Source organism: Hibiscus syriacus, unplaced genomic scaffold, assembly GCF_006381635.1.
Source record: "Hibiscus syriacus cultivar Baekdansim isolate YM2019G1 unplaced genomic scaffold, ASM638163v2 tig00111640_pilon, whole genome shotgun sequence".
Taxonomy (NCBI): domain Eukaryota; kingdom Viridiplantae; phylum Streptophyta; class Magnoliopsida; order Malvales; family Malvaceae; genus Hibiscus; species Hibiscus syriacus.
Window position 1 is genome coordinate 135368 of NW_024063142.1, and position 70826 is coordinate 206193.

A 70826-nucleotide genomic window follows, 5' to 3' on the forward strand; every position below is an offset into this window, starting at 1 on the left:
AAATTTGATCCACATATTTTGAATATGCACTGCATCATATCCTATCTAACATTTAATAATTGAGGGACCAACCGGGACTTCCTGGTTTGCTCACTTGGACGCCAGCATCAAGGATAGGCTTCCACAGTGAACCTAAGAGGAGTGTTTCTTCAATTCTACCACCGACTACAGTAAATCAGTTCTGAGCTTGGGTTCTTTCTCTTTAAATCGAACGACATCAGTTCGACTTATAATGTATTCTCCTTCGGTGGCCGCTGGTTCATCTTGGATCCAAGGTAGGTAGGTTCCGAGGTTATAAAAGACCTTCTCACCTTTGGGTTTTGCCAACGGAGAGGCCAGATTTCGGTTAATGGTTCTGCCCGAGAATTCTGGCTCAAAGATGAAGGGTAGGAGGCGACAACGAATTACCCAATCACAGCCACAAAATTGTGAACGTATCCAAACACTCGCTGAGGGCCATGATTGGCGGAATACACCTGTTGAGAAGGAAATTGTTAATGGTGGTAATCAGAAGCAGTTGTCGAGTGGTGGAGATAAAAGGGGTCAGTTTAAGTCAAGATCAAGTGGGGAAATGCATTCAAAGGGGTATTCCGATGAAAAGTCGTCTGAAGAAGCAAGAAGGAGGAGAATCGAGTCTCACAATTGGTGGAAGGAAGGCCAATCGAAAATCCGTAATGGGTACAGAAGTGGTTGCTACACGTTATTTATCGAAAATTTACAAGAGAAGATCCATTGAAAGAGGTTTGGATCTTTTCTTTGCATCCACGGTCCGGTTATTGATGCTTTCATTCCAAATAAAAGAAATTCAAAAGGCGTTCGTTTTGGGTTCATCCGTTTTGCAAAAATCGAAGAAGCAAGGAAAGCAATTTCAGAAATGAATGGCTCCTATATGACGGAAGCAAAATTAGTGTTTCTTTGGCTAAATTTAAACCTCGACATTTTTTTTGGAGAAAGTCCTCTACAACTATTCACCATAAGTCGGGGATGGAAGTTGTTTCGAGGAATATTCTTAGTGAAGTTGAAGGTGTTATGGATGAGGATAAACTTCACGTGTTGAGTAAATGTCTAGTGGGTTGGTGCTAGGACTTTATCAAAATCGGTAATCTCGCTAGTTAAATGCAAGCCAATGGACTCACTGGTTTCTCATTGATGAGAGCTGCTGGAAATGCAGTACTTATGACTTTTGAAGACTCTTTTTCATTGAGAAGTGTGAAGAATGATGAATCACAGATTCTCGCTAAGTGGTTCTCCAGAGTTGAAGCCTGTTCAGAAAGTATGGTGGTGGAATATTGTCGAGTGTGGTTAGTTTGCGAGGGAGTTCCTTTTCACGCTTGGAATTGGAATACTTTCAAAAACATTGCAGACAAGTGGGGTAATTTATTAGCAATCGACGAAAGCTGTCAATCACCATCATCTTTTGATCGGACAAAAATTCAAATCCTCACAAAGGCAAATTTGAGAATTGACGAGTCGTTGGAGTTGAAGGTTGGTGCTAACTCATTCAAAATCATGGTGCATGAAATTGAGCCTTCCTTCAAACCAAATTTTTGGGTCCCCGACAAAGTCGATAACCATTAGATCTCTTTTCTTCAATTGGGGATTTGATTTTCTTTTTTTTTATATAGGAATTGAAAACCTCGTTAAAAACCCCCTTCTTGATTAAAGGAGCTTGTAGAGAAGCTCCTTAATCAGAGGAAGGAGGAAAAGAGTGCCTTAAGATTTCATTAAACATAAGAAATTACAAAAGATACAATCCTAGAGCCACCCCCAACATAGACAAAACACCAAAAACAACCGAATACAACCTTCAACCACAACACTAACAACCTAATCATCTCAGCTACAACAACAACTTTCATATGACTAACCAGACTAAAAGCTAAACTTGGCCCGAAATACAACATAACACAATACAACTATAATAAAGGCCAAAAATACCAGCTGACACAATCCATAGAAGCCAAATTCAAACACCAAAGCCATGAGCTTCCACACGATAAGAGTTGAACAAAACAAACTTCGAAAAAACTTTATATGCCCTTCTGCCACTATTGCTCGACTTCATATCGAAGACCCTCCAAACCTCTAACTCCCTAGTCAAAAATCATATTCTAGTCCCCTAAAAACTATTCAGTACTTAATGATTCTGTCAATACTTCCACTTCTATAATGTTCTGAAATAAAAAACACTTGTGAGCCTTTAGACTCAAACCCAAATCATTCCCGATCTGTAAGGAATCTTTCGCTTCCTTCTTTTGAGACTGCCACCTTGCTCGAAAACCAGAATCATATAGGAATCTACCTTCAAGTTCAGGTCATTCATCCTCGCGTTGCACCTGGCTCTGGTAATTCTTGCTATGGCAGTCTTGGAGAGAGCTGAAATTATTGTTTTTCCCCTTCTTTGCTCTCCGGAATTTGATTTTCTTTAATGGTTGCAGGTGTTGGTTTTCTTTTGTGTTTTGTTCTTTTGCGCTGCTTTGTTCCTTTTTGCTGGAGGTGTAAATTAGAAACAGGATAATTGTCGATGGGATTTTCTGGTTGAGGAAGTGAGAGTTTTAGGTGTTTCTGGTTTGTTGTAATGGTGTACTTCTCCATTGGAGAATATTCGGTGTTTCCATATGTATTCGATACTATTATTAATAAATTATAAGGTACTCTTTTCTTTCTTCCAATGTTCGTTAACATACTTCTTAGTATGTGGACGAATACAACGGGAGTTTTTAATGAGGCCACCAACTTCTATCAAAAAAAATTGAGGGATCAATTAGAATGTGTTGAAGTTTGGGGACCAATTTAGAATTTGGGGATGAGTAATGCAATTCACCCAAGTTATTTTGACTAAACATATCATGTATTTTAAAAGGTCCTCCTTACAATTTGATAAATAATTGTTCGAATATTTCTATGAAATAATGATGAGAATGATGAAGCATCAACAAGAAGTTCATGAAACCAATGTAAAATATGAGGGTAGAATCATCAATCACAGTTGAGTGACTTCCACAGATGATATGATTGAATATATTTAAAGAATATTTCATTAACTATATCTTCTCTACCTTTAGAAAGAATAAGCACTAAATCACAATTTCAAACAAAAAGGGGATGGATAGCAAATTGCTTCAAAAATGAGCCAAAAGCAATACATAATTTATGTGCAATAAATATGAATCACCCATCAAGATGAATAAGAACTACGCAATAAGAAGGCATCAGTACTACTGCAATGTATACCTCCAACAAAAACTGCATCCCGCCATCCACAAAGTAATACGGTGAGTTTGTTAGCAAGAAAACTTTCTTCCCCTTTTCCTTTAACATCCTAAGAAAGTGTAATAACTGGCCCTGAAACATACACCAAAATTAGCATTCCCAGGAGGAATGAACAGATTTCACACGACACACCAAACTTTACAAAAGTCTTTCTTTTAAACAAAAAGGCACTCAAACTTGAACAGAACTAAAACATAAATAGTTAGAACTTACATTTTTTACTACATAAATAGTTAGAACTTACATTTTTTACTAGATATCGACGAGGATCAGAAAGAATTCCTCTATGCATCAAACCACTTTGATGAACATGCTGAATTGCACGATTGACATCTTCATATATATAGCAGGCATCGAATTCTAGTTTAGCATCGACGAAATATTGCACAATATCAGCAATGAGACATGCCTAAGAAGATCATGAAAGGAAAAAAATCAGGAACTTAAAAATAGAACAAAAATATGCACTCATCATAAAAACAAATAGTCCAAGAATGGGCTAACAAAATTATAAAACCCGCTAATGCAATTTAACAAGCCTAAAATATGCACCATCCATATCAGTGTCTACAAGTGGATTTGCAAATTGACAGGAAATTTTGACATTTATTAGATATATTGAAAAGAGAACTTGTTCGATTACTTCATCAGGATTTCAGCCAAACAACACTATCTGACTATAATGCTCTGACAAACACTAATTAAATGCGACTGACAACTTTGAAAGCCTACATCTTTTATTATTTAGCCATACATGTACAACATTGTTATACATATAAACAATGCAATCACTGAAACTGACCTCACTAAAGCAGAAAAAGTCCATCAAGCCCACAAGACGGCGTGCCTGGTCACGGCCAATATGTCTTGTGCCATATATCTCTTCTATTTCTTTCTCACTAAGCTGCATTATAAGTTGCAAAATGAGAAGCAGGATAGTTCATATAGATATGTAGAAATTTCCCAACAAATGCACATTATACAAACTGATAAGAAGCCTCAGGCTATCGCTCTTGGTCATTAATAAAAATGACTAGTGTTGTTACAAGTTTTAAGAAACTTTAGAGTCACATCTTACCAGGTGTCAAAACCACTCATGTCAAACATGGAAACTTTTCTCTAATATTTTCCTCTCTCCCTTTATTGCCAATCATACTCCACTACTTTATCTTGGTAATAAATAACTCATAACAATCATCAATGCATTGCACAATAAGCAGAACAGCCATGTCACTGGAAATAATTAATAGTACCTGGCGATGACCATAGAAGCATCCCTCTGGCTCTATGGAACCAAAAAAATCCAACTTCAAGAGACATCCATGCTTCCTATCATAGTACAATCCTCTAATGGGAAAGGATGGGTCATATTTAAAACTCATACAAACCTCTGGATACTTAAACTGCAAGAAACCGACAGATAACGATTTGCCAATACCAACAATAAGCCACACCGCAAAAACATCAATTACATAGCTGCATTATAATATCACTTAAATGCTAACCTCATTGACCATATGCTCCTTTGCGAGATCATATATCAAACTTTGCAAGTTCGCAGAGTAATGTACCAATGTAAAATCATAATCAAATCCGTATACTTGAATAAGATCCAGTCTAATACCCCTATTCACATATATACCTACATCAACATTCAACACCAAAAAGATCATTTTGAATGCTATAGGCTTATATACAGTATTCGCAAATCTGCTAAAATAGATTCAAATTAAACAAAAGGGAGCAGAACATAATTGAACCTTCAGGATTCATCTTGGGCATAGCCTTGAGTGCTTCTGGAATCTCAAGGAATCTCTGTTTGGCAGCATCAAACTCCCTCCGTATCTTGTCAATGTCATCATTAACCTCCGAAGTGTCTGCTTCTGCACGCTTTATTTGTTCCTCAAACTTGGATACTGTTTGCTTGTAGCAACGAACATTTGCGCCAAATCCTTTTTTTTTTTTGCAAGAACAATAATAAAAATCTCAAATAATCAACAACTCGCTATTTGAAAGATTTAAAAAAACAAAAACAGAAATATATAAAACTTGAAAGTCCAAATTTACAGAATTTTTTTAAAAGGAAAAAAATCAATCCGTGAACACAAACTAAAAGAGAAGGGGAGAAACCTATGTGAACTCCAGAAGAAGAAAATAACGCTCTCTGCAAGATACATGGAAAGTTAATCATTATTGCTATTAGTTTTATAAATATGAAAACAGATTCATAGACAGAGAGAGAGAGAGAGAGAGAGAGAGAGAGAGAGAGAGAGAGAGAGAGAGGAACATACGTTGATAGAAGAGCAAAGAGGAAGAAGCCTGCGAAAGCAAGCCATGAAAGTGAAGGAACGGAACTCAACTGAGCTTACGACAAGATTGGAAAATGGAAAATAGCAGATTTATTATTTTTCTGTTGAATTTCAGTGGTATAAAGAAAAATACGGGAAAATTGAACACGGTGAAGGAGCATTCCAGTTCCCAACTCCAAAGCCGCCTCTTCCGGTTTGCTCTTATTTGGTTTAGTAAATAGTTCAGTATTCTCGTCTATTAGTAATTCCTGAGCCCAAAAGAAATACAAAATTTGATTCAAATATGTCCACCTAGTACTTACATGTAAGTATGCGTATTTAGTTCATATTTATTTTGATTTAAGTTCAAATATATGATTAATTTATTTATATCTTATAATAATTAAGTTTTTAATTATTAATATATTACAAAGCCCAACTGAAATTGTTGAATATATTACAAATCTCGATCCTTGGATGATTATATTCAACAAAAATATATACCATGAATAAAACAATTAATAGATTAACAATATATGATTTTATATATCACCAAAGAATCAAATGATAATATATCATTAATTATAAATTAAAATAATATTTAAAACAATTATGGTGACTTGTCATCATCTATTTTATTATTATATACCATGATGATTCAAATATTAATCATTTAGTTTTTATATTATTTATATGCTTGGAAATAGTTAACAAATTGTCTAATTATTAATGTTTATTAATACACCTCAAGGACCTTGCAAATATAATGTTGTTTTTAACGGAGGAAAGTCAAAACCATAATGCTTTGAGTAACTGTCTCACACTTGGACCAGAGTGCAGGGCATCTGATGTTCTTGAGCACTATACAACTCCTGTTCTGCTCTTTGTAACTTTCCCATTTGGCAGACAGGTGATTCAAAACACCCAAATAAAAAGCATAAAACAGTAAAACTGACATTTACATTCAAACCCCATAAACCATATAAACTTGTTTTGATCATTATCTTGGACCGGAGAGTTCCATGGCATAGTAGTCCAAAGAATACTCATCATCTTCATCCTCATCCACGCCTGTGCCCAGCATGTTGCCATCATGTTTCGATCCCATGGAAGGGTTTGGCATGCTTTTGCTACTGAAGTTCATGGTGGGATTACTATGATTATGCGATGCTGCCCATTTCTCAGCAAGTCCGTCACCTTCCAGCATCCGGACAACTTCTGACATTTTAGGCCGGTGGGCCGGAAGGTATTGAGTGCATAGTAAAGCCACTTGGAGCATCTCTCCTACTTCAATCCTGTCATAGTTGCTCCCTAGCTCTCTGTCCTCTAATACTTCCACTTTCTTTTCTTGCTGAATTTTCTTCACCTGTCGCAACAAATTCCATCAGTTTTCTCATGCATGAATGTATGTACGTGAAAAGGACTTATGATGGAAAGCAATAGCTTAGCTTGTTATATAGTGGTTAGGAAACTAACCCACTCAAGCATTGCTCCTTTCTGACCAACTGTTTTTCCAAACTCCAGAGCCCTCATTCCAGTAATAAGCTCTATCAAGAGAATGCCGAACCCGAACACGTCAGTTTTCTCCGAAGACTGGCCGGTTGAGAGGTACTCTGGTGCAATATGCCCAACAGTGCCACGGACAGCAGTGGTCACATGGGAATCAGCATGATCAAGGAGCTTTGCAAGGCCAAAATCACAAACAATGGCTTCACAGTAATCATCCAGAAGGATGTTAGCAGCCTTCACGTCCCTGTGAATTATCTTTGGGTCACATTGCTCATGTAGATACAGAAGCGCCCTCGCTGCTCCAATCGCAATCCTCTTCCTTGTATTCCAGTCTAGTGCTGGTCTTCCTGCCAAACCCCATTTCATTTACATTAAGAGATATGCTAAATTATACTCAAAAAACAACCTGCATATTCAATAACAACACTTTCTCTTTTAAAAATAGTTTAGGTCTGTGTGCAAACCTCTAAGCCTGGATGCAACACTGCCATTAGACATGTAAGGGTAGACAAGAAGTCTCTCATTAGAGGTAGCACAATATCCAATTAAACGAAGCAAATTACGGTGAACCGCCAAGCTGATCATCTCCAACTCAGTCCTGAATTGAGACTCCCCAAAACTTCCTGTCAAGTCTTTCAGCCGCTTCACCGCCACAAGAGTACTGTCTCCTAACTTCCCCTTGTAGACGTTGCCGAAACCTCCGGAGCCTAGCAAATTCTTGGAGTTGAAGTTGTTTGTAGCAAGCTGGAGTTCCCTGAAAGTGAAGATTCTGAGGTTACCTAGTTTTGCGATGCCCTCTTCTTGTTTATCTGCAACAAAAGTGTGACAACATTAAATCACATTGAATAAAAGAATAACTTTAACATCATTTTGTTGTTGTCACTGACCATTAATATTCAGAACTGTAAGCTTTCTGCGTTTCTTTCTGTGCCAAAGTAGAGCAAATGCTAGAAGAATGAGTGAGGCAAAGCTGAGGCTGATTCCTAGCGCAATTGCTAACTTCTTGGATTTTTGTTCCCCTGATACATACGACAAAAAAGCAATACACACACACACACACACACACCCATACATATACCATTAATCAATAGTGTGAAAATATTAGTGGAGAGTTACAAGGAGGTTTGAAGGGATTTACCATTTGAGGAGCCAAGGGATGAAAGAGTAACAGCATTGGCTGATCCAGAGCAAACTTCACTGGAGCTGCTTCCACAAATCAATGGATTTCCCATAATACTACCACAGATTTGTAAAAATGGAAAGTTCAGAAGTAAATCATTATAGTAACTGATAAGAAATAGTTGTAGCACAGAAATTATACTTGAAAGTTTTGGTAGGGAACTGGGGTACAGGTCCTGTGAGATTGTTAAAAGACATGTCCCTGAAACACCAAGAATCAGGCTTTAAAATAGATACACGGTACAGGGATAAGAAAGAGATTGGGAAAAAGGAAAGAAATTCAAACTCACAAGAAATAAAGTTGAGGGGTTTTTGCCAAAGATGAAGGAAATGGCCCAGACAAACTATTGTTGTTCAGCCTCCTGCCCTCATTACAAGACAAATACAGTATCTCAGATTTCATAAACACTGTCACAGGACAAAGATATCACAAACAGAATTTGCAAAAAAATGAAACCACATAATTTCTATGTAAATTTTGTTACTATAATATAACACCCCCTCCATAAAGCAACCACCTTTTTTCTTTTTTCATCTTTACTTTTCTCAGCATCCAAACATGAAACAAAGAACTAATCGGTGAAATACTTACAGGTATTGCAAACTATTTAACTGTCCAAATGACCCTGGAATTGGACCGGAAAATAGGTTGTTAGAAAGATCCAAAGTCTGCAGTTTTAGAAGAGTCCCTAGCTGGGGTGGGATTTCACCAGATAAGTTATTGTTTTGCAACAACCTTGAAATTCAACCAGCAATTTCAAACATAAAACAAAACATCAGGATCAAATATACAAATAGGCTTTTTCGAATGAAACCAAACACAAGGAATACAAGATACTGGTCTTCTTCTTACACTTGGCGAAGATTGGTGAGATTTCCTATTGCCCCAGACAAAGTTCCTGATAAAGACTGGCTTGGAGCACCCCTGAAAGAAACAAATAACATTATATACAACCTAAATTTACAATGTTTTCAAAACAAGCGTGCATTTGAAAACAGTATACACACACAAAGAGAGGAACTGACAGGGCCGTAACAAGGTTTTCAGAAGAGCAAGTGATCATAGCCCAACTACAAGGATCGACAGAGTATTCATCCCAGTTGTTCAACGCCCCATGCGGATCATTCAGTTCTCTCCTTATACTTATCAATGCTTCCACTGTATTCCACCATGAAACAATACTTAAAAAAAAAACACTTCAACACAAGCCAATGAATTTCAGAAGTTTGTAATGCTTTCCTTTACCTTCATGGTTACGAGGCTCGTAAGACAAAGAAACGGCGGCAGAAGATAGAAAGAAGAAGAAGAAGAAAAGAGTGAAAATACTCATTTTCATGACTCAATGATAGTAATGGTAGTAAAAGAAGATCAATCTCTCTGGTTTTGGACTATAGGTTTTAACTTTGAAGACAAACCCAAAATGAAAAATGGAAACTTTATCTTTCATATGTCTGGCTCTTTCCTTTCTTGGGTTCTTAAAAGGAGCCCCTCACTCTTTTTCTCAGACTCCACACATCTTTTGAAAGAAACGACACTTTAATCATCTACTATCAAAGACCAAAGTCTCACTTTCTCTCTATATAACATGAAGGGAAATTCCAAAAACTAAAAAAACTCCATTTTTGTATGTAGCAGAAACCAAAAGAGACGTCATTTAAAAATCGTACCCATTGCTTTTCCTTTTTTAGCTTGGTTTTTTGACGCCGTCTATGTTTTGCTTTAGCAATAGCCTACTAGTGATAATCGCACCACATTCATCATTATGTGCATGCTTTTCATCTTCAAAAGAATTTATATTCCTCCCAACCCTGAAAACTATGTTTCACCCATGTTTATCTCAACTCTATATTAGTAATCATTAACACTCTCTCCTAAAGTCAAATCTTAATCAATTGATTTCTAAAATATACACATTTTTTAATTGAATTTATAGTTTTGATATTCCTGACATCTATTTACAGCAATTAAGTATATTATTAGACGTTTGTTAGGTATAGAAGCAAAAAGAATAAAGGGGGAAAGAAAAGTGGTGAATGATGGGTTCCATGTGGAAGAATAAAAAGAAAGTGGGGGGGGGGGATTGGGATTATAATTCTTTAGGGAATTGAGCTCTACTTGTTTAATAATTGGTCTCACACATGCCAAGTGGACTTGTCCATCTCATGCCATGAGATGAGAATGTTGTGTGTGTGGGCGCATATCATTCATTAGTATATAATTGGACCAAATAAGTGATTTCGATGGTAAAAAAATATTGATATTTCTTGAAATTTCAGATTTAATTATAAATATAATGTATGTGAACGTTTAACGTCGAATAATTAAAATTTATCTTTGAACATAACTCATTGCCTTACAAAACTAGAAAAATAATATGCATTGCTTTTTTGTCAACGCTGCTGCAATTTTGATGTACGTGAACTTAGTATCTATACTAATTATTTTTTATGATTTAATCCCTTATCTTTGTTGTCTCTAACAATTTAGTCTCTCAGCCTATTGCACTGTTTAGTCTCCCTAGGAACTGTTTTCAATTGAAAATTTGGATGAAATCTGACCGTCACATGGAGTCATAATTTCTTTTACAATCTGATCCACTGAAATTTATGTCTCTCACAATTGAGTCGTAGAGAACAGCACATCATATATGGTAATAAAGTTCATTTGATGGTTAAAATTGGTAATAGAGTAAATTAAACATTCTAATATATTTCTCTCCGTTTGGTTAATACTATTTAATTTTCAACATATTATCGGTAAAAGTAAAGTTTTATTTGTTTATATTTATTGTATATTTTATAAAAGTATTAACCATATAAATATATCATTTCAGTAACTTTATACGTATACTACGGCACGTACCATATAAATATATTTTTATGTATATATAACATGTCACCTAAAATATAAAACTTCTTTTTAGAAAAATCAATATCAGTTTATCCTTTTTTTTTCTTTCAAGTTGTCTCTATAGAATGGATCATTCAACAAAAGTCGTGAATCATATCCCTTACTCCATAAGATGCAAAAGCTTAGATAAATTATGCCAACAAATTGTTCAATAGTATATGGAACTTGAATGGGTGTGATGATAACTTTCGGTTGTAATTAGGAATGAACATACGTAGGACGATAATAGACATTTAAGGTATTACGGCAATTATCTACACAGAAGGATCTTAAGATAATTAATTTGATCAGATCATAGATTTTTTTATCATGAACTCAATCTCGTCTCAACCCCGACTCACCTTCACAAAATTAGCCCCGCTTAAAATCTAAATATAAAAAAAGATATTATAATATTAGATCATATTGAAACTCGTCAAATTTTGATAATTTAATCATAATTAATTGTAATTTATTTCTTTTAAAAAATCATTAATCGTTCCTTTCATGTCAGATATATTTTCTTTCTTTCTTTCTTTTTTTTTAAAAAGAATGATTTGAAGTTGTGATCCTTGAAGCGAATGGAGGTAGGTGTCCATTGCATATTATTGACCAAATTTCTTTATTTGTTTATTTAAATAATAATTAAGCATTTATTTGATTCATTGAGTTCCACTCAAAGTAACTTCATGATATTCTCTCGCAGTCATTCTGTTGTCAATCAACTCTTTAGTACATATTCTATGAGCTATTTGCCTCTTCTAATTGTCTCCTAATATTTTGACTGCAATAAGCATGGGGACTCAAATAACTTTTTTTTTTTCTTTTTTCCTGTCATTCACAAGTATATTTTTTTTAGTTTTAAAATATAATAAGTTATAAACCTTATTAAAGAAAAAAACACTTAATATTAAGTTCCAAACTCTAAATAATAGTAATTTCGTTCAAGACCGTATCCAACAATTCCTCATAAAATACTTAAAAGCAAAGATGGAACTTCATGATGACAAGGGGGGCTTTGGCCCTGTCAATTATTTTTTAAAGTATTAATTAATATTAGAAAAATATATATTTTTGAAAGAAAAATAAAGAAAGAAAAAATTACCAAATTCCCTCAACTAAAAGAATTATATTTATGAAAAAAATATTTTAATCTCTCAATATTAAATCCTTAATTCCCTCCTACTTAAAAGATCAGTCTCTTAAATGGATAGATTTGAATTATCCACTCATTCAACTTGCACACAAATTATGGATACTTTGATTGGATTTTATAGCCAAACGAAACAGGTACCAATTTTTCACAATTATCTTTTATCCAAATCATATGACTAAAGTACATGAATCTTAAATTCATATGACTAAATGAAATGCATAATGCAAACAAATACCCCTAACGTTTGACAGTATATGCAAATTGTCCCTATAATTTTTTTGGAACATTTGGATATCGAACTTTTATTTTTAGGTCAAAAATAACCCACACTGGATGAAAACTGTCAGTCAACTGACGCACAACGCCGGATGCTGACGTAGCGCGCACGCGTGGAGGAGAAAGTTAACGTGGACATTCAAGTTATTCAGATTGCTTCTCATTTTGCCACCAAACTAGGCTATTTGCTCAAGTAACTTATGAAACTGATTGTATTTAACATTCATTCTTTCGTCTGAATTTCATTTAAAAAACAAAACATGTGTTGCTATTCATAAACCATTTTTTCCTCAACTCTTTGTTAGATGTAAAACTCTCCAAATTCGAAAGCAAGAGAGATTTATAAAAAAAATTATGTTTTTAGATGGAGAATGCAATACCCCTAAATTTAGATTACAAAATCACGTTGAGATGTCAATTCCCCATCAATAATTCCAACAAAAAAATAATAATTTTGATCAAAACCCAGCTCACCAAACGAACAGGTCATTGTTGTTCTTGTGGTCTATCCTCTCTCCGCCCATCACTTCGGCCACCACCGCCTCCGGATGATTGTTCTTCCAAACCCCATACTACGCATCACCACAGGAGACTTAGGGCTCTTGCCCTTAGCAAATTCTTCGAGATGATGGAGAATGGACCAAGAATGATTTATGGTCTGCCATTAGATATCTCAGCCATGCCTCTAGATCTAATGAAATCCACCAGGTTCGTTCCTTTTCGCTCCATCTCTTTGTTTTTTCGAGTTATGCAATCCGTAAAGTCCATATTTTTACTAATTTTAGAATGTTGCTTTTGAGGATTAAATTGTGTATTTTTATGTTTAATGAAAATGGGACATGGTTTGGTCCCTGAGACAATAATGGAAAAAAAGTTCTGGTTGAAGAAAATACACCGAATATAGTCTTTAAAGTTCGGTTTTTTTTACTAAATTGTTGTTTGGTCTCTGTGAAAGGGATGGGAAATGAGAAGTTTGGGTTTAAAAATTGAAGGGAAAATGCATAGAATACAATTCTTAAAGTTCAGTTTTAGTGATGTAAAAATTATTATGATGCTTTAATTGAACTAAATGAAAATGACACTCTGTTTGGTCAGTGAGAAAGGGATGAAAATGAGAAGTTCTAAGTTGGAAAATAGGTAGGAAAATATAGTGAAAATAGAACATGGAATGTTTTCAATTTTCCAATTTGATTACTCTGAAATTTTATAAGTTATATATTTGTGGGCAGGTTTTTCATGTGGAATAACATAAAGAAATCAAGAATCAATAGACTGAACTATGAAAAGATAATAGGATTGTTATGTGAAGAGGGAATGGCTGAAGAAGCAATCACGGCACCACGTCAAATGGATTATTGATCTTGGACCTTCTTCGAAAATTTACAACTCGATATTCCATGTTTATTCCAAGAATGGGAAGTTTGATCATGATGTGTTATTTCTCAATGAGTTGAAAGAAACAGGTTCGAAACCCAGAACCGACACCTAAATGGACTCATCGAAGCATATGGAAAATATAAGATGTTTTGTTTTTTTAAATGAAATTCATACGAAAGAATGAATTTTAAATTCAATCTGTTTCATAAGTTGCTTGAGCAAATAGCCTAGTTTGGTGGCAAAACGAGAAGCATACACCCAATAGACCTAGGTTTGAGTCCCCCTTCATGCATTTCGCCATTTTAACTTTGCACCAATCAGAGAGTGACACATGTCACTCTCTGATTGGTTCGAATTAATAATATAAAAATATAAATAATAATTTTAAAAAAATGACGTGACAGTGCCACTTCAACAATCTGGATGACTTAGATGTCCACATCAACTTTCTCCTCCACGCGTGCGTGCTACGTCATCTGGAGTTGATCGTCAATTGACTGACGATTTTCATCCATCGTGAGTATTTTTTGACCAAAAAATAAACGTTCATTACCCAAATGTTCAAAAAAAAATATAGAGTCAAGTTTGCATATACTGTCAAACGTTAGAGGTATTTATTTGCATTATGCCCTAAAAGAAAATATGTATTATATTTTTAAGGCCACGGGTTTATGTTTAAAACTAAAATGCATAAATAATAATTAACTGTATTAAAATTAATCGATGTATTTATCCAAGGCAGGGTACAAAATAGATGTATGGGAAAGGAATGACGGTGATTGGCCTGAATGGAAATGATTTGGAATTTGTACGTAGGAAAGTGGAGTTCATCATGATGCATGGCATGGGGAGGTCGAGATGTGGGAGTTTGGGCTTAGGCCCACACCGATGGCACTAACGACATGATGTTGATACTTCCATCGAGTGGGTATATCATTCAAGTCCAGTGTTATTGGCCTTTGGCTGCACTGCTATAATGTTATACTCCATCATCAAATTAAAAAATATAAGGTGACGTTTGGTTCGCTGGAATATTTTTGAGAGAATTAGAATCTATGAAGAAATTGTAATCCAATTCCATATTCTGTTTGGTTGGCAGGAAATTGAATTGGAATCCAATTCCATTTTCTGTTTGGTTCGCAGACATGTTAGATGAATTTGATTTCAGTAATGTAAAATGACAGAATTGTCATTCTTGTTTTTTTACTTAATTTTAGTTTGTTTTATAAATTACATGTAGTAATATATTATAAAAATTTAAAAAAATTAAATTTTAATTGTATTGATTGATTATTCATTTCAATAAATTATAAAAATCATGCTAATAAACATCATAAGTTAAAATCATCCCAATTAGGGATGGCCATGGGTCGGGTCGGGTTTTTGGTCCACCCGACCCGAGAACAAGGGAACCTCCATCCGAGACCCGACCCGATCAAAATAAAATTTCACCCGATCTGACCCGAATATATGAATTAGAAACCCGACCTGACCTGAAATAATAAAAAATATTTTTATTCAATAAAAACAGTGACTTAATTGGGAAAAAATATATAGAGAGAGAGGGGGTATTATTGTAATTATTCTAAAATATATAAGGTAAAATTATATTTTTTTGTGTCGGGTCGGGTATTTTTCACCCTAAACCCGAACTCGACCCGACCCGACCAAAATAAAGTTTCACCTGACCCGACCCAAATATATGAATTAGAAATCCGACCCGACCCGAAATAAAAAAAAAATTATTTTTATTCAATAAAAACAGTGACTTAATTGAAAATATATATATATATAGGGGTATTATTGTAATTATTCCTTAATTTATAAGGTAAAATTATATATATTTTCGGGTCAGGTATTTTTCACCCTAAACCCGAACTCGACCGACCCGACCAAAATAAAGTTTCACCGACCCGAATATATGAATTAGAAACCCGACCCGACCGAAATAATAATAAAATATTTTTATTCAATATATAAATAAGTTACCAAAAGATTGATGAGGGTAGTATGGTCAAATTTCAATTCCCTCCAACAAGGGAATTGAATTCCATCATAGAATAGATGGAATTCACTTTCCCTCATTTAATGGAAAGTTGAAGTCATGAGGGATTCCAATTCCCTTGAAAAACTTGAACCAAACATGGGAAAGTGGTGGAATTGGATTCCAATTCCCCCTAATTCAAAGGGATTCATGCCAACCAAACGCCACCTAAGTTTTTTTTTCATTATATGTCAATTTGATTGGGTAAATTGCATCATTGGTCATTAAATCTTAAGCTTTGTCTTGTTTCAGTCACATAGTTGTAAATTATTTCAATTTCCCCTGAATTTTTTAAATTGGCTTTTGATCACTAAATTATTATTAATAATCAGATGAATTGACATTGGAAAGAAAGTTTATTAAAAGTTGTTTTCAGTGATCTACTATCAAAGAGATAAACCAAGCAGTGTAGCAAATGGACTTTGAAACTTTATGATTATTGGCTCTGGTTAATATCTTCATTATCCAACCTTATGGCTCTTATTTCTTCAAGTTTTTGCTTGTGGAGGACAATTTTATACTATTTTTTTATTAGAAATTAATAAATTCCAAAAGAAAATCTCAAACAGAAAACCCAAAAACTTTTGATACTATAATTAATTTATGTAAAAGTGGTAGTGGGGGCTGAGTCTCTGCCCAGGAGGATGACATGAAGAATAATGGCATGGAGTTGGACAAATAAAAATAAAAATATAAAATAATTTGCATTACCTTATTACTAAAAAGATTAAAATATGCTCTAAGTCCCTGATTTCTTAGTACATTTGTAATTTAGTACCTTTATTTTAAAAAATTCAAGTTCAAATATTAACATTGTTACAACTTAACTATAAAATTTAAATCCATTGTAACGACGTTTTATGTTACATGACTTTTAATCAAATAGTCAATATCTCTTTTTTTTTTCTATATGTCATATAAAAGACCGTAGCAGAAAAATGTTAACGTGTAACTTCCTAAACTTGAACATTTAAGTATGGAAATAGAGGACCAAAGACTTGAAAATAGAAGTAAGAACTAAAATTTTCAATCTATGAAAAATATAGGGACTTGAAGCATAGTTGACCTATTAAAAAACACTGATTAGGTAGAATAAAATAGTTGGGACCCTGAAAACCTCACTAACCCATTTGAGCCCACAATTGGGTAATGGGAGGCATCTCCATCAACAATATCTAGTAGAATAATATAATAAAATAGTGATTTTTTATTCGTACAAGTCCAAACTCTTACTAAAATAAATGGAGGGGGGGAAAAGACTACTCATGGGATATGCCCAACTTTTCCTGATATTATGTTTTGTTTGTTTTCCCAAATCAATATTTAAATGAAATAAGATATAAATAATAAAAGTTGATGTGATTTGAATAAATAAAAGATAATCAAAATTCGGGTTATTGACGTAGTAATTTTACTCAAAATATTATTTTTCCTTAATATTTATCGATTCGTGTTATCTAGTAATAAGACGTGTTCTATAAAATATGCTTTGCACATATAACATCTTACTCGGTAAAGATACATTCTACAGAAAACGTCTTATATTGATTTGACAGTACACGCGTAAAACATGTTTAATAAAATGTACTTTTAAAAAATTGGAAAAAAATTATAGGGACCAGAGATACAATTTGATACATTCAGATTCCATGAATTAGAAAGTTAATGAGGTTAATTTATATAGGCATGTTAGCTTTGTTTGTAAACAATATGGGGTAAAGAATAAAAGAGCATTTGTTAAAATATTATCTCTAGTTATTACATTTACAATATATCATGATAAGTCTACTTATACACTATTGTATATAAAATTTATTGTTAAAGTATATATATTAAAATTAAATATTTTAAAATATTAAACAATTAAACTTATAAATTATAAAATAAATTTTATTAGAAAATTTTGTATTAATTTTTATCTGTTATAATCTTCTATAATCAATAGTAAGTTATTACAATACAATTATTTACTTTTTATGGTTTTCAGGTATTAAGAATATTTTTAAAAAAATAGAAATTACGTAATCTATTGAATTTAAATTTTAATAAATTTATTTTTATTTAAAATCATTTTTTTTTTGTTTCCCCTCCTCTGCCTTTCACTGTGTTTTCTCTCTCTTTCCTTTCAGTCTGATCTCTGTGTTTCGTTTGTTTTTTTCTTCTGTTTTATATTCGTTGAACTCATCTAAGGGTTGAGTCTTTCAGCCGTTCTCGCCGGTTCTGATTTACATCTTCTGAGGATTACAGGCCCTGAAAATTACAGATTTGTAAACCCAATCCTTATCTATTTCGTTTTGGGGCTGAACTTGTTTGCTACAGTACAGTGCTCAATTTGATTCGTTTTTGGGTATTCGTCCTTCTTGTTTTCGGAATTTAACTTTTTTGGTGATACTTTCAAATAAAGTGAAAATACATTCTCTGTCACGATCGGCTTTGTCTGAACATCTACAGCAGTCCAGAGCCTGTATACCAGGTTAGATCTGTATTTTGAGCAACAGTGATTCGGCAGCTTGGATCTGCTTTTGCTCACAGGATTTTCAGTTTCAGCTTGGATTTTCTTGCTGGTAAGCTTGATTTTAACATCCTTTTCTAGTTATTTCCAAATCCCCTCCATTGCAATCCTCGAGAAAGGTACCAAATTTCCTCACTCGATCCAGTTTTCCCCTGATTATTTTTGGGTTGAATGAATCATATTTCTTTGTTCAAGTGCTAGTATGATTTGATTTTCGTTTTGGTGAATTGGATTAGATCTAGTTTTTGGGATTTGAATTTGGGTTTTTCTTTCCTTTTTGAATTATTTTCATTTATTTTTAGGTCTACACGTTATTTCCTTTATTGGGGTTTATTGTTCTTTCTCTCGAGTTGTGATCTCAATTTAGTTATTTTTAATCTTCAGTTCTGTAGTTACTTGGTTCAAATTTTCGTGCTTTTGCTGCTTAATTTCGGAGGATAATATTTGACTCGGCGTAGTTTTAATTATTTGTCTTGTACTCTAGAATAATCCAAGTGAAGTTCATGCTAATACACTACTGGTAATTGATGGTTATCAAGGGCTTTCCTTTTATCTTCATTCTTCACCTTTAAGGCACTACTGGATCTATATTTTGCTATATTGCTCTGGGTAGGAGTTACTAGATCATTTTTTTTTTCATTGTCCTATACCTCTAGTATCTTATATCATTATTTATATTTCAAATTGAGTATATCTGTTATAAATATTTATAAACTGTTTTTGCTTTTTGGGTGTTACATTTTCGGGTCTGAGGATTTTCAGAAAGGTTTCTTCTTTGGATCTTCTTTTTCATAGTCCCCCATAGCTTCGATTATAGATGATTACTTGAGGTCATGTCATTCTTTTAGATCCCATAGGGCGTATAGGGGGAGGGCTCAACGGAGTGGTGTCAATGAGACTAGACTTAGAGTTTGTTCGTTAAATGTAGGCATATTAAATGCTAGGCTGCTGGAGCTGACCGACGTACTTAGTAATAGGAAAATAGATTTTGCATGTATTCAGGAGACTAGGTGGAAAGGGGCTCGCGCCAGAGAGTGTAATGGGTACAAGTTGTGGTATTCAGGAGTAGATAACGCTAGAAATGGGGTGGGTATCTTGGTATCCTCTAGTCTCAAGGAAAATGTTGTTGAAGTTTGTAGATACCGGGATAGGATCATGATGATTAAGGTTATTATAGAAGCGAAAGTGGTGAATGTCCTTTCAGTGTACGCTCCACACGTTGGCCTAGGGGAGGGGGAGAAACGTTGCTTCTGGGATCAGTTAGATATTGTACTTAGGAGCATCCCGGAGGACCAAAGAGTTTTCATAGGGGGAGACTTCAATGGCCATATAGGTAGTGCAATCGACGGGTATGACGGTGTTCATGGGGGTTTCGGTTATGGTAACAGGAATGATGAGGGGCGTACGTTGCTTGATTTTGCTACTGCTCACGACTTAGTGATCACTAACTCCTTATTTAATAAAAGAGATGCGAACTTGATTACGTTTCACAGTGGGGGACATTGTACCCAAATCGACTACATCTTGGTTAGAAATCGGGAACGATGGGCTTGCATTGACTGTAAGGTGTTCCCTGAAGAGGCATGTGCATCACAACACAAATTGTTGGTTTTGGTGTTCCGCGTACCCAACGGGCGGAGCACGCATAGGAGGGCTAAACTGGGTAAACCTAGGATCCTCTGGAAGAACTTACATGGAGCGACAACTGATGACTTTAGGAGTAAGCTTTTGTCTAATACAGGTTTTGAAACTACAAACTCAAATAACGCAGATATGTTATGGAAAAATATGGCAAATTCCATCAGAGAGGTGGGCAAAAAAACCCTTGGGTTGTCGACGGGGAAGGCCAAGGAACATAAAGAATCGTGGTGGTGGAACGACGAAGTCCAAACTAAGGTGAAGACAAAACAAACTTGCTTCAAGGAGTTTCTTCAATGCAATGACGACGAAGAAAGGTCGGGAGCTAAACAAAGATACCAGGAGGCAAAGCGGGAAGCCAAGAAAACGGTAGCTAAAGCAAAGGATAAGGCATATGAGGAAATGTACAAGAGATTAGACACTAAGGAAGGACAAAATGGCATATTCAGACTTGCAAAATCTAGGGAGACCAGGAAAAAAGATCTAGGTAACATTAGGTTAATTAAGGACAACAATGGTGTTCTTTTAACGAAAGAACAGGATATTAAGAAGGTTTGGGGTAGTTACTTCTTTGGCTTATTTAATGACGGTGCCTCTCCATGTAGAGATAATATCGTTGTTGGGTCAGCCGACCATCATACTACGACCAATGACTGCCCTACAAGTAGGATTGGGTTTGAGGAAGTCAAAATGGCTCTTAGAAAGATGGGAAGGGAGAAAGCTGTCGGTCCTGATCAAATTCCTATCACTGTGTGGTTAGCCTTAGGAGATGAGGGAGTTAAGTGGTTGACCAACATCTTTAATATTATTTTAGAGACTGCCAAGATGCCAGAGGAGTGGAGAGAGTCTACGGTGATACCAATTTATAAAAATAAAGGAGATCCCCAACGTTGTGGTAACTACAGAGGTATTAAACTACTCAGTCATACCATGAAGCTATGGGAAAGGGTGATAGAGGCTAGGTTGAGACAAGTCACTAGGGTTTCGGAAAACCAATTTGGCTTTATGCCAAACAGGTCTACCACGGAGGCGATTCATCTACTTCGACGGCTTATGGAGAAATATAGGGAAAAGTCTAGAGATCTTCACATGGCGTTCATTGACCTTGAGAAGGCTTATGATAGCGTTCCTCGCGATACGATCTGGAAGACTTTGGAAACGAGACGGATACCAACTGCTTATATCCGGACGATTCGTGATATGTACTGTAGATCTACTACTTACGTCAGGACTACAGTTGGCGACACCGAGGCATTCCCGGTGGAAATCGGACTCCACCAGGGGTCGGCTCTTAGCCCTTACATCTTCGCCTTGATTATGGACGACATCTATTGTGCGACACCAGACGGTGTACCTTGGTGTATGCTTTTCGCTGACGACATTGTCTTAGTGGCTGAAACAAAATCTGAGTTGAATAGCAGACTGGCTACCTGGAAGACTGCTTTGGAAGAAAAAGGTTTAAGGATCAATATTGAAAAGACAGAGTATTTATGTTCAAACTTCAGTGGGAACCAAAATGATGAAAATGTAGAAGTATGCATAGAAGGACACGTTCTTCCCTCAAAGGATTGTTTCAAGTACTTAGGGTCTATGATACATAAGATGGGGGTGTAGATGATGACGTTACACACCGTATAAAGGCGGGATGGCTAAAGTGGAGGGCTGCTACTGGAGTTTTGTGTGACAAGAAGGTGCCTCTAAAACTTAAGGGAAAATTTTATAGAATGGCAATAAGACCAGCGCTGTTGTATGGATCAGAATGTTGGGCACCCAAGAAGGATCACGTTAGGAGGATAGAGGCCGCAGAAATGAGAATGCTTCGATGGACATGTGGTAGGACTCTGTGGGATATGACGACAAACTCTGCTATTAGGATGTCCTTAGGGGTGATGTCTGTTTCCGAAAAATGAGGGAGGGAAGACTACGGTGGTTTGGACACGTCCTTAGGCGACTACCGTCGGATGCGGTCAGGAGGGTAGAGTCGATTACAGTCGACGGTGCCAGAAGGAAAGGACGACCAAGGCGGAAGTGGGATGACTGCTTGAGATCTGATTTGAGGGATTTAGGCCTTACCGAAGACATGACCTATGATAGGAAATTATGGAGGCTTAAGACTAGGGTAGTCGAGTAGTGTGGGTCACATCTATAGGGTGTATCATCTTTGTCTTCTTTTAAATGCATTTGTAGTTATTTCCTTGACTTTTACTTTTTATACTTTTCTGTTATTGGTATTTATGAAATATTAGAACTGTGCTTGCTATCGTTGTCTCATGTGTATCATTCTCATCATGTTTCCGCTGTTAATTTTAGCCGGGTCTTAGGTTTCTGTCTATATGCAGAGACTCTTTCGTAGGGATTATTTTGCAGGGATTACTCCCCATTACAGAAGCACATATGATATTAATGACTGCATATGAATACTGTTTAGCTATGTATTTATGTAATTATTTATACATGCATTGCATTTTATCTATATTTTTAATTTTCTGACTGCCGGAGGTCTTTCACGGAAGCTATTCTCAACCTGGCGTTGGGGGCAGCCTACTACCCTACCTCCCCCTTACCCCATACATATGGGAATTGGGTTTTGTTGTTGTTGTTGTTGTTGTTTTTAATATTTATTGTGTCAACGTAACAATTTATATTTTTATTTAAGAATCAACTTAATTAAAGAAATGTTTTTCTATTCTTAAAATTAATTTAATGATGTCTTGTAAAAATTATTATAAAATATACGCTTATTTATTTGATTTTGATTTCAATTTTAGTTCAAATATTATCATCAAAACATTTCACAAAAAAATTAATTCATAGTTAAAAAAACAAGTATTTAAATAGTTTAACATATACAAAAATATTATAAAAATTTTATTTTAAAATATTTATTTTTAATTAATATAAACCTTAATTTATATTTTAATATTTAGGGGTAAGGCGGCTTCTGTTCAGGGTTTGTTGACTCTATCTTCGGTCTCATTGGTTCGGAAAGAGATTCGGAGTAAGAAGGAAAAGGTTCCTCGGGAGCATCTAATTTGGCACTCGGGACATATTCCCAAGAATTCCTTTATTGCTTGAATGGCGGCGTTGGACAGGCTGCCCACTAGAAGTAGACTTATCTCGTTTGGCCTTGTCATTGAAGGAAGTTGTGGCTTGATCTTCGAGAGTTATGGAGATCAGGGACCATTTGTTCTTTGAGTGTAAGGTCTCACAGATGGTTTGGAAATGTGTCTTGACCCTTCGTCAGGTTAGCAGGACGGTTATGGATTGGGATGGTGAGTTGCAGTGGGCGTGTAGCAGGATAAAAGACAAGTCCCTCCGCGCTTGGGCGTTGAAGTTGGCTTGGAACTGCTATGGTGCCATGATTTGGAAGGCTAGAAACCAAAGGCTCTTCGCTGGAATGGTTAGTACTATCTCCGAAATGGTTGATAGAATTAAGCAAATGATTAGACTGAAATTGTGGGATAAGCATGTTAATGTGGAGTGTCATGCTAGTAGGGGTGTTTGTATAGCCTAGTTTTGGTTGTTGTTTTCCTATACATTGACTTCTGTGAAGTTTGGTTGGAATATAATGAATACAAAAATAACTTAATGAAATTTAATAATAGCGTATAAGTGGACTTAACATAATATATTATAAAAATAAAAATACAGATAGAGATAATATGAGAAAAAAAAATAAAAATGACTAGTCTTTTGTTATTTAGCAGAGAGATCATCCTTTACAAGCTTGCAATGTTTTGTAAGATACGTGTTATATATACATTTAATAATTAAGGGAGAATAAGATTCGAATTATGAATGACAACAACAACAACAATAACAAAACCCAATTCCCATATGCAATGGGGTAAGGGGGAGGTAGGGTAGTAGGCTGCCCCCAACGCCAGGTTGAGAGTAGCTTCCGTGGAAGACCTCCGGCATTCAGAAAATTAAAAATATAGATAAAATGCAATGCATATATAAATAAATACATAAATACATAGTTGTACAGTATTCATATGCAGTCATTAATATCGTTAATATCATATGCGCGTCTATTAGAATTATGAATGAGTGAGTTGTAATACATTATAATCATGATAGCTCAAATCTCTATCCATTAATTTTATTTATTTGTTTATTTATATAATTAACACAATAGAAATTTGTCAGTACTATATCTGTAATCCAAGTAAATGAATGTTTGATCTCTGATTTTATATAAAAACATTTAAGAAATTGTTTTAAAAATTTAAAAGAAATAAAATTTTAAAATTTTAAAAATATAAATTCAAATTATTAATAAAAACAAAAAATTATTTAAATTATATATAAAGTTAAAACTTTTAGAGAGACGAGAGTATAAGCCTCCCGTTACCTTCAAAGTTATCCTTGACTTCAATTATTTATTTATTAAAGAAATAAGTTTGTTAAATATGAAAGGACATTGGGATTTGGGAGCATATCACTGTATAAAATTACCACCACATAGTTTATCCATGAATAATTAATCTATCAATATTAGTTTAATACGATAAACAACAAATTTCATTAAGTTAATTAATACAAGATGAAGACAAAGGTAGGTTTTAATTTATGGCTAAGTTACAGTATCGTACAGCTGTGTCTCACTTCAATCGGATGACAATAAAGTCCAAAATTCATTTTCATCACCTATACAAAATTGATAAAATTCCAAATGATATGATCAAAATTCTCTTTTGTAGTTTTATTTTTATAAATTTTAAATCTAATATTAATCTTATGGGAATAAAAAAGATTTTAAGAAAATAAAAAAATTACTAATAATAAATTAATAACTCGTAATCTAAAAAAATATAAGAGAATAAATATTAACATATCAACCAATCTACTAAAAATATTTACTCATTTCTTTTTACTGCTATTATTATAATTTGATATCTTTTTTCATGATTAAATACACGAGTTAGTATCATGGTAATTTCGCACGATGTTTTTTTAATCATTTAGGTGATTTGTTTATTTTTAAATAAATGTATATTACGAAGATAAATTTTAGTAAGGTAGGCAGAGTCTTCCCCCGAATTAGAAGATGCGACTGCCCAAGAAAAGGATTTATCAAAATCTTATCTTCCCGTGACTAACTATATGTACGTGTAATGCACAAAGTTTAATACCAAATAATAATACAAAGGTTTAATACAAAAATAAATGTATTAAATTTATCTTTAAAATCGATTTGATGTTTAATTTTTTTTTATTAAAAATTGGTGTCGAAAAATTTTTCAATTATATTTTTAGGTGTCTATTATTATATTTTTTATTTTTTAATAATAAAAATATTATTTTTAATAAAAAACTTAATTTATTTACAAATGAACTCCAAACTTTTAATGAAATTATAAAAAAAAAAACTAAAAAATCTCATTTCAACCCCGTTATCATGGCGGAATACTAGAGGAGCACTGACAAAACGACGGCGAGGATGGGTTTTGAGTGGAATTGGACGGTGGTTCAAATGGTGGAGACGGCGTGGCATATGGAAGTCGAGATCAACTGGAATCGACGAAAGTAGCGACGGTGGACGAAACTTCGAAAGCTTCTCCACGTCAAACGACGATAGCTTACAGTGAAATGTCATCAGAAGTTTAATCGGAAGTCGACGTCAGTACCGATGATAGTGACAGTGTGATCCCTGTCGGCCAGGAAATGGGTGAGGGGAGAAGGCACAGGTGAGCGTGAAAGTGGGAGGGGTTATGCTGGTTTTTTTAAATAAATTAAATTCTCAAAATTATCATAGTTTGACACGTGTTGTTTAACTGTCAGTTAACAATGATTTTTAACAGTAGACACCTAAATGTATAATTTTAGAAACTTTAAAAACATATTTTTAATGAAATTTTTTAAACACTACAACGTTTTTTTTGAAAGAGAGTTCAAACACTTATTTTTGTATTAAACATATACTGAATAAAAAATCCTCATGCACTAGTAGTGATCAGCGAAGTTGAAGCTCCCTCTATTTCATAGCCACCAAGTAACTCAATAAAATTGATTCTTTTTTTTTCTAAAAAAAATTATCCACACTTATATAAGAAGCGGATCCAGAAATTTAAGAATGAAGTCTAAAATTTTAATTTTTTTTTCTTAAAAACAATAGGTATGCAAAAATTGTAATTTTTTTCTTTTTTTCCTTAATACATTAAACTAAATTTAACTATTTTTCTAAAATAATGGGATGTCCTTGACTCCTATGGAGGCTTAGTGCATCCGCCACGGAGATGTAATGAAAACAGAAGTTTTGAAATACTCATGTTATAAGCTTTGGATTTATTTTTTTTAAGTATAAAAGGAAACAAATGATCGTGAGTATATAACTATTAAAGTTATAAAATAATTTTTAAATATATATAATATTATTTTATGGAATTTTTTATTATTAAAAATTATAAAATAATCATCATGTATTTAAAACTTAATTTTTTGTTAAAATATCGACAACCATTCAGCTAGGCATAAACAATTGAGAGGACATTATCTTTGTTTTATAAATACCTTGTTGCCGCACTCTTTTTTCACTCGCACAATACACAAAACCCTAGATCGTTTATTTAATTCCCTGCTCAATCTAAATTCCTCTTCTTTTTTTTGAATCGCCGTCTCCGTTTGCCTCTTCTTTTCTCTGGTTAAACAGTTTCTTGAGAAAACAATTATGGTTTCTTGGTTTAAGAGAAAATCCGTTTAAAGTTGATCTCCATTAGTCAGAATTTTTACGAGAACAGTAATGTAGCTATCTTACAATATATATATGTTTAAGCGGCTCTGCATTTGATTTGTTTGTTCCTTTTTTGGTTGAAAGAACGTTTTTTTTTGTAATGTTTCAATCTCTGCTGAGATTCAATCTTTTTACAGAAGATTAATTGAGATCGTTGGTGTAGGAAAGCGTGGATGTTGTAATGGAGACCAAGGGTGGCAAAAAGAGTAGTTGTAGTAGTAATTCTTTACAATACGAAGTCCCTCTCGGTTACAGCATTGAAGATATTCGTCCAAACGGTGGCATCGAAAAGTTCCGATCTGCTGCTTACTCCAACGTATGTTTCCCTTCATCATTCTTGGATTTTGGTAGCGTTTTATTATGTTTTTAGGTCTAACATTTTGTTTCTTCGTTTTTTTTGGTTGCAGTGCGTTAGAATGCCATCCTGATACACGCCTTTGCAAAATGACACTCTCAATTTAGATTAGATTTTCTTCAGCCTCTTCCCCCCCCCCCCCTTCTACTTTCCAAGTATTTATAAGAATCAAAGACTGAAGCATTCCTGAACAATACCAAGTCATTGAGAGCATTTTCCAGTGATATTGTTAATTTTGAGGTTTGTTGTAATGAAAATGGGCATGGATTCACCTCCGCCTCTTTCACCAATAGGCTTTGAAGGCTTCGAAAAACGTTTGGAAATCACTTTCTTTGATGCTTCTATCTTCGATGATCCAAATGGGCTAGGTCTCCGAGCTCTATCTAGAGCCCAACTCGATAACATTCTGGAACCTGCTTGCTGCACCATTGTTTCTCAGCTCTCCAATTCCAACTTCGACTCTTACGTTCTCTCAGAGTCAAGCCTCTTCGTTTACCCAAACAAGATTATCCTGAAAACATGCGGAACTACAAAGCTTCTCTTATCAATCCCCCCGATTCTCGAACTCAGCCACTCACTCTCACTCATCATGTCAAGGGTCAACTACTCACGTGGCACCTTTGTTTTCCCTGATCACCAACCTGCCCCTCACCGCAACTTTTCTGAGGAAGTTGCAGCATTAAACGGGCATTTCTCTGATTTCAATACCGAGGCTTATATAATCGGCGATCCTATGCTTCAAACTCGTAGATGGCACGTGTACTCGGCTGTAGCAAAATGTTAACCACCGCTGATGGAAGATGAGGGGGGAGAGATCAATCTGGAAATGTGCATGACAGGGTTGAATAGTGAAAAGGCGGGCTAGTTTTACAATAATTCTGGGAACGAGAATCGCTCGGCACGTGAAATGACGGAACTGTCCGGAATCGCTGACATTATGCCGAGTCACGTGATATGCGACTACGAGTTTGACCCCTGTGGGTATTCGATGAATGGGATCGAAGGATTCGCTTACTCTACGGTTCACGTGACCCCAGAAGATGGGTTCAGTTACGCTAGCTACGTGGCCATGGGGCTCGGTCCGGAGACTGTCAAGCTGGAACCACTGGTTAAGAGGGTGCTGACATGTTTTGGTCCGAAAGAGTTCTCTGTCGCGGTCACATGCCGTGGCAGGGTCCGAGTCTGGGCCATGGAATATGCTGACATTGAAGGCTACAAGTGCCAGTATACAGTGAAGCAGGAACTGCCAGGTGGTGGGTGTGTGGTTTACAGGACTTACTCCCCCGTAGGCGAGAGCTGCACGGTTCGCATCCCAGCTAAATTGACCATGCAGCAGCGGTGTTGGGAGGCTGTAGCGGAGGAAGTGGAAGAGGAGGAGGATGTGGTGGTTGGTGGGCCGGTGCTTTGTCAGTGTATTTCGTCAGTCTGATATGAGACAGAGCCTCTTAGAGTTGTCTGTTACGTAGCGTGTCTGTCAAATGCTGTCATAAACTGGTGCCAAAAATTTTGGCACTAGTTTAAGTTTTAGTAAGAGCGTCTGGACTAGATTGGAGTCTTTTACAATGCTATTGGTAAATAAAATGGTTTGGCAAGGCCATAAATTTTGTTTATGCGAAGCTCGTTATCAGTGTCATTTCCATGCCTGAATTTCATAATTTGATTGTATCCGTTGATTTCTCGTGGAATCTCTCTTTTATGCTATTTCGGTCACTACGGCAAACTTTTATAATAAAAAGCACACGAGTTAAAATAATTTTAATTATTGGATAGAACTCATCAAATAATTTCAATTATATAAAAGTCATTGTTTTTCAAAGTTCGGTCATCTCAAACTATTCAAAATAAATAAAAATCAAAATAAATCTTTAAAAACCATAGATTCATATATATGGTATATAAATTTAGCGCTGTTTCAAGAAACAAAATTTACACGTTTTGTTGCGCTTTTATCGATCTTCAAATGATTGTGTGTTTTCTCTCTTTTACTCCTTGGGGCTGGCTAATGGCAAACATTAAGAACTAAGAACAGGCAAGTGTTTCGAATTAATTTATAATTTTTTTATTCAAATTAAGATAAAGTGTACAGTTTAAATATAAAATATTATTTTAAAACTATAATAAAACATGCCAATAAGAGGTAGTATGTAAGATAACAAGCCAAGTATAAGATTACATAAGAAAACAAAGCAAAATTGTTGTTTGCGTTTCAATGTAATGAAGCAAATCCCCCATCTTTAATTTGTACACACAACAACAACAAAAAACTGCATGGCTGGGTTTGACATTCTTCATCATAAAAACGACAGGATTTTAGGCCATTTGTAAGCCACCCATTTCCAATACGAAAATGTATTCTTGGGTTGAGAATCAGCCCAGTTAATTCCCTTTCCCCGAGTTGAGGCTGAGCTCGTCCCCCGCCACTCAAAATTGAAAAAGTGAAGCTTCCATTCCACCACCACTAAATTAACAAAAACGAAATTTCCCACAACACTCACGGCCGGATCTCTTATTTATTCCCGGTTCCGAAGCATAGACACTTGATTATATATCAGGCTGGTGAAATAACGATCTCACCTCACCCCAAATCTTCACCTCCGCTGCAACGGGTGAAACAGGTAATTCCCTCTATTGACGGCATCCCCAAATAGATATCAATTTAATTATAACTCTGATTATCTTTTTTGCGTAGATTCTTTCTTCTCGAACAAATCTGCGAAGATCTTCGTAGCCGGGCACCGAGCCCTAGTTGGTTCAGCTATAGTCCGCAAATTCCAATCTCTGGACTTTACCAACTTCGTAGTCCGCACCCACTCCGATCTGGACCTCACCCGCCGATCCGACGTCGAATCCTTCTTCGCCTCTGTGAAGCCTCAATACGTCGTACTTGCAGCCGTGAAAGTTGGCGGAATCCACGCCAATAATACCTACCCGGCCGATTTCATCTCCATCAACCTCCAAATCCAGACCAATGTAATCGATTCCTCGTACCGCCATGGCGTCAAGAAAAGCCTTTTCTTCGGATCCTCCTGCATTTATCCCAAATTTGCGCCACAGCCCATCCCTGAAAACGCGCTCTTGTCCGGTCACCTGGAGCCCACCAACGAATTATATGCGGTTGCCAAGATCGCTGGGATCAAAATGTGCCAAGCTTACAGAATCCAGCACGGGTTCGATGCTATTTCCGCTATGCCGACGAACTTATACGGCCCCAACGATAATTTCCATCCGGAGAATTTCCACGTTTTACCCGCTTTGATGAGGAGATTCCATAAAGCCAAAGTCGAAGGAGCAAAAGAAGTTGTTTGGGGGACCGGGAGTCCGTTAAGGGAATTTTTGCACGTGGACGATCTAGCTGATGCTGTGGTTTTCTTGATGGGGAATTACAGTGGATTGGAACATGTGAATGTAGGTAGTGGAAAAGAGGTTGCCATCAAGGAATTAGCTGAGTTAGTGAAGTCGTTGGCTTTGATGGGGAGCTTGTTTGGGATACTTCAAAGCCTGATGGGACTCCTAGGAAACTCATGGATAACTCGAAGCTTGGTTCATCGGGGTGGAGTGCCAAGATTTCATTGAAAGATGGGCTTGTCGATACTTACAAATGGTACTTGGAGAATGTCAAGCAATGATACAGGTGATATTGGTAGTTTCTTTCACTGACGAGTATTTTGATCGGGGTTGATGTTGTCATCATTATTTAAGCTGATGTTATTGTCATGTTTTGATATGCCATTTGAATAATTTGAGGTTAATTGTGTACCAATTATCTGGCATCCGTGTTGAGCATAAGGAATTCCCTTGGGGTATATTGGATTGAACTGTCTATATGGAGGAATTGACTTGAATTTTTTGTTTTAATCTTGAGCTGGGTAAGTTATGTTCTATTATGGTTTTGATTTTAATATACTCATCTTTTTTTGAAGGGAATCTTTGAAACAACTGTGAACTAGGTTTCTGCTAAAACGTGGAATCATGTAATTACTTCATTTTGCTGTCAATGATTATGTTACTAGGTTTACTGAAGACCTATCTTTGTAGTCTTTGAAACATGGCCTGTTGGGATGATATTGTTACCTGCCATGGGCAGTTGAGCCTTATTATTAGAACTACTATCTTGCATGAGAAATGATGGTTGATAACAAGCTCACCCCTGTCGGCAATGACCTTATAGTATGCGTATTAACTTGAATGATCACTATATAGAGACACTTGCCATTGCTTTTCTAATGTTTTGTTTTTAAAGATTGATTAGTTCTTAAAAACTTTTTATGCATCTATTATGCTACTACAACCATGTTTTATCATGAATGTCGAAGATTCATCTGTTGTTCACACATGGAAGTGTGCCTAGTAAGATACAAACTGTAGAATGGGGGAGGGATATGTGTGAACTTGGTAACTTTTCACCTATGCATAACCATGTCCATTGTTCTTCTATTATGTTATTATACCATTACACTTTCTGTGTGTATCACCCCATATATCCCACCCTGCTCATTCTAGAATTTGAACTCGAAACATCCAAGATATAGTCTGAAGCTCTAACTTACAGGGTGCCCCCGCACTCCTATCCCCTCCCAAGGGACATCCATGGCTGTGGCTTAGCATTAACCATTTTGGAATTGTGTCTAAAGCACTCGTTGCTGCAGTGTAAATTTCATTTTGTTGAGTAAAGCAGTAGATGTTGAACATTTAAATTATTATAAAATGGTTTCCTATTACTTGAATGTATTTTCAGTCATTGTTACTATGAATGCCCGAGGTTAAACAGAATTAAGCGAAATTCAGCTAATGCAATTGCTGATTGTGTAATTCATGCAATTTGGACGAGACTGTGTTTTCTCCTCCATTTTAAGGGTCATTAGACGAAATTACCCAGAAAGTATGATAGAGTCGATATATTATTCAACTCGATCCTCACGTAACAATATTTTTTAAAGCAGTTGTTATTCGGAGAGCTGCCGTAAATCTGTTTGTATTAAAAAGGTAAAATTTTGATGTGATTGCTCGTTTGTCTTCCATTGGTTGGTGTTTTAGAAATTAGAAGACCTGAAAAAGTAAATGGGTCTCACCCGATTTGCTAATGGCCCGAAGGACATAAGCTGTAAAGCCACTACGCGGCATTCTCGCCATATCACACAGCCTGTGCTTTATTATTTATTTATATAATGGGAGAGAAGGAAACTACCAATTGAAACTTTAATTTTAAATTTCTCGATTAACACAGAGATGCAATTAATTGATTTGAAGAGGGCAGCGGTCATGTATGTATCTCTTCAGGTCCATAAAGTAAACATTGATGACGAGACCAATTGAATAAAGAATCAATCATCAGGGAAACTGAGATAGATCTTCATCTGACCTGACCAGGCACGTAAACTTTAATACAAGGGGGAGGTCTCTGTTCATTCATTACATGCCACACTCCTCTTAAATGCTGTCATTACATCCAACTTCCATTCATGCAATAGCTTTAGGCCTTCCCAAACTGGCTGGGTTTTGAAACAAACAAACAAAAAAAAAACTTGTAGACACAGTACTCGAGCTGTAATGGAAAATATGGTTTATTTCAAGCAAAAATGGTTGAAAAAAATAAACAAAACATTTAGCCTGCCTACAACCAAGTGCTCGGCTCAGTACTGGGTTGGCATCCACAATTTAGATATTTCTCTTTTGATTACACTTCCTTTCTAAGATTTTGATTTGATTAATTTAGATTAATCTTAATTACATAGCTGACTTTAATAGATAAATCTCTTAACAAATTTTTTTTACATAAACAAAAACTCAAACCTAAAATCTTATTTAAGATTAAACCGGCTCAGTTAATCACAATTTAGATATTTGAGTCAATCAAATCACTGTTTGAGATTTTAATTACTACTATTTCTTTGCTAAAATCTGTCTGCAGCTACCCACATAAGACAAGACAATATCATAAATTTGCTGACCCTCTGTTTTCTGATTTGGACAACCACCTGACTCAATTTTGTTTATTTTAAATAGTTTTGGATAAAGCAAAGATTTGTGTGATCCTAAAATGTAAATAAGAGATAAGCATGAAAGTACACACAAGGAAGAATAAAAAACTAAATACTACATGGTTGGATGTTGAAATATTTTAGAAATACCTGAACCCATCTCATCTATCACAGACAAATTAAAAAAAATCACTTTAAACATTCTGTTAAACACATTACTATGATTCTAAGTATTGTTTACCAAAAACATTCAACAGAACACTTTGGGTTGTTTTATTCTATTTATGTAATTATCATTGGGAAATCACTTTCGAGGAAATTACCATCATCAATGAAAAGGGCCCCACCCACCAAAGGTAGAAAACATTGAAACACACCTGGCCTAACCTAATCTAAACTAAACGAGCAAAAACACACAACCCAGGTTCACGTGCATACCACAAACCCAAAAAAAAGGGAGCAGAACCCAATATTTGCAGTGTAGTGGCAGCATGACAGGACACTTCCATGAATCCCCAAACCCCATACATCATCGTCACCACTCAATTACCTCAAGCCTCTTTGTCTTTCCCTTTGTATTTTTTCCCCGTCTCTCAAAATTATCAAACCTACATTTAAAATATATAGCCCAAGCTTAGACTCTACTTCTATGGTGCCAGCGCAACGGCCAACTCTAGGTGCTCTCTAGGCCAGCAGTTTCCCTTCACCCCACCCCACCCCACAAACCAAATCACTACACTATTAACATGAGAACAAATGCATGAAAAGATTGCAAATTATTACAGGAATGGAAAACCCTTACAACATATACACTGACTTTGTATTTTTTAACCTTCTTTCTCATTATTTTCTTTGCCTCGTGAAACAAGCACCAGCACTAACTAAAGAAAAAAGAGGAAGTTCGTGCCACTAAAAATTTTAAAATTCAGAGAGGAAAAGATCAGCGAAGAGAGCAGCAACATACCCGTTGCTTTTACCAACATTATGGAGCAAGTGAGCAACAATGTAAGCTCCAAGCAGCAAAAACTATTCAAGTGTATTCATAAATGAACAATGTAAGAGATTGAGCCGATCCCGCCAATATCACCACCACAGCGGCCGTCGCCGCATCCACCATCTCCCATCAGTGAAAGCTGAAGAAGAAGAAGAAGAGAGATTGGAGTTCGAAGAAAATGATATTCCTTCTATAATTGCCCCATGCTTCTTCATACGAGCAACCAAAACCCATTTTCTTCACGTAAATTCTCATGGAAAAGCCCAACCTTGCTTCAATTTCCATTGTAGATGGATTTAAAACTGCAATCACCATATCCCACCACTCTTGAAGAGAGCTTTCGTCCTCACACCACCGTAAGCCTATCATCATTATAACACAAAAACACAAAGACTGAAAGGAAAAAAGAAATAAAAGCAACAAAAGATACTTGTAGGAGAGTTAAGAAATGGTAAAAAATCAAAGAGAAAAAACATAAAATGAAGCACATGGGTTTGGTGTGTGTACGTTTTGAATGTTATTTTCGGCTGCTTTTCGTCGGACAGGGATTTCCTATGATGGGGTTTCCTTGTCTTAACTTAGAAAGAAAAATATTTAGAGATATTGAAAGAGTGAATAAAAAGAAAGATAACATTTTGGAAGGAAGAGGAGGAAAAAAAGAGGTTGCTTGCAATTGCATGCGTGTGTGTGTACACTCAAAACATAATGAGGCCAATTAAAGGAGCGGATGGATGTTCGTCTGTTGGTACGGTTTGGAAGGGTTCGGTTTCTGCAATGTTTTGGATTATAAAAGACGGAGGTGAGATTTATGGAGACGACCACATCATGATGGAGGAGTTATATCGTACTACACTTTTAATATATAATTAAAAAAATATATTATCAGTTTTATTATCTTTTAAATAATAAAATTGATAAAAAAAAAGTATCGAAAATATTATTATTTTTACTTAAATTATTTTTTTTGATATTTTCGATAAAGTGTCTAACAATAACCAAATGAGTAAAAATAATAATAAAATTAGTAGCGTTTTATCGATTTTGTTAATAAAACCAATAAAACGTTCAATAATAAAAAATTAATAAAAATAATAATATTTTTGATTATTTTTTAATCGATTTTATTATTATTAAGGCTACGTGATCATTCCCCCATGAAGTGGTAATCGGCCTAAACAACAACATTAAGTTTTATGGATTCTAGGGAGTGTAAGTGGCTAAGGCCACATGATAACCTACATCCACTTCAGGTCTCTGTCTTTGCTCAATGCGGATGGTTTGGGCGTTGGGACTTTGGGGGTCCCCTTCCCCTCCGGTCAAACGATCCCTACTGACTTCTCCTTTTTATTGTGGGACTAACCCTCCCCCCTTTATGAACCCTGGGACCAATGCCTACCAACAAGGTTGTTCGGCCATTCAGCTCAACCCGTATCCGTGTTTTAAAAGCAAAATGAAAAAAAAGTGTAACCCGGATTTCACGTATCCGTGTTTTACAGAGCATCGAGCTTCGTCGAATTTCCTTTTGTCTTTCCAGTCTCTGCCGGTGCTTTTTGTTATTACTTTGATTACTTGTAATTATTAAAGGCTTAATATACTTTTAAATGTATAAACTATAATTCAAGTTGATTTTTACTACATAAAAAATTTGATAGCAATTTTTCGTTAAAAATACGTGTTTAACATTTTTAACGTTAAATTTTTAGGTGTATAAACCGTAATGGTAGTTAAATTTGATTGTTATCTAACATGTATTACGTGTATAAAATTTTAAAAAATATTTTAAAAAATATATAATAGTATAATTAAAAAAAACTCCAAAATTTCACCATGGATCGATCGCCGTCAGTATGTGGCTGTCATCTTTGATACCATCATAACCGTATTGTCGTCGCGACCAAAACTCAGTCCTTCATCCATCGTGAAACTATATCGATCGTTGTAAAAAGTGCCGCGAAGGGTTATCAATTTTCAAAATTTTTCTTCGCTGTTTTATGACGATCTTAACTGCTACAGCTAGCCCTACGTTACACGGTCACCACTATTGAGTTCCTCGCCCTCTTCTGAATAAAATCCTGTCAGTGGTGACCCTTCATCATCATCAGAGGTGGGGGATGGGTGAGAAAGGGACGACGTGAGGATTTAATTTTTTTATTTCAAAAATAATATTTCTATTACTAAAAATAAAAAAAATAAAAGAATATAAAAGTATGAATCTAAAAGTGTAAAGGAAGAAACGTTAGATACATATTTTTAATGAAAATCTTTAGACATCAAAAATTAATTTGATATATAATTTAAACACTGAAATAATATTAAACCTTATCTAAGTGTCCCTTGCTTGCTTATCATGCCCAAAATACCTGCTTATTCTTGTTGTTTAGGCATTGGTAAAGTACAGAATTCATTATTCAACTATTTTATCACTTTTATTTTGGTCATATAAATTAAAGTTTTTCAATTTAATCATTGAACTTTCACATTATTCATGTTTTATACGCTCTATCGTTTAAATTATAAACTCTCTGAAGAAAAATTATTTTAATGTTTTTATTATGATATGACATTTTTATTAAATTTTTTTAGATGAATATATGCATTTGTCATTCCAAAACTCTGGGAAAAACCCGTACACCCCAGCCAGAAAAAAGGGCAAAACCCAAAGAATTAAACAATAAACAAATAACCTATACCATCATAATTCACTCTAAATCCCAAGTTAGGCAGTCATTCCCCCATATTTCAACTTCATCCCCCTCAGGCTCAATGAAACCAAATCTTTAACCCGCTGAATGACCTCCTCCACAGTGGATGCAACACCCTGAAAGCGCCTTCGGTTCCGTTCCCTCCAAATTCAAGCAACAACAATTCCAAGCTAATCTCAAAACAGTCGACAGCAAAGACCTACCCTTTAAATATAGGCAAGCCCACTGGAATTCCTGATCCCAATCCAACACCAACCTTTGCAACCAACAAAGATGAAAGATACCACCCCACACAGCTCTAGAAAAACTACACTTAAAGAACAAGTGGTTTCTAGTCTCCTGCTCCATCTAGCACAGCTCACAAGTACCGTGAGTCTATCCTTGGTAGGTAACCTATAAAGAACAACCACCCAAACAATAACAGAACATTTAGGAACATGCCCCGAATGCCAAACAAGTCTATCCCAAATCACCTTGTCCCTCTTCATCCGCAGCTCACTTCAAACTTCCCGAGACGAGGAGAATGACGCACCCAAAAATCCTTGGATACGGGCAGCCCTCGATCGAACTTTCAGCAAGCCCCTCCAAGCCCAACTACAGTTCTGCGGGCAAGACAAATCCTAAAAAGAATTCGTTTTAATTATGTAAGCATGCACTCAAGCAACCCAAATAGAACCATCTTTAAGCAAGATCTTCCTAATCAACCCAATCACAAGCATATTAATGATGATGCCTCCCTCTCTTATAGGGTGTTATTTCTCTGATTTTCGACGAGGCTGTTCTGGAGCCCACATTTTGTCCCATGTACGCTCTTTTGTGTTCTGATCTTAACGATAAGCTCCCTTCATTCCCATCCGACGAACCTGGGGAAAAAGAAATCACTTTTAAGCGAGTCCTCTTGAATAACTGTCAGGAGGCATTTGAGGGAGCTGACAAGCTCAGGCAAGAAGTGAGGCAGATGATTTCCCCTGAACAAGAGATGGAGCGTAGAGATAAAGAAAGGATAGTCAAACTTCGGACTCTTGGTAACATTCGTTTACTTGGTGAGGTTCTGAAGCAGAAAATGGTACCTGAGAAGATAGTGCATCACATTGTACAGGTTATTGATGATACTTTGTTTCTCATGGCCTTATGAATCAAACTCGGGTTTAAGTAATTTACTGATATATATGTGTGTTTATTTGTGTGTATTTTGCTTATTCTGGTGAACAAGAAACTTTTGGGTCCTGATACCTAAGTTTGTCCTGCCGAGGAGAATGTCGAAGCCATTTGTCAATTTTTCAACATTATTGGTAAGCAGCTTGATGAGACTCCAAAATCACGGCGCATAAATGATGTCTACTTCAACAGACCGAAGGAATTGACTACAAATCCTCAGCTTGCACCAAGATTGAGATTTATGGTTCACGATGTTCTTGATCTGCGTGCAAACAACTGGGTTCCCAGACGTGAGGAGGTAACTCATAAAGGCCATTGATGTTTCTGTCTCAGATTAGAAATACTGTTGATTTATCCATTTCGATGGGTTTTTGTATCTCCTCTTTATTTGATTTTTGTAGATGAAAGCCAAGACAATTACAGAAATCCATTCGGAAGCCTAAAAAAATCTTGGGGTGCCTCCAGGTGCTATTGCAAGTATTAGGAATAGTCGTGTTGTTTCTGCTGGTCCAGTGAGTCCTGGTTCTGGTGGTTTTCCTGTCAATCGTCCTGGTAGTGGGGGTATGATGCCTGGAATGCCAGGAACTAGGAGGATGCCTTGTATGCCAGGAATGGACAATGATAATTGGGAGGTTCCCAAAACCGGTCAATGCCAAGGGGTGATGGACAGGGGCGTGCCCCTCACCATTAACGAATAAGTCGACACCAATGAATCCAAGGTTGTTACCTCAAGGTTGCGGTGGCCTGGTGAATAGTAGGACAAGTGCCCTGTTGCAGGGTAGTTCAACCTCTCCTGCTAGGCCATCCATCTCGATTTTAGGTGCTGAACCTGTTGCACAACCTTCTCTCTCTGCCAAACCTGCTCTGCAGGCTGCTGTGTCTCCACTACCTACTCAGGCTGCCAGATTTAATCCAGATGATCTACTGAGAAAAACACGGTCACTATTGGACGAGTATTTGAGCATTAGGGTGCTGGATGAAGCATTGCAATGCGTGGAGGAATTAAAATCTCTTGCATACCACCCTGAGGTTGTTAAAGAAGCAATCTCGATTGCATTGGAGAAAAGCACACCTTGTGTTGAGCCAGTTTCAAATCTTCTGGAGTACTTGTTTACGAAGAAAGTTCTGATGGCTAGAGACATTGGGATTGGATGCCTGCTCTATGGTGCCTTGTTGGACGATGTTGGCATTGACTTACCAAAAGCACCAAATAAGTTTGGAGAAATAATTGGGAAACTTGTTTTGGCTGGGGGTTTAGATTTCAAGGTGGTGAAGGAAATTCTCAAGAAGATGGAAGATGACTTCTACCTGAAAGCTGTATTTGATGCAATAATGAGAATTGTTAGCTCAAATCCTTCGGGGAAAGCGCTGTTGGATGCACAGGTGACCGAGGTTGAGGCCTGTAAGAGTATTCTTGATTTTGCATTCTACTTGTAGTTACAATATCCGTCCGTCCATCAATCCATCCATCCATCCGGGCAGAAGGACTGGTGCTTTTTATCACCACTTAAACAAAACGTTCCCCATCGATTCTCCTCGCCTCTTCTTTTGAGGCTAGCAACTTGCCAATTGCAGTTAGATTTTTATCGAGTTGTACATTTTTCCTTTTGCTATCATTTTTTTTAACGAAAAAAAATCAATTTAAATTGTATGAATAACGAATTATCATTTTGTAATTTTTATTCGTCGAAAAACTCAATAAAAAACGTCATATAATCAAATGAATATTTTATAGTTCTTAATAATCGATAAATTCAACAAAATAATCTTATAGTTAGGGATGGTAACTCAACTCGAACCCGACACGATCGGGTCGGATTTTTTTTTAAAAATTTCAGGTTCGGGTCTGGTTTTTTTAAATGCACTGTTCTGGTCGGGTTTAGGGTGGAAAAAATCCGACCCGACTCGAAAAATATATATAATTTTACCATATATATTTAAGGATAATTACAATAATACCCCTCTATATATAATTTTTTTCAATTAAGTCAATATTTTTATTAAATAAAAATATTTTTTTATTATTTCGGGTCGGGTCGGGTGAAATCTTAATTTTATCGGATTGAATCACGGGTGAAGGACCCTTTCTTCTCGGATCGAGTGGCCTAAAAACCCGACCCGACCCATTGTCATCCCTACTTATAATATGTACCCATATGTATTTTACCTATAATAATAATAATAATAATTATAATAATAATAATAATAATAATAATAATAATAATAATAATAATAATAATAATAATAATAATAGTAATAGCACTTAATTGGCGCTAATATCACTGATATATATGAGGTCCAAAGCGAATGAGAGAGATAAAATTCTAATAATAATGGATTCCATTGCACTGTCCCCGTAAAAATCAATATTCAAAACAAAACACTGCAAATTACTGAGATCTCCAAAGATACAGAAAAGGGTAGCAGCTTCAGAATCAGTCCGTTTGTATAAGTGGAATTTGCAAGTACAATGAAAACCTAACATCGTCTTCCCTCCCACTCTGACCTACCCACCAAACCAAAGCAACCATACCATTTTTTAAAATTGAATGTACTTCCTTTTTTGAGTGTTGATTTGCAAATGTAAGGGAAAGAGGAAACCCCCTGCCTGCCAGAATCCGATTCATTCACCTACTCACCTCTTGTTTTATCCATTCAAGGGTTCTAAAATTTTCATTTCTCTTGTTTCCATCGCTGCTGCTCATTAGTTTCTTTAAAAGTTTTTGTATTCTCTTATACCCTTTTCGAAAAAATGGAATTTTTACGCACCGTTTGTTCAAAGTCGATTCTTTTTTTTTCACAATCACCCTCACTTATCTTAAAACAATGAAAAGTTTCTTCTTTTTTTCCTAACTATTTTCTCTGAACTTTAATTTTTTTATTTTTCAATTATGAGCAAGAGAGGAATGCAGTGGTTGGATGATAAGAGAGATGGGTTTTTCTCTGTATGTCATTTTAGGAATGAAATTTGGCGTTTCACTGAACTCCCCAAACCCCCGTGACATCGGTGGAACCAAACCTACGTTTTCCGATTTGTTTCTGAAGTATTTACCAATTGGAGTAGTAGGATTGGTGGAAGGCGAAGAAGCGTCGAAAAAGAAGAAAGTCAGCCTAAAAGTGAAAATCAAGGTTTCCAATCCTTCATTAAGAAGGTTAATAAGCGGTGGCATTGCTGGGGGCGGTTTCAGGGACTTGGGTTGCGCCATTAGAGATAAATAAAGACACATTTGATGGTTGGGAGCAGTGGGACCTCTACAACCAAAGTGTTCCACAATATATTGCAGACTGATGGGTGGAAAAGGTTGTTTAGGGGAAATCTTGTTAATGTGATTCGAGTTGCACCTAGCAAGGCGATTGAGGTAGTAAACCCCTGAATTGCAAATGGTGTTTCTATTAATTTGTTTTGGCATTTTTTTTTGGTATGGATATTGCCATGCTGCTTAGGTACTGGCTTGGTTTAGAGCTTTGTGATAAGCCAAAGTTGTAGGTTGATAGCTTAACTGGATCAAAGTGATTGTTTTTTGGTTGGTTGGTTGGATAATGAAACAAAGCTTTATTTACTTTGGATAAGCAATGTGGTAAATTAACGGTAAATATAAAGGTTGCGGTCACTATGATATTTCATTACTCTCTTAAAGAGTCTGTTCGTAATGAAACATTCTATGCACATACTGTTTCACCTTTCTGCTCCTTCAAAGCCAGTTAATTCTCAATGAACGATATTTCCCTGTCTTAATTAGTTTCAGCCGGCAATGTCTGTTTCTGTTGTTTCTTTTGTTATCTGTTTGGATCTTCTCGTTCTTTTACTCACAAGACTGAATATTCAATAAGGTATCTCGATAAACATCTACTTGCTGCCACTTGCTTCTATGGTTAAATATCATCAGTTGAATATGCAATTGATTTTGGTTTAGAATATAATTAGTTGAATACGCAATTGATTTTGGTTTAGAATATAATCAGTTGAATATGCAATTGGTTTTGGTTTAGAATATAAGTAATTGACTAAGGATGGTCTTCTTTATGGTTCTATTCATCCTAAAAGATAAGCAAATTTCACAAGGAGATTTGCAAAACTATTAAAGACGTAATTTCTTTTATCATGTAGGTCAATTTTTCTGGGCTGTTGGCATCAATTTGACTCTCTGATTCCTATTTTATTGTTATTGCTGATTATTAAATCTTCTTTTCGTATGACAAGGTTGTAAACAAGCTTTTTGATGCATTTTTCTTATTCTGCAAAATTGTTCTTTTTGGTTCTTAATCTTCTCCGTGAACTTTGAAACATATGAAAGAAGTGGACAAGATTTTTTGTAGATCATTTATTGGCGAACATTGCTGCCATAAGTTCCATGCTTTGTACTACTATGCTATCTTTCATCTTTGGTTATGCTACTAATTGCTAGTGGAAATTTCCTCCCATTTTAAGCTGATAGGCCAACAAAATGGCAGCGCAAAGGTTAAGCTGCATCTTTCTGAGATTATGATTCTATGCACTATTTATATTGAAGCACATACTAAAGAGAGTTGCAATTATTCCTGACGTGTTCTTTTAGTTGTACCTGTTTCCCATGTACTGCAGCTATTTGCTTTTGACTCTGTGAATAAGCTGTTGTCACCCAAACCTGGAGAAGAATCAAAGATACCAATTCCTGCATCATTAGTTGCCGGGGCCTGTGCTGGTGTCAGCTCAACTTTGGTGAATTATCCTCTTGAGTTAGTCAAGACTCGATTAACCATTGCGGTAAATATTCCAGAATTTGCAATTCACTGAGTAAAAGTGTGTTCTGACTTAAATCTGAGACTTGTTAGTTTTGAAGAATAATATTTTTGATGGTATACTTGATGCTTTCTTAAAAATACTGCAAAAGGAAGCCCTGCTTAACATTACAGAGGCCTTGCTCCTAGTCTCATCGGAGTAATTCCGTATGCCGCCACAGATTATTTTGCATATGATACTTTACGGAAAGTGTACCGTAAAATTTCTAAAGAGGAAAAAATTGGGAATATTGAAACTCTTTTAATTGGATCACTAGCTGGGGCCATTTCAAGTAGTGCAACATTCCGCTGGAGGAGGCCCGAAAGCACATGCAGGTTGGAGCACTCAATTGAAGACAGGTCTACAAGAATGTGGTGCATGCACTCGCAAGCATTCTTGAACAGGAAGGGATCCGTGGTCTGTATAAAGGTTTGGGTCCAAGATGCATGAAGTTTGTACCTGCTGCTGGGATTTCTTTCATGTGCTATGAAGCATGCAAAAGGATATTGGTTGACCAAGGTGATGATGAAGCGTCGAGTTTGAGGTCAAAATGGAATAACTCATCTTTTAGACGAGAATGAGACGACATACGTTTTAAGTCCATCTATTTTTTTTTTAAAGATTTTTCTCCTGAACTATTTTTGTTTAGGATCAGTTCAGGTTGTGGTGTTTTTGTGTTCATTGAAAAATGTTTTAGCAACTAGTTTAAGTGGGATTACCCTTTGATCCATTTTATTTTACTGCGAGTGATTAACATGTTTTCCAGTGTATAGGAAGTGTTATTCGCTAACTTTTTACTGTGTAATTTTAACTTTAGTTTTCCCTCGAGGGAAACTGCAATGCAAGAAATAGAAGAATCTTGAGAGCTAGACGTTAGAATCAAGGCGTCTGGTATGACTTACATCTGAAAATCAGATGGCTTGGTGACAGCTGAAGAAAGGGATTGACAACAAATTTGAATATCGAATAATAAACGGCAATAGTAGTTTACAAAAATTCCTAAAATCTCATCACAGTGACTAAGCTTCACTCACAGGCAAACAAGAACAGAATTGTTAAAGATGCTCACAATCAAAGTGACACGGCTAAAATTAAGGGAGCATCTTATTCTTAGCTTAGCTTTACTCATTATCTAAGGCTTCCTCAGCAGTGGCTGCCATCAACTCATCAAACTTCTCTGACTTCCCCAGCAGTATTTCAATCTACAGTATAATAAATTGCAATAAGATAAGTTCAATCATGATCCTGAAAATTAATGCAAGTCTTATGGACAAAAGTAGAACAGGTGAATATAATTTATGTCACACAACTACACAATAACCAGAGGCCTCCTTGTATATCTAATTGGTCTAACAGTCTTGCAACTTACTTTTGCTTTTTGTACCGGTCGTCCGCCTGATTCCTCTCTCATGTCAATGGTAGAAGTCATGATTTCTGACATACAATGCATATATATCAAGATACAAAGTTTATCAAAATGAGATGAAAGCTAAAAGGTATCTTGTTAAGGGTGAGACTCCCACTTTTCTCGATGGCCAGCCCATTGTTCTTCAATATCTCAGCAATGGTAACAACACTAGCGATAGCTGTCAGGCAGCGTCGAAAGCGAGTTAAAAAAAAGCAAGATAAAGAAATAGTTACGTTTTCCTCAACATTCAAAACCAAGAGCCTAATTGCAAGGCAATCATAAATCACATTCCATAAATATACACATAGCATGTTTGTATGTCAAGTGGTAATGTGTTGTATTTCAACCAAAGTTCTGTAAAACAAATCATTCATTTTGTTCCTTTGTAGTAGCCATGAAAGGTAACAATAATAAAACAGTTTGCGAGCTCTATGATGTGTTAGCCACACGGGTTGAAGCTATCAAATTAGATGACAATCCCATCCCTCAAAAGCTAAACAGAACATTTTAATAAGAAATCCAAAGAGCAGCAAAGCAAACTGCCACTTCAATACTGACAAGAACATCCGAATAAAAAACTCCAAGAATGAGTAAACTAAGCAACTGAAACTGCAAAGAAGAGCGAAGAAAGAATACCCATTCCAAGCGCTGAGAGTTCCACCTCATTGTATTGCTGCATGTACCTCTGCCAAAAGGGAGCAAAACAACTAAGAAAAAATATATATTTTAATTCATTTTTCGTTCATATAATCCCCAATTTTCTTGAAAAATTTCACATCATGATAAAAAAAACGTGCAGTAATCGTACGGAACGAGAAAAAAGAATTCCGAAAGGAAAAAACAAATGAAAAAACAAAGAGAAGGAACCTTGGCGAGATTAACGTAGAAGAAGAGGGGTTTCTGGGTATTGGAGACTTGGATACGGTTCTTCTTGTTGTTGGAGGCTGATGAATTCACTGCCTCTGTTGTTCCCACCATTCTCGTCGTTCAGAGAGACAGAAAACAAAACCCTAGGTATTTATATCACTTCCGGTTTCATAAAACAAACAAACAAAACGGAGAGAAGAGAGACTCAAAAACCCTTGAATTCAACTCCTCTTTTATCGGAGATTTCCATGCTTTTCGATGGAATCGAGTATTTTGGGAGTACAACAAATTGATTTGGATTGGTTCAAGCTAAATCATACGTGTCGGTACCAAATCTTTTTATTTCTATTTTATGAAATTTTGGTTTAACAATAGATTGATTTGCTTTCACAAATTACAAGTAACACTATATGAAATTAAAATAAAATCATGTATGCTATTATAAATCTGTTGATTAAATTTGGTGTTATTTAGTACTAAGCAGCAATTTAAGTAACTATTCCATTCAACAATTCATCATCAAACTTGAAAGAGTATCGGAGATTAAATTTCAGATTGAAAGAGTCTTTACTACAATTCTCATATAAATGGAAAAAACAAAATAAAATATCAAGTCAAGAAAAGAAAAGAACAGTAACGAGTCTCTTCCATAGCATTGGATATGGATAATATCTCTACATAATTCAAAACAAGGAAAAGAAGTTTTAAAATTACACACCGCCACCAGTAACTTGTAGTAGAAGAATGGAAGTGAACAAAAAAATGATATGTAGGGTCCTTTGTCTAAGACTCCATCTGTGTCATCAGACATAATCAATTCAGACATAATCAATTCCTCGAGAGCTTATATCGAGCATATGTGGTTGTGATCGCTCTCTCTTTTTGGTTATATACAGAAATAGCCAACTTGATGGAGGGACAGCATTTACTGGAATACAACGATCCGAAGGCGAAATTAACAGTTGATGCCACACTGACCGTTTGCAGCAGCTTTTGTAGCATCCGAGGTGAAGGGGTCGATACGCACCCACAGCAACGAGAAGATAGAAGCAAGAAGTATAGACCACACGATGACAATTGTAGGGGTGCGATTCTGACGACCCAACAGACCTTTCAAGAAAGGATATAAATGGGCAATCACCCAGATTGCAAAGAAAAGCTTCCCGAAAAGAGGGCCCCAGGATTGGTAACCACTGTTTATAGCATATGATACGCCGGCCACGATGCCCACCAGGTTGATAATAAGTACCGTGGTTGGAGGAATGAGGAGCGATGTCCATTTGAAAACATAAAGCTCCGCAAACTCGCCATCATCGTCAGTTGCCTTTGAAGTGACAGTGAAGTTGGTATCTATTCCAGCAAGAACTTTCAGAAGACCCTGGAAAACAGCAAAGAGATGAGCTGATGTCCCACCGATGACCCAGAATTGTTCATTTCTCCACCAGTCTTCGATACTGACACCACTCAACCTAAGCTCTAGTATTCCAGTGGCAAAAATGGAGACAAAAAGGAGAATGAACCACATGCTAGCATAGTTGCTTATCTGTGCATAAAAATTGGAGGAAGAACATTAGTATCGGAAAATAGTTTTTAGAGGATTGCAGGGCCAGAAAATCCATTTTAAAGCAAGAAAGTGAAGCTATAACGACCACCTACCTCGGGAATGATAAATTTTCCTGTCAGAAGGCAAAAGGCTGGAAGCATACAATAAGCAAGCAAAGGAATAGAGGTAAGGGGATAAACAATGGTGTTAATGTATGCCAGTCTCTCCAGAAGCCTCAATCTTCCTTTGTAACCATACCAGATGGGGCAATGCCTGCTCAGCAAAATCTCAATTGAACCCAAGGCCCATCGAAGAACTTGGTTCAAACGATCAGAAAGATTGATAGGAGCAGATCCCTTAAATGCTGGACGAGGAGGCATGCAATAGATTGATATCCACCCACGGGTATGCATCTTAAAACCAGTCAAAATATCTTCTGTAACAGAACCATAAATCCATCCAATCTGGTCACAGGAGAAAAAAATCAAAAGAGTTGGTGCATATAAAAAGGGAAAATGGGTTAGGCACTAGCAAAGGCCATGATACTTCATCAACTGACCTCCTTGCCCCATTCAGTCTTGCCCTCGTATCCACAACTAATTACATGGATTGCTTCTTTTAAGAGAGTTGCAGGATTTGTTGATGGTGGAATGCCTCCTTGTTCCATGAAGGTAGCTGCAATAAATACCGGGGACTGACCAAACCGCTTCTCTAAGCTCTTCTGAGACATAAGAAGAGACCTTTCACCATCATATCCTGCAGAAAACAATAAATAAAATTAAAATCGCATAGTGGATGCACATTCTAACAAAATTTTCATCTCCATGCTCACTTAATCAAAATGGAATCCACAAGCATACTTCTTTGCATACTGAGTGAACTTGAATAATATTGATGCAGGAGAAATTCAATATAATGAAAACTTTATGTTTATGGCAACCATGAGAAGCGGGAATCCCACAGTTTCATGTGTAAAATAAAGCGATATGGTTGCAGACTGGTGTAGAGAACATCAAATCAATTTAAGATTAAACAATTAAAATCAGAAATAGTTTTGACAAAAATGCCCACCTTCAACACCCTCTTCAATGTCTTCCATATTGAAAATAGGGATGGTCGATTCAGTTCTCTTAGCTGCCCTTTTCTGGTCAATATATTTTTTATTTCCACTCTTTCCCTTCTTTCTTGAACCGCAACAACTCTTAACAATAATATTTGGTTCTAAATCAGCTTCTGTTAGAACTGGATCGTAGCCATATAGTGCTTGCCTGTTGAAACAACAACCAGTTCCCACATAGACTGGACCTTGGATGCCATCTAACCCTTTCAAGTTAATCTGCAAAATACAAGTTCAAAGTGAACTACAATTCCCCATTAAATAGTAATTGGAAAGAAACATTATCTTGAAGACAAATTAAGTGGGTCTTACATCAAAGAACACAATATTTCTGTTAGCATATCGATAGTGCAAGTCAATACCATCAAAACGTTGAGGGAACTGCACATAGCATGTCTTTCTTCCATATGCAGGATCCATTATGAAACACATAGCTTCTTTAAGAGCTTTACTGTTATTGAAGTAGTGATCACAATCGACGACATTCAACAAATATACTCCATTGGTAAGAACAGCTGAAACTCGAATCTGTGAAACATAAGATGGCAAGATTAGAAAGTGGAACTGAGGTTGCAAGTGCTGAAAATCTAAGAGGATATATTCCTGACGAAAAACTGGCGAATATTCATTGTGAACATATGTAACATAAATATTATGCTCTAAAATACTTTGGTTACGTGCTGAAATTGAAGGGCTGAGAATGGCATACCAAAGCATTCATGGCTCCAGCTTTCTTGTGGTGTTGTTGGAAGCCAGGTCGTTTCTCTCGAGAAACATAGATAAGGCGAGGTAGTTCATTTCCATCAGTATCAAGCCCTCCACTGTGACCTAAAAACACCTGTTGGTCCACAAAAAGGATGTTAGAAAGAAAAAAAAACATGATAGTAAGTAATCACACAACCAACTTCACTGTCAGAACTCAGCTGAAGAACAATACCTGTATCATTCCTGGATGATCTCTTGGGTTGTTTCCAGGCCACGGTGTGCCATCCCGCATTGTCCAACCTTCTTCAGGCATTTTCTGAGCTTTGGCAACAAGGGCATTGATCCGCACCTTGAATTCTTCATATTCTCTCTGTTGAAAGAAGAATTCATTTTGGTAAATTTTAAAGTAGGTGACATCATTTTTTAAGTTTAATACGAAATAGTGAGTGGAAGAAACATCTCTTTAGATTTTATAGGTCTCATATTCTAAAAATCAGCCTTGAACTTGGATAGGAACCCTCTTCAACCCTTCTGCAGATTTCTTTGGTTATATATTTATGTATGCAGTGTTTAACTACGAAGAAAATACATGAAGATGTTGACTATTTCAAGCAAAGCTTACTAGTAGGCACAAAACTATGTTTAAAAAAATCATATGCTTTACCAATCTTTTTTCTTTCCTATATTTTTACCAATTCAAATAGACTTTTATTTTTCCTCTATTTCATGAATCTCAAGATATAACCACATTTTCATCATGTTAAAGCAAATACAATTCTAGGCTAACACCCAGAAAAAATCAAGAAAGTAAAGTTCTTTAAAATCAGAGAACTCCTCTGAAATACACTGACCTTCATAGCTCGACGCTCCTTGACAAAGGATGGCTGTATCTTGTCCTTTAGATAATCAATCTTTTGAGCAAAATAAAACTCAGGAGCTCTAGGCTCTATGTTGTGCTTCTTGCAGAAAGGCACCCACTTCCTTGCAAACTCTGCAGTTTCAGAGAAGGCTTCAAAAGTCAACATAGCTGAACAATCATCTGAAACATAGCAGGCCACTTTGTCCACCGGATAATCCACTGCAAGGATTGACAAGACGGTGTTTGCAGTGACAAGCGGAGGCTCTTTGAGTGGATCCACAGTACTGACAAAAACATCTACAGGGGCTAGTTGTGATGGTTCCTCATCTCGCTCATATCTAGAAAATAGAGCTAATCGCTATTAACAGTGAGATAACAAAAAAACACAACAAACACACACGGGCAACAGAGAGAAAGCAAGGTAGTTTGCCAGCCACATAAGAAATAATCCATCAGTGAAGTAACCGAACTGACCTCAAAGCTAGCCTGTCAAGGTAGGTCTCACGATTTATGGGATACCATTTTGGAAACTGATCTAGTAGCCAAGATAAGGCAAACCAAATCTCACAGATAACAGATGTTAGCCACAATGGATATGCATCTTTAACTGGATGTGTTGCACGATATTGCAAGAAAAAACCCAAAATGATGAGACGAAGAATGATGACAACACGATAAGGGGTGAGGTGAGAGGAAGAAATTGACACCACGCGACTCAAAGGTTGACGAGCATCGTCAGCCCTGCAGAACAAGAACTGTTAAACTTGAAAAAAAATGCAAATGTGAAATGCATAGATGATATCAACTGAGCAAAAAAAACATATTAATGATGTCTAGTCAAAAGGAATGGACACAATTTGCATCTAGAGATAGAAATATGACGGTGACAATACACCAAAATAAATTTTAACCAAAAAATTGAGTTAAAAAAACAAAATTGAAGATGAAAAATATAAACTTGATGTAATTTATAAGGTCCTAAAGATATATACAAGCACTCAAAGGAACATAGTAAACTGATTTAAGTCTTATTCTAGACAAGATAAACTTACATTTGCAGTTCCTCTCCATTTGAACCAGTTCCTTCTAGATCTCCCTTCACTTCAGTGTATTTATTGTTCATACGCAACACATTTTTATCCTGTTTGAGTTTCCAGCTTTCAACCCTTTCCTTCCAATCAACATTTCCAAGGCCATAAGAATTCAAGTCCTTTGTTGGGTCCACAATTCTCACCGGGACTACAAGAACAGAAGCATTAGTAATTCAGGTAATAAACCCTTCGCGCGCGCGGGAAAACACAAGAACTTACTTACCTGGTTGCCTTGGGTCAACAAAGGGTGACAAACTAACATTCTTTTCAGAAGGGCCCAAAGGACCCGATGTTGTTCGCACGGATTGATTGTCAGGTGTAGCAATTTCTCCAGAAACCTGAAAATGTTGACCTATCAGTTGGAAAGAAATGACCATTTAAGTAGCAGAAAGCATAAATCACCAGAGACTGTATTAGCAAAAGCTAGTCACTTTCCAAATACAAAAAGCTTTTCTTATGATTTACCCTAAACATGCAGGGCTATACATAAGAGTTAAGTAGCTAACGGGCAAAAGAAATAGCAAGATTGCAATGCATATAACTGTTGTGAACATGTGAAACGTTTTATATGAAATTTAACAAGAGGATAATAAATCCTACAAAACCAAGCAAGCATGAAATAGGTTTATCAATTAAATCTGATTAGAATAAACTGAAATGGTTGACTTGATTTTTCCAACTTTGACATTGAAACTCAGGAATTGAACAGTACATCTCGATCACCCAGTAGATGGATGAAAGGGTATTAAAAGAAGAAAAAAATAATCGCATCATGGTAAAGTTCATGCAAACTTCTTAGCATGAATAGGTACATAAGAACATAAAATGCCTACCGTACGGCCATTGGTTAGAAGGGGAATTGGTTGTTGAGATTCATGTCTTGAGGATGAAGAAAGATCCACATCTTCACCCTGCCATTGACGCTTTTCCTTACCGTGCCCTTGAGGATAGTCAAACTCATTTTACAAATCATCAACATCTTCCTCATCATCATCTCCTTCCACTCGAGGGCTCCCTGAAATATTCAGATATTACTTCACACATGATATAATATCTTAGATGCAAAATCATAAAATGAATTCAACGTCAAACAAACATAGAAAACATACAGACCTTTATGCCTCTTGTATCTAGTCTTGCACTGGGGACAACACTGAGTCCCATCTTTGCGTTCATACTCATAACAAGGTCGGCAAACTGGGAAGGCACACTCATTGCAAGCAACAAACACATCACCAGCAGCACCAACTCCAGCACTATCACCACAGATCTGACATGTCTGTCCATTCAAATTCTTTAGCGGTTTTGGCTGCATTTAGAAATGAGAATTGTCACTGTTAGCAATCTTCTAAAAAATTTGCAGTTGAACCAAATAGAGCCATTGTCTTTATTAAAATAGCTAAGCAGTTAAGGATTAGTTAAGGGAGTTAGAACTGTTAGTAGTTAGTTGAGTTAGTTGTAAAGCCTCTAGACTTGTGCTAAGCTTCTATGAGCGGCTATAAAAACGCTGATGCACTGAAAGCAATGAGAAAGAATTCAATGTGTGTTGTATATTGAAGCTCAATCTAGTTTCTTAACATGGTATCTTTCGCCAAAGTCCTCGGAATTTTGGTTTCAAGCTTCTAAACTTTCTTTCTCTCTGATTCTTCACTCATGGTGCACAATGGGTCTAGTCAGCAAATTGCTGACTCAGTTGCCATGGATTCTACAACTTCCCGTTTGTTCCATTAATTTCTACAACTTCATGGCTGAAACCGCCGCTAACTCTGCCGTTGCCGCCTCTCTTTTCGCTCTATATGATCCCCATCTCCTCCCGCAACAACATCAAGATATGATTAACTGCCACAGCCTTTACCTCGCTCGCTTCTGCGAAGTTGCAAAAGAAGTCGAATCACTCCGCCAAGAGAATACTTCTCTGAGATCAGTCAATCGCGGCCTCAACAAGCAACTCAGTGCATTGATCCAAACCTCAGTCCAGAACCACTTTGCATCCTCTGATTACAACACCACGCCATTTGAGTTGGTGAACTCTTTGGGAGGACTTTGTCTCGGTGGTGACGGTGTAGGAAAGGAAGAAATTTCTGCTGTGGAAGATGAAGTGGATTTTGAGAGGGTTATGTTGCCCAAGAGCATATCCGTTAGGTTCAATGGATATCTGAACATGATGAGTGAAGTTGGAGCAGCGAGCCATCGTGGTAAAACTCGGGGACTAACTCTGGCCGCAACTGCAAATGCTTCTCAACAGATCAGTGGAGCTACGAATATGAAGCAGAAGGTTCACGTGCAAGGAGGATGAAGAACTGTTAGTAGTTAAGCTGCGAAACATTGTTGTTATAGAATAGGTTTTTTTTAGAATTTTTTTGTTGAATGTTCATTCACATCAAAAGTTTGCATCATTGGCACTTCCGATTCAAGTCGAACGGAAGGAAGAATCGGCACTTCCGATTCAAGTCGAACGGAAGGAAGCATCTGCACTTCCGATTCAAGTCGAACGGAAGGAAGCATCGGCACTTCCGATTCAAGTCGAACGGAAGGAAGTATCGACACTTCCGATTCAAGTCGAACGAAAGGAAGTATCGACACTTCCGATTCAAGTCGAACGGAAGGATGTATGTCTTACCTTGTTGAAGGAGGAGGAGAAAGTAGAGAGAATATTAAAATAGTTAAGCAGTTAAGGATTAGTTAAGGGAGTTAGAACTGTTAGTAGTTAGTTGAGTTAGTTGTAAAGCCTCTAGACTTGTGCTAAGCTTCTATGAGCTGCTATAAAAACGCTGATGCACTGAAAGCAATGAGAAAGAATTCAATGTGTGTTTTATATTGAAGCTCAATCTAGTTTCTTAACAGTCTTAAATACAAAACAAGGAGCCACAAAAAATCATCCACCTTAAATAAGACAAAGTATTAAATGAAGAGCTTCAAAAGACTGGATTCTACGGATAAGATTCTAGGTTAAATCAGACCCGAATATCAAAGATCCGATTGTGCTCACTACCCAGTCATTCAGTTCTTGAGACAACCAATCCCTACTAACATTTAGATCCTAAGGAGGACTACCCAATATCGATATCGAGGATGATGCTTTTAAGCTGAGAAGTTACTTTCCATGATAACAAGCTCAGATCTAAACGCCACAATGCAAATCAAATATATCAGGACAAAAATCAAAGTAAATAATGAAATGAGAAATGGGCAAGTTTAAGAGACAAACCCCACCATCAGAATCATGGCGAATTCGAACCAGCCACCATTCCTGCACATGCTTCCATGGTTATTTGTTCTTTCTTTCACAGATTGAGAGAGAAGAGATTTAGATTAAAAATGTAAGTAATGTGAAGGCTGAAAAAAGACTGTCGGCAATCTTCTTCTCCAATTCAACACGCCATCTCCATTTTCACTTTACTCATTACAGCTATGATCTGTGGATTGTTCACTCGCTCTTGAATAAATTTGTTACTACAGATTTATTAGCAATTTTAGAAACGTGTAATATGGATTTATTGTCATAGTTCATTGATTTCCTTGAGCAGGGAAGATGTATAGCCGATTTACTCTCTCTTTTTTTTCGTGTTTTAGTTTTCTCTTTCATATTATCTTGTTTTGGGACAATTGATGGACTTGCTGTTGCTTTAATAAAATTCCGGCTGTCCACGTTAAAAAAAATTATATGAATATTTATAATTAAAAACTAATTTATAAAAACTGTTTAAAATGCAAAATGACCTACAAAATTAGTCAAATTGACCTTCGATTTTTTTAAGTTAAATTCCTCTACGATCTTAAAAAGTTGAATGAAATTGGTTCATGCGTTTAAAAAATTTAATTAAATTGGCAATTTTTATAACATGTTATAATTTGATATTATAAAACGTTTAAGAATTAATTTAAACAAATTTATTAAATTTAAAAACTATTTTGATCTAAAAAAGGGTCACTAAAACATAGTTTGATTAAAATTATTAAATCTAGAGATCAATTTAACAGAAAAAAAAAAGAGTTCGTACGTCAATTTAACTAAACTTACAAAATATTTTTATATTATAAACTTATAAAAAAGGTGATATGTTTATAAGAAAAAGGAAAGTGTAAATTCTGTAAAGATAATATATTAAATTTAAAAAGTTTTTTTTTTTTGGAAAAAATAGTTATTAAATGACTTTCAATGTTGATGGCTAAACGCCAATAGAGAAAACTTGACAAGATTGTGCAATCGGAAGTACAAAGCAAATGAGGAACGGGGAGTGAAGTAACGTAAAGCTAAGCTTAAAGCCTTAAAGTGAAACAAAGAATCTTACTAAAAGCTAAATCATGGATTGTAGCAGCAGACACACACTAATGACTTGCATGCCTACTTTTTGACCAATGTATTTTCTCAATTTATTTATAGATAATTATTTTATTAAATTTAGAATCATTATATTAATTAAATAAAAATCATTTTAACCTGTGTATGTATATAACTACAGACTTTTCCACCCTTTTATTACACCTAAGTATTTGGAGTCCTATGTAAATTATTCATTAAGCATTCTTACATGTACAAGTTTGATTACTTTGGGACAAAACCAGGTCGAAGCGAGAATTTTAGTTCAAGAGGACAAAGTATAATTAATAATAAAAACTTAAGGAGTAATATCAAAATAAATCAAAATTTAAAGGCACAAATAGGTAATTATCCCTATATTTTTTTAATGGTTAAAAAAATCTGAGAGGGGCAGTGCCCCCACAAGGGTCTACATGGCTTTGTCCTTGGAGGAAACTAAGTTGAACTATGAGTGAGGTTAAGTTAATTTTCAAACTAATTAACATGGTCCTAAAATAATTATTTTATAAAATTTAAAGAATTTAGATTTAATTTCATTAGTTTTAAAATTAAAATATTTTAAAAATAATTAAATCAAAAAATAGAATCAAAATTTAATTTCATTAATATCAATGACCTTCAAAAATAATTGAATAATTCAAGCTTAGCTTTAATATTTCAAAAATATCGATAGCTTAAGATATAATTAAACCATAAAACTTAGTTTTGGAGGAAGATTGCAGTTAGTCAAATATGTTCTATTCAGCATCTTTAATTTTTGGTGTAGGCAGCTTATCATTCTTAAAGGGATTATTAAGGAAGTGGATAGATTTTGCATGCGTTTTTTCTGGAAAGGGTGTGACACTCCGGCTAGAGGAGCCCGAGTAGGCTGGAGTCACATATGCTCCTTGAAGTCTGAGGGTGGGCTGGGACTCAGGGACCTTGCTCTATGGAGTAAATCGTGTTGCCTGATGCTAATTAGGAATATCCTAGCTAATGCTGGTTCATTGTGGATAGCTTGGATAAAGGCTTACTGTCTTAAATCAGAAAGTTACTGGGAGGTTGTTAGTAAGAATTAAGGACAAATTGAGGCAATGGTCCAGCAAAAAACTTAGTTTTGGAGGAAGGTTGCAGTTAGTCAAATCTGTTATATTCAGCATCTTTAATTTTTGGTGTAGGCAGCTTATCATTCCTAAAGGGATTATTAAGGAAGTGGAGAGACTTTGCATGCGTTTTTTCTGGAAAGGGTGTGACACTCCGGCTAGAGGAGCCCGAGTAGGCTGGAGTCATATATGCTCCTTGAAGTCTGAGGGTGGGCTGGGACTCAGGGACCTTGCTGTATGGAGTAAATCGTGTTGCCTGATGCTAATTAGGAATATCTTAGCTAATGCTGGTTCATTGTGGATAGCTTGGATAAAGGCTTACTGTCTTAAATCAAAAAGTTACTGGGAGGTTGTTAGTAAGAATTAAGGACAAATTGAGGCAATGGTCCAGCAAAAAACTTAGTTTTGGAGGAAGATTGCAGTTAGTCAAATTTGTTCTATTCAACATCTTTAATTTTTGGTGTAGGCAGCTTATCATTCCTAAAGGGATTATTAAGGAAGTGGAGAGACTTTGCATGCGTTTTTTCTGGAAAGGGTGTGACACTCCGGCTAGAGGAGCCCGAGTAGGCTGAAGTCAAATATGCTCCTTGAAGTCTGAGGGTGGGCTGGGACTCAAGGACCTTGCTCTATGGAGTAAATCGTGTCGCCTGATGCTAATTAGGAATATCCTAGCTAATGCTGGTTCATTGTGGATAGCTTAGATAAAGGCTTACTGTCTTAAATCAAAAAGTTACTGGGAGGTTGTTAGTAAGAATTAAGGACAAATTGAGGCAATGGTCCAGCAAAAACTTAGTTTTGGAGGAGGATTGAAGTTAGTCAAATCTGTTTTATTCAACATCTTTAATTTTTGGTGTAGGCAGCTTATCATTCCTAAAGGGATTATTAAGGAAGTGGAGAGACTTTGCATGCATTTTTTCTGGAAAGGGTGTGACACTCCGGCTAGAGGAGCCCGAGTAGGCTGGAGTCAGATCTGCTCCTTGAAGTCTAAGGGTGGGCTGGGACTCAGGGACCTTGGTCTATGGAGTAAATCGTGCTACCTGATGCTAATTAGGAATATCCTAGCTAATGCTGGTTCATTGTGGATAGCTTGGATAAAGGCTTACTGTCTTAAATCAGAAAGTTACTGGGAGGCTGTTAGTAAGCCTCATTACAGCTGGATTTTAAGCAAACTATTGAGACTTCGAGTTGATGCGAGGAGATTCTTGTTCCTGGTACCGATTTGAGCCAAATCAATGGTAAATGGATATAGGATAGTATTCGAATTAGAAAAGAGAAGGTGAGCTGGCACAAGATTATTTGGTTCCCTTCTCATATTCCAAAAGTTTCCCTTATCGCGTGGATGGTTACCCTCGATAGGCTGCCAACTAAGGACAAGCTTGCTCGTTTTGGTTTGGATATTGATGATGTATGTATGGTATGTGGTTCTGGCAGGGAATCACGTGATCACCTATTTGTTGACTGCCCTTATGCTAAGGATGTTTGGAGTGTTGTTCTACGGCTATGTGGGATTCGCTGTGTGGATTTCAGTTGGGATCAGCGCCTTAATTGGTTGATCGAGAACTTGAAGGGAAAAACCCTTCGCAGTCGAATCCTTAAGCTTGCTTGGATCGGGTTCCTTTATTATATTTGGGAAGAACGCAACCACAGGCAGTTTCGAGGTCTTTCAAGCACTAGTGAGGTAATTGTAAATAGAATTAAAGTAGCGGTGAAAACCAAAATGTATAGCCTTAGTACACACAGAGTTGATGATGGCAATAGATACTTGTACACAAATTGGGACTTGATCTAGGTTGAGGCAGGTTGTTTGTAGCAGCTAATGCTATTTCTTTTGGATGAAATATAATTTACTTATCCAAAAAAAATTAAACCATAAAAGTTGGGTCGTATCCCTCCCACTTATAACGTGTACATGTTCCTCGAATTATTCAAAATTTAACCCCATCCAACATTCATAAAACGATAATTAATTTTGTCGAAAATTAGACTGCATATTGAATATAATTTTTCATTGTTCCTCACAATTAGTACATTGAACGTTGCAAAGTACAAAATATATTGAAGATAATATTTCATCCTTTCTAGTCGGATAATATTAATTAAGGTAAAGTAGACAAATGGTCTTTCAACTAGACAATGTTATTTTGTTGAGTCACAAACTATTACAAATTACAAGATAGTCTTCTAATTATAGATCACTACTTTGTTAAGTCTTCTTACTATTAAAAGTTATAAAATGGTCATCATACTATTCATATGTTCCAAACTTATTTTTTTCATTAAAAAAATTGACAACATTCGGACCTTGCTGTTAACTTGTTAACTGGAATTTGATAAAACTTTATCCCAAAATTTCAAACGACTATTTTATCTCAATCAACATGTTAACGTCAAACACAAACGACGATCAATTTTTTAATAGAAAATGACTAGTTTAGAACATATTAATAGTCGAGTGATCATTTTGTAACTTTTAATAATCGAGAGACTAAACAAAATAATGTTTTATAGTTGAATGATCATTTTATAACTTTTAATTATCGAATGCTAAACAAAGTAACATCTTATAGTCGAATACTATTTGTATACTTTACCCCTATTAATTATTAAGCACCTGATTAATTAATTATGAAACACGTTGGTTGGGTGTGTATTTCCATTCTCCATGATTTTTAAACCAATTTTGACATCATAATAAAATGTTATTTTTTATTCAAAATTTATAATTTTTTTATTAAATAGAAAGGTATTACTAGATATAATTATTTGAAACAAATATTCCTATATACCAGCGGGTATTACTAGATATAGTCTTTTCTCTTGCATTGGTTTAAACAAAAAGATCCCCATTGTGGTCCAAGAATAACCCTCTTCAACTTTGCTTTGCCTTTGCAGAAATCACAATAATCAAATATTCCTTGGACCATTTTCAAACCCACAAAAAAAAGGCAGTCTTATCAAAGAGAAAAAGAAGAGAGGCACAAAAGAAACTGATACAGCATCGCTGATGATACTATAACATCCATTACATGCATGCCCTACGTACTTTGATATTAGCTTAACTACTTCAGACATGATTCATCTAGACATATAACATAAAAAACAAACAAAACGAAGAAAAAATGCAACAACTGGGGTTGCCTTGTCTCATCGATCTCTCTCCTGGGACTGCAGCAGTACCTGAAAGTGAAACCAGACTCATATTTAGAGACAAAATCTTCATTTGCGAGGAGATTAATGTACATCTAAAAGAAGAAGAAGAAGAATATACCCAAAAATGAAAATTTTCATTTTTATCAATTAGTATGAAGATTTGTGGGTGGAGTCCCTTGGCGCATTGCATCTGAAACATTCCATCCTGCTGGCAAAGTTGTGCTCATCGCAACCCAACCTTATGTTCAACCATGTCAACAACTATTCATTAATTCTTACGTCCAACTTTTTGTTCAAAAACATGCATTTATAAATATATATATTGTGTCAATGAAATGAACCTGGTGCAAATCCAGTCTCCAGATTTCCAGTTAGAGCGACTGGAGCTGCCACTGCCGAAGCCAAAGCCCTTCGAACGTGGGATGTCACCTTCAAACCCTCCAGACGGTTCATCTTTGGCTGCACCACATTTGAAGCAGCTTGATCTGCTGGCGAAGTTGTGAGCCCCGCAGTTGCCCACACTGCAATACCAGTCACCGGGCCTAACATCGGGTCCAGAGAACCCGAACGACGACCCGGACCCACCCCTACCACCAAAGCTTCCATAGTCGCCTCTCTCGCCACCGGGTCTCGGTTCTCCACAGCGCTGGCATGAATCCCTCCTTTGGAAGTTGAGGTGCAGGCACGACCTGCAATTCCAGTCTCCTGGCCTGTTCATATTTTCTCCTCTACAAACACAGTTAAACAAATAAATAATCAGCCATGCATGATGCATGCAATAACTTGATAATGAAGCTCTGAAAACGCTACCCAAAACCTAAAAATGCAGAGGGATGCAAACCTTGAGAAAGCAGATGACAATGAAGAAGATAGGATGGCGTGGGTTTAATTTAATGGGGGGGGGGTTGGGTATTTATATAGCGGATTAGACCTTGAGAACCGGGCGGATTGAGGAAGTAGGTTGTCTGGCCAGTGAGGGCTTAGGGTTTTCTTTTTCATATTCTTCTTGTCACTTTATTTTCCTTGAACAATGGAATCACAATAAACTAAAATTGGAAAAAAGAGATAAAGGAAATTTGAATTTAGATTCCAAAGGGGAAGAAAAAGATTTAAAAAGCCCCAATCTCAACTCCTTTTTAGGGTTTATAGTTGCATGTAAATGAGTGGCAAGTGCATGAGCACATGCAAATTAATAATTCCATCATTTTATTTACTTCCTTATTTGCCCTTCTTTCTGCATGTTCCCCCCCCCCCTTTATACTCTCAACTCCCTCCTGATACTGAATTTCTCCATAATTCTACGAGAAAACACATAATCATAACAAAATATAAATGAAAACACAAATATATGAAAATGTCAAGCCTAGTTCGATCTGGTAATAAGGCCACTCTTATCATATTTAAGCAGTGCGGATTTGGATAAGGAGGAACAAACTCAGTATTTCTAACCAGACAACATGAATATCGATCCCACGACTCTCTAAAAGAACCTCAGAGAGAAAAAAACAAAAGGGACCCCAAGCCGACTTATTCTTATCTTAGAATGACCCAAGAGAGTTGGAGGCTGAATGATGAGAAGAGAAGTCTTCAAGGTTCAAAATTTTTGACCATCTTTTCTCTGCACTGCAAATGGCTTTTTCACTTTTCTTTTCTTTTCCCATCATCCAAACACAAATTAACTCACAAAATTAAAAAAAATAGGGAGGGGGGGAGAGAGTCAAATTAATCCCCACAATTTTATTGGGGAATGAGTAAAGAAAAGCTGTAAAAAGCAAAAAGGATTGCTTTGGGGAATGCTTCCATGCATGAACGACCAATGCTCCAAACCAAACCATATTAAAAAATTCGATTGTGTCTGATTAACATAACTTAATAACTTTAGACTTTAATAAATGGAGATTAATTGTTGAATATAAAATAACATGTTTAAATATGATCAATATAATTAATATAAGGAATACATCAAGTGATCTTAGTGGTAAAAAGAAAATGTTGTTCTAACTAGAGGTTTTAAGTTTGAACATTTACACCTGATGCATTGTCAATTGATTAAGAAAATTTTAAACACATACAATCTTTTAATCACTCCATACTATTAAAAGGAAGATGATTAATACGAGACATTATGTGTTATATTTATAATCTTTAATTAATATATAAATAAATTACGTGCATAATGAATTTTAACTCGTGAAGTTAAGAAATTGGGAAAGATTTAAGAAATGTGGAAATTTGGGTTGCATGCACGTGAGCAGTTTTATAGACGGGGATGTATGACGTGGGATTATAATGATAAAAGTTAGCTTTGTTTTCTCTTTTATTTACTTTTTAGCCCTCCATAGTTCAAAGTTGAAAATTCCCAAATGCCTTTCTTCAAATCATTTACTCATTTATTACTTAAAAGCAAAATAAGAAGCCAACTTTGTGGACTCAAGTGGGGAGAGGAAACGACAGCGTTTGGTTTAAGACCAGGCAGCCCGGGATGTTGAAGATGCAGTCAGAACGGGTCATGACATCTTTGTGAGTCAAAAACTGGAAAATTTATTTATTTATTTATTTAAAAAAAATATAAGTAAAAGGGAGACACCTAGAAAGTTTACCTGTAAACTAAAGGTGGGCCGCCGGAAAATAAAATGAGAGTGAGGATTGAAGTGAGAATCGAGAGCCTATTGGGCTTATAAGGGTTCTAAAATAGTGGACCGAGAGCTAGGGATCTATTGGACTGTTCTGAGGGTTTTTCTGGCCCATTAGGGCATCTGGCTTTTTTATTTAGGCCATTAGGGTATCCGAGTTTTTATTTTAGAAAGAATGACAATTTATACACTGTTTATGAAACTCGTCATGTCGAGATAGCGAGTTTCAATAAAATATAAATTTTTTATTAAAATTTATCACATCGAGATAAAAAGTTTGAATAAAAAAATATTTTTATTGAAACTTGTCATCTCAATGTGACAAGTTGCATGCAGTGTAAAAAAAGACGTAGATCCCAAAATAAAATTGTTTGTGCCTTATTTTGCAAAAAAAAAAAAAAAAAACTTCCCTAATGGGCCAAAATAACCCTGTTCTGAGTTCTGACTTTATGCCATGACCTAATCGGCCTTCCTTTAGATTACCCAATAGACTGTAATTCTTGCTTTAGCCAGAATTCTTTTTTCTTTCAAAAGTAATTTGTGATCATTTCATAATGTTATTATCATCTAATATATTTGATCAAATTCTGAACTAAATTAATTGGTTGATTTTATTCCTTGAAATTTTGGTAAATAAATGGGGTTTAAATGATTTTGTTTCGTGAACATAAATTTTAAATGAATAATGAATAAATAAAATTTAAATAATTATGTTATATATATATAGTATATCCCGATCAGGTCAAGCAGTGAAGTTTTATGACTTCAATAAAAATATGTAGCTAAGCTTTGGTTTTAATGAATTTATGTGGGATTTCTACTTTTAGACGATAATAGGATAACGCGCAAAATCAAAGGAAATGCGTACTTCGGCTTTTTATTAAAGGCTTACTTACTAATTTGCACACTGCAGTCTTTTAGGCAGAATTTGGTGTTTCAAAAAATAGTAGCAACATCTGCTGATTTCCCCTTTATAATAGAGTCATGCTCTTCTCCAATAAGGATTAATATAAAGCACACTTGTACTCCTAATAATTAAGATCCCCACACTTAAAAATTGACCCGACATGTAAAACTAATCGAAAGTTATTTGAGTTATTGTTTGTGATTTAAGGTGTTGGTGACTCGAAATCGATTCGAGTCTAAATTGAATAATGCGCAAATTCAAAGGAAATGCGTACTTTGGCTTTTTATTAAAGGCTTACAAATTAATTTGCACAGTGCAATCTTTTACTCGGAATATGGTCTTTCAAAAAATAGTAGCAACATTTTGCTGATTTCTCCTGTTTAATAGAACCATGCTTCTCTCCGGTAAGGATTAATATAAAGCACACTTGTAATACTTAAAATCACCACAATATAAGACGCGACGAAAGACGCAGAAAAGGGGAGTCATATCAATATAAAACCCTTGTCTGCCGATACAGACAGTGATGGTCCGGTGTTGAGCAGCTCTTCGGCAATGGTTTACCTCATAGAAAAGGATTCCCCACATAGATACTTTCGTCGAATGTTGAGAATTGTGCAGTCATTTCTGGTGTACAGAAATTACATTTTACACTCGATATAAATCCTCTCATGTGTGTACAGGGAAAAGCGCGAAGGCCGTAGAGAGCGGTTCTTGCGGATGGCCGGCTAAATTTAAGACGGTCAGCGTCGAAGTTTACTACAGGCGCGGTTTGCTGACGAGTGCTGACCATGTGTTGCCGGAAGCCATACATATTCACACATCACTCTCACTACCGTCTAAGAGTTGGTTGGAATCAGTAATTAAAATATAAATTGATAATTAATGCGGTCATATTAAATTTTTTGTATTATTGATAATGTTAAATGATAATAATATATTATCAAAATAAAATTATTATTTAAAATCTTCATTTGATTCATATTTCTTAAATTATTATTTTTTGTATGTATGGATCTTATTTTTTTTTATGTAGGCTTAGTACCCAAATAAGTGCTCAAACTATACATTTTGTGTCAAATAAGAGTTTATAATTTTTTGCCCATCCGGATGCCTAACGTTATAAATATTAGTACTTTAGGTGCCCAGGCTTCCAACGGAATTAGTTTTCCTCGTTAAGTGACACATGTTAAAAAAATATTGTATTTATTAAAAAAACTAACTTTTTTATATTATAAAACAACATCAAAATCTCAAATCCTAACTTAATCCGCCGCCGTCGTCCTCTCTTGCCACGACCACTGCCGCCGACGTAGTCCTTACCATTATCCTAGTTATATGTTGTCGTAGTTGTTGATGATTCACTATTGGAATCGTGTGGGATCGCTATTTTTATCCTAGAGTTCGCAGCATTTAAAACGTCGATCGATCGTCAATCGGTTACGATTTCATAGGGCTTTTGGTCGCCGGAGGGATGGGAGCTCGGGTGGAGCTTCTTCGGCGACAAAGGGCGACGGTCAGAGTGGGTTTAGGGATTGAAATGAAGGTTTTAAAAGTTTAGGGGTTATATGGAAATTTATGTGTTTTCTTTTTATAAAAAATATAATTTATTTTTTAATTTTATATAAAAAATTTAAAATTATCATATTGAAACACATGTCACTTAGCGGGGAAAACTATCGCCGTTGATGGTTCGGGCACCTAAAGTGCTAACGTTTGTAACGTTAGATACCTGGATGGACAAAAAAATGTATGCACTTATTTAGCAGAAAAAGTATAGTTTGGGCACTTATGCGAGGATTAAACCTTTTATGTATAATTGTTATAACCCTTATCTTCTTTTAGGGTTCATAATCTAATGTTGAAAGGCAAAACTAGAAGAAGTTGAACAAATTAATAAAAATTGATTAACTAACAATAAACACGTTTCTAGAATTCTTCATACATACATGAAAACCTTTTATAGAAATAATATAGTATAAGATAATTTTTATTTATTTATTTCCTTCGATAGCTACGTTTATTATGGAATGTTCTATATTTACACCCAGTTTTGACATGTTCAAACGTACGCAGCAATAATACATTTACTTTTTGTTATAGATAACCGTCGTCAAAAAAGAAAGAAAGAAACAAGTCTACAAAATCAGCATCACCATTTATTTAAAAGAAATCCTACGCCTACAACTTGTTCTTCATAATAAACCCACCACGGCAGTTTCTTTGAAATCGTCAGGAGAAATGTCGAAGCAGTTACATCCATGGCTCTTCACCATCTTCATCTTGGTAACAACGTTCTTCCATTCGTCTTTCGCCGATGTCGGCACGGCTGCTCATTACAGCCCCCCATATCTTCGTAAGTGATATCTTTAATTATGAGGTATATTATATACACAGTACGATGAAGTGTTTATGAGGTTTTTAATTGTCTCGGGTGCAGCCACCGCCTGCTTCGGGGGCGACACCTCCATGTTTCCGACGAACAACTTGTTTGCGGCTGCCGGGGATGGGATATGGGACAACGGCGCTTCATGTGGGCGGCAATACTTGGTTAGGTGCATCAGTGCGGCTATCCCCGGAACTTGCAATCCAAGTGAAACTATACAAATTAAGATCGTAGATCAAGCCGACACATCGGTGTCTAGGCCTTCTGCTAGCGGTGCTACGATTGTTCTTTCCACCACTGCTTTCGGCGCCATTGCAAACCCCTCTGCTTCATCCATTAACATCGAATACCAACAGTATGAACACTACTATATGACCCTTTAGTACGTTTTCCTTACAAAATTAACTTGCAATTAATTTCGTGCAGTGGCCGAACCCACAGCTGGGTGAGGGTGGCCACCTTCCCACTTTAAAATTTGAAATTATTTTATTAGTTAATTATTTTTTTGATAATATTTGTTCTAAAATTTTTAGTGCCCATCATAAAATCGGAGTTTTTTTTAAATAATTATTTATTTTACGGATGATATCTGTTCTAAAATTTTATTTGTATTTATTATATTTAAAAATTATATGTAGTTAATAAATGTGTAATTACCGTGAAAAATATTTCTTGATCCAGATTTACGTGCATATGTAAATAAATATATAATTGCTTGCTTTGAAACTCATGTACTGGTATACTTTTCTGTGGCAGGGTCTGAAGTTTTGAAGATTGCCGTACGGTACTCGTTTCATGGATCTCACTCTTCTGGATTTTCCCCTCTTATAATAGTAGTTGTATTTGTCGACATGAATTATATCTGGTTTAATTAATGGTACTTATTTTACCTTTAATTTTTTCAATAATTTTTTTAGAAAAATGGGAAAAAGAATTTGACATTTTACGTAGGATAAGAGGGTGATTTTATAAAGAAACATGTAAGCAAGGTGAAGCCAGGGAGTTCGTATTATTGGGGTGACCAAATTAAAATTATAAAGTTGTATGGGTCAAAGTGAAAAAAAAAAGCTTCAAAAAAGTGCAATTTCTCCATTTAATCAAGTGGAGGCCAAGACACCATTACTATCCAACTCCTTTAGCTATTCTCCATCTTATAATATTTTATGATGAGGATGAGGTTCTAGAAATTTAAAATTTTTGCTACATAGTATTATGTTACTTAAATTTTATACGCATATCCTCTCTTAATTTATTTTAATTTAAAATCTAATTCATTATATTATTATTTCTAATTTATGACGTTGAAGTATATTATTATTAAAAAAATGTTAATATGGATTGACGAGATAAATAGTATTATTACTTTGTAAAAGAATTGTTTTTGTTTTAATCGATATAATCACGGTGCAAGTGTTACCTCTAATTCATCATTTTAACATTTATATACAGGGACCAACATATGATTTATGTCAATATAGGAGGGGATAAACTTTTAAAATTTTAAAAATAGACGAATTTATAAAATTTTAACAAGAAAAAATAGATTAAAATATATAATAATTTTAAATTTTAGAATACGACTACCTTCACTCGATCCTTCGATCCATCTTCCTTCGTGCATTTAAACCGTGAATGCAAGCCACAAAAGAAATTGATAAGAAAATAACTGAAAAGTAGAACTAATTGAAAAGTTGGGAGATATAAAAAAAGAAAAGTAAGAAAGATATACTACTTTTTTATTTTTATGTAAAATAAAAAATTAGAGCCATTATTTATTTATCTTATATATGTGTTAATATGAACACGGACATAAATTGAATTATATGAATAAATTTTTTTATGTATTGAGTCTCAATCTTATTATTTAATGAAATAACATACTTTTAATTATATATTATCAAATAATGTAAAATTATCCGTCTTCCATTATTAGGTTATAAATTTCAAGTAGGAATTAACTTATTTTAGTGGTTAAAAGAATCGTTGTTATTTCTTGAATACGAGTTCGAGCATCAGCAGCTACAACAGAGTGATAGAGCATTCATTGTCAAATGATTGAGAGTTTAAGAATATTTAAAACAAATATTATTTTGTAATCACCTTATCTTAATAAAAAAAAACTTATAAATTCCAGTAAAAATATTTTTAACCTCCGCATCTTTACGCTATTCTTAACCCATTCACTACCATACTTCAATCAGTCTCAAAGATTGGCCATTTTTCTTATTTTTCTCGAATCTATCCTTTTCGGTGCAATTAAAAGATGCAATGTACTGGTTAGCTGAAATGGCCGTTTATTACGAATCGTCAAATATATATATCGCCGTTTCTCATTCGGTGAGACATAACAACTAATTCTAATATTATCCTTAAATATAATCATAATCTATATTTATCTAATTCCATGATTATATTTAATACTCTATTCAGGTATGCACAATTGAACTATCTCAACAGTTCAAGAATAGTTGTTATTTTTATAAGTCTCAGGTTCGAATATCAAAGACGATATGATTTTGAACGTACTATTCAGACTAAACATACCAGATTAATAAAAAAAATATTGCATTCACGTATAGTCTGTATTATAATCTATATTATGAAAAATGTTTAGGAGCACAAAGATTGTGTTGTATTACACAATTATTAAATCATACGAATAACTAATTTTGCAGGAATTGTTTTAATAGATGTGGAACTTAATTTTTAGATTCAAAACAATCTATGAACACTATAAAAAAATATTACTTATATATGAACGAATAACAATATTCTTCGAAAAGCATTAATATATGCTGACATATAAAATTATCTTTTTGAAGCATTAATATATGTTGACAAATAAAATTATCTTTTTGACCATAAAAGGAGAGAGATGAGGTGGGGTTCGCTTGGTTTAGGTTAATTTAGGTTAAGAATGTGTCCTCATCCTACCAAAACGAAGCTTCTTTGCTTTTGACCTCTGCGAAGCTTCCAAAAAGCAGTTGAATTTTCACACACCTATTTTCTCACGTGATGTCGTGAGGATGACATAGAGGTACAAAATTCAGATTAGATACAAATACCTCATATGTGCTTCCTATATAATTAGGTGTTATGTGAAAAATAAATGTTTCCCGGAGCTATAAAGAATTTTGTCATGCGGGTTATCCTTTAAAATGCGACCTAGACAAGTTTATGTGCAGGTTATGCACTAGACAAATATTCAAAATCATTCATGATAAGATGTTGCTGGTAAACGAGGTTCGAAGATTTTATTAGTATTCATTACTCTTGAGGACTAAAAATTGTCAATAGAAAACATGAGTCTGAATACAAAAAACATTGTTATAAATGAACGAATGCTGGTCTAATCCATCACGCAGAAGCATGTAAAACAATGTTTTTGCTCCTCTGACCAAACAAAAGTAGAAATAGACAATGAATGAAGCATCCATTTCTGCCAAAAGACCTGCATTTTAGAATAAACCTAACTCCCGTCTCAGTAAGTGCCTTAACAAATGGGCAAAATGAAGTTGAACTAATTTAAGCTCCTACTTTGGAAACAATGGAATGACTCTCCACCTCGTATGTTACAGTTGAAACTCTCCGTACCTAAAACTACCATCGAACGTAAAGGGTTAATATTGAGCAAGTATTTGCCATCACCATCTTAGTTTCCCAAACTATCCAAAAACCTTTGAAACTCCCTTAAACCCTCGGCAGATAAGCTCCTTTGCACTCTAGTACGGGGGTGGATTGGATTGAAAGCATAGCACGATGACAGTCGAGTTATCCCCACTTTTCCTCTTCAAAGCTTCATCGACCAGATCCCCACTTTTCCTATGCAGTCATAAGCTCAGGCTCTGCACTTAGCGGTCCCCCATCTGGACCTTTCATTCCTTCCATGTGCCAATCCCCTAATGCACGAGCCATATGAAGTTGCCCATTAAGATAACAATCATAAACAGAACCTCCACACGCCTCAATGCGCCTTCTCTCTCTATTACACATGGGTTTGTGATCTCTTGACATTTCAATTGCTTTGCCGCGACGACATAGAACAGCTCGACAATCTCCAGAATTTGCCACAACCAACATTCTGTAATCAGAATGTAGGTCAACGAATAAGTGTTGATATCATATAATCGTTCGTTAACCTGGATATTAAAATTAAAATCCGACAGAAGACTTATACCAAAGGAGAGGGGATCAAACAAAAAAGAATTAGCACTCTTTTTCATATTGTTTAAGCAGATTTATACGCACCCAATAATCTTTGAACAACAAGTTTTAATGCTCACTAATCACCACATATCATCCCACAGACAATACACTCGTCCTCATAGACATCTAAAAATTGTCACTATAATAGGAAGAAAATGCAAAAATAATATGGAATATAAAAGAAGTAAATCGGAATACAACTTGCAATCTTCAACTGAAACCATGGTTGTTGCCTTTCACTGAATACTGTGTTAGTCTACTGCATGACCATAGACATCATTTTTATCACTGGAGAAAGGAAGAGTGAAATCAGACAGACATCCATGATCTTATGATCTTATCAGTTAAGACACATTAGCAAACCACGTAATTAATTGACAATGCCTTGGAACTAAAGGCATTTAAAGTGATTCTATTGCAACACACGTTAAGCTAAATAAAAGTGTATTTAAAACAAAAATAATTTCCGTTAGCACTTAGCAGACAATTCTAACCTTCCAATAATAAGAGCTACCAAAGCAGTGGCACCAGAGGCAAGGGATGAATTCAGTGAACAAACTTCCGCAAAAGCAGTATCAGTTTGAAGAAATTCTGAAGCAACAACCCTCTCAATCTCTCCAGGAAAGTCTTCATCCTCAACAATGAACCTTGGCAAATGATTGCAAGCAAAGTCAGCAGCATGCTTTCCACCATGTCCATCGAACACCTGACAACCAAAAAAGAAATTGAAAATTAGAACGCCAATCTGCTAACAAAGCAAAAACAGATGCAAAGTAATCAATCAACCATCACAATCTGCTGTGGACCTTTAGATTGAATTTGGATGTGTGATTTTGCGTATGTGGATAGTTTCTCACGACTCTCGGCTCTGATATGCGGTTCTCAGTAGTCTTTCAATAGTTTAATTCTCTTTTGTGGTTCTTTTGCCGATGCTATCAGTTTTATTCGTATTTATTTTAATATCTTGGTTGGGGTTTTTCAACCTTTTACATGCATGATCCTTATATGATATAAAGTGACTAGTTTCAATGTTATAAGAAAAATTCAAATTATGTATTTAGTTTACGATGATAGTTTTATACTCTTATTGTAATTTCAGATATTTTCACTTTTTTAATAATACTAACTGCTTCCATTAAAAAAAATTTGAAATTAGGTGTATAACATATTTGACCGATTGATTAAGTTATTTTTTCTCCTCCCGGATGCAAGGTTTTACATTTTTTAATTTGGATTAACCCACGTCGCACATCTAGTTTTGGTAGGAGAGTCTCTCAATAGGAATTTTTTACATACACAAGGACTCAAACTCGAAACCTTACTTAAGAGATATTAAGTTATTTACCACTTAAACCAACTCATGTTAGTTAAGGTGTTCTTTTTTATTCTCTCATTTTTTTTATGTTATGGAATCCAAATCTCTCATATTTTCTTAAGTTACAGGTTCTAGATCTATTAGGATAATTTTTCCCCTTTCTTTAGAGTAGGGATGGCAATGGATCTTGGACCCCACCTGAATCTGTAGATCTAGATTCGTTTTATAAGGTATGGATCCTAAAATTTTAGATTCGACGAATTCAGACCGAATATGGATCCTCTGATTAAAGTACAGATCCAAGTTCAAATCTACACTAAGATATCGGGTCTGAACTTGTTTACTCGTTTATAAGAAAACTCATCTTTGGTTTTTAAAATATATATAAATGACATAATATGTTTTTATATAT

General features: G+C 35.6%; 6 protein-coding genes, 1 long non-coding RNA gene and 6 pseudogenes across 12 annotated transcripts in view; 7 read left to right on the forward strand and 6 right to left on the reverse strand.

The window, feature by feature from the left end:
• LOC120166627 (5'-nucleotidase domain-containing protein DDB_G0275467-like) overlaps positions 1-5795 on the reverse strand; it is a 13217-nt gene extending 7422 nt beyond the window's left edge. Inside the window, exons 1-8 of one of the 2 annotated variants that reach the window (XM_039175863.1) lie at positions 5565-5795; positions 5404-5437; positions 5034-5225; positions 4779-4915; positions 4527-4676; positions 4076-4177; positions 3518-3682; positions 3235-3345 (exon numbers count right to left, since the gene is read on the reverse strand). In XM_039175863.1, coding sequence (XP_039031794.1) covers positions 3235-3345; positions 3518-3682; positions 4076-4177; positions 4527-4676; positions 4779-4915; positions 5034-5225; positions 5404-5437; positions 5565-5609 — 936 coding nt within the window. In that variant the 5' untranslated portion in view covers positions 5610-5795. Of the gene's footprint in view, positions 1-3234; positions 3346-3517; positions 3683-4075; positions 4178-4526; positions 4677-4778; positions 4916-5033; positions 5232-5403; positions 5438-5564 lie in introns of both variants that reach the window. The other variant, XM_039175862.1, reaches the window with a different exon arrangement.
• Positions 5796-6324: 529 nt separating this feature from the next.
• On the reverse strand, positions 6325-9917 carry LOC120166583 (probable LRR receptor-like serine/threonine-protein kinase At4g30520). Of its 3 annotated transcripts, none has more exons than XM_039175818.1 (11): positions 9496-9917; positions 9258-9408; positions 9103-9174; positions 8842-8985; positions 8540-8611; positions 8392-8451; positions 8209-8306; positions 7958-8089; positions 7535-7879; positions 7038-7417; positions 6325-6927 (listed from the first exon to the last, which is right to left on the reverse strand). In XM_039175818.1, exons 1-11 carry the CDS (start codon positions 9584-9586, stop codon positions 6562-6564), a joined length of 1911 nt encoding a protein of 636 aa, XP_039031749.1. In that variant the 5' UTR covers positions 9587-9917; the 3' UTR covers positions 6325-6561. The 3 variants fall into 3 exon arrangements, with proteins under 3 accessions (XP_039031749.1, XP_039031750.1, XP_039031751.1); XM_039175819.1 differs by having other exon boundaries at positions 9276-9408; positions 9496-9916; XM_039175820.1 differs by lacking the exon at positions 7958-8089.
• Positions 9918-26698: 16781 nt separating this feature from the next.
• On the forward strand, positions 26699-27408 carry LOC120166585. 2 transcript variants are annotated; one of them, XR_005519942.1, is made up of 3 exons: positions 26699-26889; positions 27042-27194; positions 27286-27408. It is a non-coding gene; the product is annotated as an uncharacterized LOC120166585 (long non-coding RNA). The 2 variants fall into 2 exon arrangements; XR_005519943.1 differs by having other exon boundaries at positions 26699-26884.
• A 29-nt stretch (positions 27409-27437) lies between these two features.
• On the forward strand, positions 27438-28791 carry LOC120166584 (annotated as a pseudogene).
• Positions 28792-29580: 789 nt separating this feature from the next.
• On the forward strand, positions 29581-31088 carry LOC120166520 (annotated as a pseudogene).
• Positions 31089-37180: 6092 nt separating this feature from the next.
• Positions 37181-39502, forward strand: LOC120166521 (annotated as a pseudogene).
• A 937-nt stretch (positions 39503-40439) lies between these two features.
• On the forward strand, positions 40440-43564 carry LOC120166424 (annotated as a pseudogene).
• Positions 43565-43767: 203 nt separating this feature from the next.
• Positions 43768-45373, reverse strand: LOC120166422 (uncharacterized protein At2g34160-like). 2 transcript variants are annotated; one of them, XM_039175674.1, is made up of 5 exons: positions 45100-45373; positions 44869-44917; positions 44342-44410; positions 44194-44258; positions 43768-44026 (listed from the first exon to the last, which is right to left on the reverse strand). In XM_039175674.1, the coding sequence occupies exons 1-5, from the start codon at positions 45208-45210 to the stop codon at positions 43946-43948; spliced, it is 375 nt and encodes a 124-aa protein (XP_039031605.1). In that variant the 5' UTR covers positions 45211-45373; the 3' UTR covers positions 43768-43945. The 2 variants fall into 2 exon arrangements, with proteins under 2 accessions (XP_039031605.1, XP_039031606.1); XM_039175675.1 differs by having other exon boundaries at positions 44348-44410; positions 45100-45359.
• Positions 45374-45960: 587 nt separating this feature from the next.
• LOC120166423 lies at positions 45961-53809 on the reverse strand (annotated as a pseudogene).
• Positions 53810-57156: 3347 nt separating this feature from the next.
• On the forward strand, positions 57157-57627 carry LOC120166522. The gene is made up of 2 exons (XM_039175779.1): positions 57157-57495; positions 57607-57627. Exons 1-2 carry the CDS (start codon positions 57157-57159, stop codon positions 57625-57627), a joined length of 360 nt encoding a protein of 119 aa, XP_039031710.1.
• A 1266-nt stretch (positions 57628-58893) lies between these two features.
• On the reverse strand, positions 58894-59881 carry LOC120166407 (TATA-binding protein-associated factor 2N-like). The gene is made up of 4 exons (XM_039175655.1): positions 59809-59881; positions 59309-59695; positions 59086-59205; positions 58894-58994 (listed from the first exon to the last, which is right to left on the reverse strand). Exons 2-3 carry the CDS (start codon positions 59683-59685, stop codon positions 59115-59117), a joined length of 468 nt encoding a protein of 155 aa, XP_039031586.1. The 5' UTR covers positions 59686-59695; positions 59809-59881; the 3' UTR covers positions 58894-58994; positions 59086-59114.
• Positions 59882-64722: 4841 nt separating this feature from the next.
• LOC120166449 (EG45-like domain containing protein) lies at positions 64723-65709 on the forward strand. The gene is made up of 3 exons (XM_039175705.1): positions 64723-64863; positions 64948-65248; positions 65650-65709. Exons 1-3 carry the CDS (start codon positions 64749-64751, stop codon positions 65654-65656), a joined length of 423 nt encoding a protein of 140 aa, XP_039031636.1. The 5' UTR covers positions 64723-64748; the 3' UTR covers positions 65657-65709.
• Positions 65710-68485: 2776 nt separating this feature from the next.
• LOC120166523 overlaps positions 68486-70826 on the reverse strand; it is an 8509-nt pseudogene continuing 6168 nt past the window's right edge.

Excerpts from the sequence above, each read along its gene's own strand:
- LOC120166583 (XM_039175818.1), bottom strand. The coding sequence starts at position 9,586 with ATGAAAATGAGTATTTTCACTCTTTTCTTCTTCTTCTTCTTTCTATCT. Across the intron at positions 8,986-9,102 it reads CTCACCAATCTTCGCCAAGT|GTTGTTGCAAAACAATAACT; the intron begins GTAAGAAGAAGA and ends TTGAATTTCAAG. Across the intron at positions 8,612-8,841 it reads TTAAATAGTTTGCAATACCT|GAGGCTGAACAACAATAGTT; the intron begins GTAAGTATTTCA and ends TAATGAGGGCAG.
- LOC120166422 (XM_039175674.1), bottom strand. The coding sequence starts at position 45,210 with ATGGTGGGAACAACAGAGGCAGTGAATTCATCAGCCTCCAACAACAAG. Across the intron at positions 44,918-45,099 it reads TCTACGTTAATCTCGCCAAG|AGGTACATGCAGCAATACAA; the intron begins GTTCCTTCTCTT and ends CCCTTTTGGCAG. Across the intron at positions 44,259-44,341 it reads GGCCATCGAGAAAAGTGGGA|AAATCATGACTTCTACCATT; the intron begins GTCTCACCCTTA and ends ATTGTATGTCAG.
- LOC120166522 (XM_039175779.1), top strand. The coding sequence starts at position 57,157 with ATGGTTACCCTCGATAGGCTGCCAACTAAGGACAAGCTTGCTCGTTTT. Across the intron at positions 57,496-57,606 it reads GTCTTTCAAGCACTAGTGAG|GTTGAGGCAGGTTGTTTGTA; the intron begins GTAATTGTAAAT and ends GACTTGATCTAG.
- LOC120166407 (XM_039175655.1), bottom strand. The coding sequence starts at position 59,685 with ATGAACAGGCCAGGAGACTGGAATTGCAGGTCGTGCCTGCACCTCAAC. Across the intron at positions 59,206-59,308 it reads GGAGACTGGATTTGCACCAG|GTTGGGTTGCGATGAGCACA; the intron begins GTTCATTTCATT and ends GTTGAACATAAG.
- LOC120166449 (XM_039175705.1), top strand. The coding sequence starts at position 64,749 with ATGTCGAAGCAGTTACATCCATGGCTCTTCACCATCTTCATCTTGGTA. Across the intron at positions 64,864-64,947 it reads TTACAGCCCCCCATATCTTC|CCACCGCCTGCTTCGGGGGC; the intron begins GTAAGTGATATC and ends TCTCGGGTGCAG.